Source organism: Gigantopelta aegis, chromosome 2 (genome assembly GCF_016097555.1).
Source record: "Gigantopelta aegis isolate Gae_Host chromosome 2, Gae_host_genome, whole genome shotgun sequence".
In the NCBI taxonomy this organism is placed as follows: domain Eukaryota; kingdom Metazoa; phylum Mollusca; class Gastropoda; order Neomphalida; family Peltospiridae; genus Gigantopelta; species Gigantopelta aegis.
In genome coordinates this window covers 19,231,754-19,303,842 of record NC_054700.1, presented here as the reverse complement: position 1 = coordinate 19,303,842, position 72,089 = coordinate 19,231,754, and the positions used below count along the sequence as shown (strand labels likewise).

At 36.5% G+C, this 72,089-nt stretch overlaps 2 protein-coding genes across 3 annotated transcripts; one reads left to right on the top strand and one right to left on the bottom strand.

The window, feature by feature from the left end:
• Positions 1-12,125: 12,125 nt before the first annotated feature.
• On the bottom strand, positions 12,126-22,691 carry LOC121377323. Its single transcript, XM_041505267.1, has 4 exons — positions 22,526-22,691; positions 19,497-19,555; positions 13,644-13,745; positions 12,126-12,305 (listed from the first exon to the last, which is right to left on the bottom strand). The coding sequence occupies exons 1-4, from the start codon at positions 22,645-22,647 to the stop codon at positions 12,181-12,183; spliced, it is 408 nt and encodes a 135-aa protein (XP_041361201.1). The 5' UTR covers positions 22,648-22,691; the 3' UTR covers positions 12,126-12,180.
• An 8,720-nt stretch (positions 22,692-31,411) lies between these two features.
• On the top strand, positions 31,412-70,133 carry LOC121382406 (ubiquilin-1-like). Of its 2 annotated transcripts, XR_005959170.1 has the most exons (16): positions 31,412-31,531; positions 41,393-41,545; positions 43,072-43,122; positions 45,760-45,903; positions 46,712-46,837; positions 48,478-48,528; positions 49,289-49,366; positions 50,969-51,086; positions 51,912-52,085; positions 53,088-53,227; positions 54,805-54,888; positions 56,424-56,539; positions 59,181-59,418; positions 61,237-61,321; positions 66,159-66,263; positions 67,024-70,133. XR_005959170.1 is itself a non-coding variant. In XM_041511977.1 (15 exons), exons 1-15 carry the CDS (start codon positions 31,427-31,429, stop codon positions 67,083-67,085), a joined length of 1,725 nt encoding a protein of 574 aa, XP_041367911.1. In that variant the 5' UTR covers positions 31,412-31,426; the 3' UTR covers positions 67,086-70,133. The 2 variants fall into 2 exon arrangements, 1 of the variants encoding a protein (XP_041367911.1); XM_041511977.1 differs by lacking the exon at positions 66,159-66,263.
• Positions 70,134-72,089: the final 1,956 nt, after the last annotated feature.

The window sequence follows — 72,089 nt, the reverse complement described above, 5'->3', positions numbered from 1 at the left end:
TTCGGTGCTCCTCGGATATCCAGTGCACGAGTGGAAGGTGGACCATAGATCCGAATTACTCATGTTCAGTTCCAGGAGAGGTGTGCTGTAGGTCCTAGTGATTGGTCAAATCTAAACGTTCGACTTTCCTATCAAATTAAAGTCTTCTGCACTGATTATTTTGTGTTGTTATTTATCCTGATTCGGGGCGGGATTTAGCTCAGTCGATTGAGTGCTCGCTTGAGGTGTTTGCGTTGGTGGGTCAAATCACCATCACCTCGATGGATCCATTCAACAGATTGGTGGGTTTTTTTCTCGTTCCAACAAGTGCTCCACAACTGGTCAAAGGCCGTGGTGTGTGCTTTCCTGTCTGTGGGAAAGTGCATATAAAAGATCCCTTTCTGCATTAGGAAAAATGTGGCGGGTATCCTCTGAACACTACGTGTCAGAATTACCAAATGTTTGACATCCAATAGCCGACGATTAATTAATCAATGTGCTCCAGTGGTGTCGTTAAACAAAACAATTTTCTTATTCTGACTCCAACATTCAACATTCTCGCCTTGATAGTGGCGAATACAGCACATATTCCTCATCGTGGTGCAGGGCTGGTAACATTCTCATGGGTTACCTTGATAGTGGCGAATACAGCACATATTCCTCATCGTGGTGCAGAGCTGGTAAAATTTTCATGGGTTTCCTTGATAGTGGCGAATACAGCACATATTCCTCATCGTGGTGCAGGGCTGGTAACATTCTCGTGGGTTACCTTGATAGTGGCGAATGCAGCACATATTCCTCATCGTGGTGCAGGGCTGGTAACATTCTCGTGGGTTTCCTTGATAGTGGCGAATGCAGCACATATTCCTCATCGTGGTGCAGGGCTGGTAACATTCTCGTGGGTTACCTTGATAGTGGCGAATACAGCACATATTCCTCATCGTTGTGCAGGGCTGGTAACATTATCATGGGTTTCCTTGATAGTGGCGAATACAGCACATATTCCTCATCGTGGTGCAGGGCTGGTAACAATCTAATTAAAATTAGCTCCACAATTACATGTGGATCTAACACCAGCCAGTTGGAGCTCATGTCCACCAATCAAAACCTTACTTGCAGAATCCTGCCAGTGATTTAAAAATAATTTGAAAACATTCCGAATTATCCTGAGGGTATACGACATGTTTCGTGTGAATTACGAATGCCTTAAAACATGTTTTATTTTATAAAATAAATAATTTGTAATGTAAAACTGAAGAATGATTTAGTTGGGTTTTTTTATAAATAAATAAATAATTTTTAATGTAAAATTGAAGACTGATAACCCACCCCGTACGTATTGGTATGGTTCGCTGTACTGCGGCCACTAAAATAGACTCGTCGAATATTTTTAGAATTTGTATGCTCCCAAATAACGTTATAAAAGGCGAAATATGATTGGTCAATATTTAAATTATTATTTACAGACGAAATGTTACCTGGACATTGGGGACTACGCAGTGTTGTTAGTTTTAAATCACTGGCAGGATTCTGCAAGTAAGGTTTTGATTGGTGGACATGGGCTCCAACTGGCTGCTGTTAGATCCACATGTAATTGTGGAGCTAATTTTAATTAGATTGGGCTGGTAACATTCTCATGGGTTTCCTTGAGAGTGGCGAATGCAGCACATATTCCTCATCGTGGTGCAGGGCTGGCAACATTCTCATGGGTTTCCTTGATAGTGGCGAATGCAGCACATATTCCTCATCGTGGTGGAGGGCTGGCAACATTCTCATGGGTTTCCTTGATAGTGGCGAATGCAGCACATATTCCTCATCGTGGTGCAGGGCTGGCAACATTCTCATGGGTTTCCTTGATAGTGGCGAATGCAGCAAATATTCCTCATCGTGGTGCAGGGCTGGTAGCATCATCATGGGTTTCCTTGATAGTGGCGAATGCAGCACATATTCCTCATCGTGGTGCAGGGCTGGCAACATTCTCATGGGTTTCCTTGAGAGTGGCGAATGTAGCAAATATTCCTCATCGTGGTGCAGGGCTGGTAGCATCATCATGGGTTTCCTTGATAGTGGCGAATGCAGCACATATTCCTCATCGTGGTGCAGGGCTGATAACATTCTCATGGGTTTCCTTGATAATGGCGAATACAGCACATATTCCTCATCGTGGTGCAGGGGTGGATCTAGTGGGGGAAGGGGCCCGGCCCCCGTCTACACTTTGCGATAGTTATAATTTTATTATATATTAATTTTCATCTTTTTACGACCCCCCTCCAAACCTTCCCCAAAGTTCCCTTGGCATTCCGCCTCATGTCACTGCCCCCCCCCCCCCCCCCATGGATTTTCTGGATCCGCCACTGAATATACATCTTCGCGTTTTTTTATAAATGTGAGTCTTTCATGGCTGCCTACACTATTTGTATTAATTATTTTGGAATTTTCAAATTATGCTGATCGTCATGTACCTTTGTTTGACACCCAGTGGCCGATTGTCTTGTGTGTTGGCGTGTCTTTAAACATTCATTCGGGGCGGCACATAGCCTAGCGCTCGCTGGATGAGCGGTCGGTCTAGGATCGATCACCGTTGGTTGACCCAATGAGCTAATTCGCGTTCCAGCTAGTGCACCATGACTGGTATATTAAAGGCCATGGTATGTGCTGCCCTGTCTGTGTGATGGTGCATATAAAGGGTATCTTTGTACTATTGAACGAAAATGTAATGGGTTTCCTCTCTAAGACTATTAGTCAAAATTACCAAATGTTTGACGATGATAAATAAATCATTGTATAGTGGTGTCGTTAAACTAAACAAACTTTAACTTTAAACATTCGTTCATTGATTGATTTTTTTATTCATTTATCATTCATCACACAATTCATGTCTTGCTTAGTAGCTTTGCCGTTTAAGGGGAGCTAACTCTGGTGTCTCGTCACTACCCTGGGGCTAAGTCAAGGAGACGTCGTTTACCTCCATCAGCGTGTGTTTTAATAACGAAACAGAATCGTATAAAAACACAACAAATGCATTCAAAATCAATGCTCAATATGGGGGGGGGGGGGGGGGGGGGGAGAGAAGAGACTCGCTACATTTTTAAAGTTAGTAGCAAGGAGGGATCTTTTATATGCATCAGCCCACAGACATGATAGCAGATACCACGGCTTTTGATATACCAGTTGTGATACACTGGCGAGAACGAGAAATGGCCCACCAACGGGGGTTGATCGTAGACTGATCATTCATCAGGCGAGTGTTTTACCACTGCGCTATGTCTCGCCCGGTGTAAAATATATGTTAGGGGCCATCAATAGATCTGCACTATCGATCGACACATACACATTTTCAGTTCATAACTGTATTTAACATACTTTTCAGTATATATGATCGATGTAATCTCGTTCATGGCTGGTTCGAGAACAGTGGTAAAATGTTTAAAAAAATATAAGGCCAATAAACGTAAATTTTCTTATTTGTTGTATGTCTTAAATTCCATTATGTAAAATATAAAAGTAGTTTGTTTTGCTTAACGACACCACTTGAGTACATTGATTAATTAATCAATCATCGGCTATTGGATGTCAAATATATAGTTGGTAATTCTGACACGTAGTCATCAGAGGAAACCCGCTACATCTTTCTTAATGCAGCAAGGGGTCTTTTGTATGCACTTTCCCCGCAGACAGGGAAGCACATACCACGTCATTTTACCGACTCAACCGACTGAGCTAAATCCCTCCCCTAAAACGTATAAAATGCGTACATGAGGACAAGGTTAAACATCAGAGATTACCTGAGTACAGTCTTCATGGATGACCGCATGTTCAGTGGAGGTATCCATTACCAGTACCAATATTTATTTACATGCTCCTATACCACTAGAGTTTCGAGCATGTCTGTCCCGGGTCCGATCTCTGGATAGCCAGTGATCTGGCCCGGGACAGAAATATAGCACAATTTTGAATTTTAAATGCCAAAATAAAACAAGGGAATTTTAATAATTTGTTTGCGCAATCCAAATAGTTAGAACTCTGCCTACTTCTATTAGAAAAAATTATAAATTTAGGCGCTTTTTGATTGGGCAGTCTAAATGAAACCAATATAATTATTTAACCTTATGCCCTTTAATGGTTTGGGAGAAGGTGGTTGGTAGGAAAGGTTGGGGTTCCAGTCACAGGAATTACTTAGTAGTAATTGATAGGAGGGGCAGCACTCATATTGGTAACCTTGGTGTGGCCAGCCGGGGGAGGAAGGGGGGGGGGGGGGGACGGCAGTCCCAGTGGAGGGATCCAGTCAGGTAATTCAATGACTCAATCAAATAAGCTCAGTCGGTTCAGTGCTCGCTTGGGGTGCTTGTGTCGCAGGATCGAACCTCGTTGTCACGGGGATTCTATAATACCCGTAACTGAATGAAACACGATTTTCCAAATATCTCTCCTAACTGTATATCTATTAGATCTCTCTGTAACAGGCAGTTATACCCGCTGTGGCTCGTCTAGGTATGATCAGAGATACGATCTTATTTAAAGTATATGTAATATAGCACGTTTAGTTCACTAGAAAACACAACAAAAACACAATACACTTTGGAATCTGTATTAATCTACGCTGACAAATGTACTGCCGCAGTAGTTAATTAACAACAACAAATAATAACAACCCAGAACTGATCACTTAATTAGTTAATCTCTAGGTGTCTAGTTTACACAATATGCTAATCACTTCACCGTGACACAACACCCACACGTGTGATAATTGAGAAACGCTAACACACACACACGTGTGATAATGGAGAAACGCTTCCAGGGGAACTTAATTAATAAAGGAATTACCACTCTATTCCTAACTGGTTAATTTTTAATTAACCCTTAACTACTCATTCAGTAACCCTGTAACACATAATTAATACTGGTACCTATCACAATAAAGACAATAACCTACAGTTTACCTAGGTCCTCTAGGATGACTGGTTAAGCTTTTTATAATTATTTAGGACAGTGAGCCTACAGATTACTGCGTCAGATGACCGGCAGCACCGTCTAAATAATATTGGTATAATACAGTATTAAAATATTTAAAGTCACATCAAGGTTATACACAGAGCAGAAAATATATATTTACCAAATCCCGTCTGAACTAGCATAGATCGTTCAGTGGACGGACAGCGATCCCCTGGAGCCTTCCTATCTTTCTCCTCGATATATCTAAAATCCTAGCTATTTACTCAAAACTCTCAGAGACAGCGAATATCGCCTGGGGGTACAAGGCGGTACCTCACGTATCATGTGGATTTTCCACAACCACCACGCCGGCATATTTTTCTCTGATCGTCAGACTGGCTGTCGCCATACCGCGAGCAATCCCCTGGCCATAAACAGCACTACCGAAGATATTACGTAACTACTAGCCACATGGCCTCCACACCTGCGCTGGGTGTGTATTAGACGACCGTCGCGCAAAGGTATCACGTAACAAGTTGCCCATCTGGGCTAAGTGCATTTGGAACTGCACACGGCCTTCTAAAACAATTAATATCGCCACAGGCGAAAAGAAATTAAGAGCATGTACCGTCACACACGTCGTTGGATCCATGGGCGTCATTTGGTGGGGGACAGGGGGGGACATGTCTCCCCCCCCCCCACTTTTAGCAGTGGGGGGGGACAGAATATCTGATGTTCCCCCCCCCCCCCACTTTACTCTAAATAATGTTCTCAGACAGCCACAATGACCTTCTAGGGCGCTCGCGATTAATCGCACGAAATATTGTTAGAACCCAATTGTCCCCCCCCCCCCCCCCCCCCACACCACACACACTTTTTCCTTGCAAATGACGCCCATGGTTGGATCCATTCAACTGATTGGGTTTTTCTTTCGTTCTAACCAGTGCACCACAACTGGTCAAAGGTCAATTCCATTCCGGTTTGATCCTTTTTTTTTTTTTTTGTGGGGTTTTTTGTGTTTTTTTTTACAGCACGCGCAGGGGCCGGCCTAACCTTGCCATGACTTTGGATAATGGTTGGTTTGGGCCGATCTCAACCCACCTTCCGACCGCTTGAGAAAAATCTGACCTTCACCTTCAGCTGCCAGCCATTTTTGTTTGAACAGAAAATATTTCCAGCATTAAGTTCAGGAATTTAACCAATCATGTAAGTATTTGGAACACGATATAAAATTCTAATGAATATGAATAGTTTCTGCTTTTGAAAATGTATGACTTTATATGTGAAATCACGAAGGTTTTGTGTAAATCCGGGAAAACATAAATTACTGCATTGAAACATTTGCGCAAAATTCATTCTGCTTAAAGGGATCGGCTCGAAGTTAGCAAAAGACTCAAGTTAGAAAAACAAATAATTATAGTTGGTATGATAAATAGAGAAAATAGAAAACTTGTAAACTGGCTAACGATTATCAACATTAAATATTTATAGCATGGGAAATCAAAACTAAAGATTAGGCCATTACAACTATTTTAGAAAGGAAATTTGAAATAATATTTTTTTATATTAAACAAAAATTGTAATTATAATGTAATGAATAAACATCTCGTTATGAATGTTATGATTGTGGTATATATTTGTTTAATTTAATGTAATTGTTGTAATTAAAAGCATATTGTAAGACAGTGATTCAGGGATTCCCAAGCCTGACATTGTCATTGCTCTTGGGATTATAACATTTATAATTAAAAAATATGTGTTATTCATATTAACACTATAGGCTATTGGCATCTATAAAGTGATATTAAAATTGTTAGTCAGTCCGCTTGAAATAGTATTAGTAAGGTGTGTGCACATAATGTAATATATTATCTCAGATTTTTGCCAGTTTTTGTTTATATTCTGGAAAGGTGTTTTTGTATTAAGATAATAAGACTGGTAGGCTGAGGGTGATAGATGAGAAAGATGACTACAACTAGACCGGTAATTATGAGCGTGCACGGTACATGACCTGAAACAAAAATAAAATAATTAGTTCGCAAAAAATAATCTTTCATATAAAGTTATTTTAAATTCTGTGACATTTTCGAAAACATCTGTATAAATCTATAATGTGTGATTTTAATATGTATGAACTAGTGATTGGTTAAGAACTGAACATTTTATATAACATCCACTTGCAACATATATTTATAATATTTAATGCTGCTGTATTTATGTAGTACATATATGTTGCCTATTTGAATTCTTTGGACGCATAAAAGCAAGAGATGTAATTGAGAGAATAAAAAAGGAAGAAAGGAAACGTTTTATTTAACGACGCACTCAACACATTTTATTTACGGTCCTATGACGTCAGGCATATAGTTAAGGACCACACAGATATTGAGAGAGGAAACCCGCTGTCGCCACTTCATGGGCTACTCTTTTCGATTAGCAGCAAGGGGTGTTTTATATGCATCATCCCACAGACAGGATAGTACATACCACGACCTTTGTTACACCAGTTGTGGAGCACTGGCTGGAACGTTCAGAGAATAATGTAATACATATTCACCCAGCTCTTTGCCTGTCAGTACAACTGCCAGTCTGGGTTGGCAGGAGGAAAAAAACACGGCATCAGGAAATTAATTCTCAGAAAGGTGGTAAAAGGTATTTATCTTTAATATTATGGTTCAAAATATTTTGGTACGTTTCTAAGTGTTACGTCCCACTAGGAGTGTTACGTCCCACTTGACGTCACAAATGATCACCGTCTACATTCGTATACAATGATTTCTCAATTTTAACCATAATTATTTAGGTAGTAAATAGGTTCTAGTATTTAGACTTGTTACCATTTCGAATCAAGTTTATGTCACTCTTGATATAATTTGTATTTGTCACTCGCCAAAGCAAATAAAAATCATTTGACTCGTGACATAAACCTGATAAAAATGGAATTTGTTTAATATATTATAATAAACTGTATACAGACATGAAATATCTATTGTTTATTACAAATTTGATAGTATATATTAAGTTTACAATGATTACTTTTGCTAATAATTTAAGTTAAAAACCGTTAATTCAATAATGTTCAACTTTTAATTTCTTCAAGCTATAATTAGGTTAACTTGTGACATAATTCTAAATCTAAAAAGATGAAAATATGTATTTAATATTTGCAATGATTTCTTATTTTCTGAAGATGCTGCCAAAAACAGCAGCATAAAAGAGGCAGAAGCGGAACTGCATCTTAGGAAATAGTTAAGATATACATCGGACCTGGACCTGTTGAAGCCCAAAAATTTAATGTCCCAATTGCCCAAGATGTCTCAATTGCCAGCACCGGCCCAAGATGTCCCAATTCTAAAAATTATGTACCAAAGCGACCCAAAATGTCCAAATTAAACTAGTATGTTGAAGTTTGTTTTCTTTAACGACCTCACTAGAACACATTGATGTATTAACGGCTATTGGATGTCAAACATTTCGTAATTTTAACATTAATAGAAAGGGATCTTTTATATGCACCATCCCACAGACAAGATATCAAATACGGCATTTAATATACCATTTGCGATGTGTGTGTGTGTGTGTGTGTGTGTGTGTGTGTGTGTGTGTGTGTGTGTGTGTGTGTGTGTGTGTGTGTGTGTGTAGCCTACTGAATTTGTTAACCTGCATTCAGAAGTTAGAGGGGCCCTCCCTATAAATAAAACGTAAATGCAGTTTGTTCTGTCTGATCCCATCCCCTTTTAAAAGCAGAATCCGCATGATGGTTTTTAAATCTGTATTGCTTGTTCTTTTTTTCTAATTTGTTATGGTTTGCTTTTTGGTTTTATTATTGGAGGGTTAGAGGGTTGGAAGGGTAATCCGTTGGTTTTCAAGTCATTTGTTTTCTTTGCAAAACTAACTTAAGACATTAGAAACAGTGTTTCTAGAAATACACATTTTATTTCGACCGAAATCTCAGTATCTCTGTTACATCTAACGCACACACAACCACCACACCACGCAATACAACACACAATACAACACCCCACACAATACAATTCAATACAATAAAAAGAAATACTATGTTTATTGTTTAAATGTTGCCAGGAAAAGCAAAAACATACAAAAACTAGTTACACCTACAACAGAGATGAAACGTCGGCAGTCTACGTTGGGCCAACGGTACTGTTTATGTTGGGCCAACGGTACGGTTTATGCTGGGTCAACGGTACGGTTTACGTTGGGCCAACGGTACGGTTTATGCTGGGTCAACGGTATGGTTTACGTTGGGCCAACGGTACGGTTTATGTTGGACCAACGGTACGGTTTATGTTGGGCCAACGTTGGGCCGACCATGGTGTGCTATCTGGGCGACTACATGCATCAAATCCCACCTGTTGATATTTATGTTTATCCAGTAATCGGCATGTATACAGTATACATTGGCAATATATCACTATTACGATGATGAGATAAATCTCTTTATTATATACATAGCAATGAAATATATAGATCTACGGAAACCATAAAAGTCATATCCTGTGAAAAGTCATATTTTCACTGTATTTTAGCTACAGTGAAAATATAGAAGTCGTCTTTACTTTTTTGTAAAAGTGCATGATTAAATTATCTCCCTTTGTCTCTGGTCTTCGTATTTAAATTTGATGATTACCGGTGCATCTGATTGTATTTGAAAAATAAAAAATGTAATTTAAACAACTGTACCTATAAAAACGGGATACGAAGTGCAATTACGATAAAATATATAAAACAAATTGAATACGAAACTAAATAATGATGACACAATGTAGTGTCATCGAGTGTAAGTGTAAGATTCTTACACTTACACTCGATGACACTACATTGTGTCACGCCGTTAAATTCTTACTAAGAATTTTAACAGCGTTCGACTCGTTTTGTTTTTGTGGGAGTTTTTAGAGGATCGCTTTTCAGGTATGTTTGCACCGCAGTATTGTTAAATAAATGTTAATAAAGATAAATTTTAATCAAATTTCTTTTTTAAAATCTATGATAAAGTAAATTTTCTGGCAAAGTGCCATAGGAAGAAATATATCATGACGTTACGTGTTTTCGATAGGATAAGTGAAAGATATTACCAAAGAGCGAAAGATATTGTCAAAAATTTGGAAATATGTATATAATAAATAGACCATTTCATGGTGTTTTTCCGAATACGATTTTTATATCACTCGTTGACATAAAAATCGTATTCGAAAAAACCCATGAAATAGCCTCTATATATTTTCGGTCACCGACCAAAAATATAGGTCACGTGACATAAGCCCGACTCGACTCCAGTATTTCAGAGTAGATGTTCAATAAACATACTCTTTAAATCATTTGTTGAAGTACAGTAAATACAAATAACTTTTAGTTTTGCGATAACAATACAAAATTTGTATATTTATTTATGAATTAGAGTTAAGAAACGCTTTTTTATGTGACAGAATAGCTAGCTTCTTACAAATAATGACGTCATTTATCTTGTATAACGTCATACGGCAAAAGCCTTGCTAGGTTGACAATACTCGATTTGCGTACACAAAACTGGAATAAATAATGATTTTCCGAATATTCCTGTAGGATTGCAGGATAAAAGAAATAACTGGTTACCGTCTTAAAATATCGGTTTTATACTGCTCAGGTCGAATGGCAAATGCAGCGAGGCTCTGCCACCCTCCGCTTGTTATCGGCTACGGTCGGACTGCTGGTGCTCCCTTGCATTGATTTATTAATCGTCGGCTATTGGATGTCAAACGTTTGGTAATTTTGACAGTCTTAGCGAGGTAGGAAGTAAAGAAATGTTTTATTTAATGATGCACTCAACATATTTTATTGTCGGAAATATGGTTAAGGACCACACATATACTGAGAGAGGAAACCCGCTGTCGCCACGTCATGGGCTACTCTTTTCGATTAACAGCAAAGGATCTTTTATATGCACCATCCCATAGACAGGATAATACATACCACGGCCTTTGATATACCAGTCGTGGTGCACTGCCTGGAATGAGAAATAGTCCAATAGGCCCACCGACGGGGATAAATCTCAGACCGACCGCGCATCAAGCGAACGCTTTACCTCTGGGCTATAATGTCATTGACGGTGACTGGTTGCGGTCGGTAACTGGTTATCCGCACTAACATATTCAATTAATTACTTCGTCATAATGCAACCATGGATGTTGTTTAAGCCACTGCGCATTGAAGGAAAGCTTCTCGGGATTTTTCTCACCGAATGATCTCTAAGGAAAATTAAAGTCTTATTTTACGGCGCACCAAATGTCGGACCAGGCCGGGTAAAGTCAATATTTTCATCTGAAATTACTTACATCATTGAATTAAAGTTTTATTACCACGAGATTCACTGCATTGCACAGGGTGCTTGTTTACCCAAATCACGTCCCGATCCCGAACTCACACCAAAACAAATTATACAAGTTTTTTGGGTTTTTTTTTTGGATGGGGGGGAGGGTCCAAATATTGGAACGGCGGTCGCCGCCCCTGCCGCCCCAGTTCTGACGCCTCTGATTATTCGCCACTATCAAGGCGAGAATGATGAATGTCGTAAGTCAGAATAAGAAGTTTGTTCCTTTAACGACACCACTAGAACACATTGATTAATTAATCATTAATCGGCTATTGGAGGTCAAACATTTGGTCAGTCTGACACGCAGTCATCAGAGGAAACCCGCTATATTTTTCCTAATGAAGCAAGGGATTATTTATATGCACTTTCCCAGACAGGAAAGCACACACCACGGCCTTTGACCAGTTGTGGTGCACGTGTTGGAACGAGAACAAAAACCAATCTGCTGAATGGATCCACCAAGGTGCCCCTGCGCGTGCTATAACCTCACCGTGGTGCAGGTGTGTAACATTCTCTTTGCGAATGGCCAATACAGCACAATTGAAATTTTGAGTAAAAGTCAACTTATCTATCTGTGATATTTGTATGTTTTCACAGTTCTTTACATTATTTTTAGTTAAATCTTGAATTTTTCTATTGATATTGATCATCACTTTATTTGTTTGCATTACCATAGTTTGACACCCAATAGCCGATGTATTTTTCGTGCTTGGGTGTCGTTAAACAGTCTTTCATTCATTCCATCGAGGTGATGGTGATTTAACCTGCGACGGAAACACCCAAAGCGAGCACTCAGTCGACTGAGCTAAATTCCGCCCCGGATCAGGATAAATAACAACACAAAATAATCAGTGCAGAAGACTTTAATTCGATAGGAAACTCGAACGTTTAGGTTTGACCAATCACTTGCGCAGCACACAGCACACCTCTCCTCGAACTGGACATGAGTAATTCGTATCTACTCTCCCCTTCATCCCGATACATGATCTACCCGTGTAGCACTGTAAGGGAAACTGGTCTGGGCAAGCTGAATAATAATAATAATAATAATAATAATAGTAATAACAACAATAATAATATAATAACAATAGTAATAATAATAATAATAATAATAATAATAATATAATAACAATAGTAATAATAATAATAATAATAACAATAGCAACAATAACTATACTAATACTACTACTACTGCTACGACTACTACTACTACTAATAATAATAATAATAACAACAATAGTAATATACTACTTCTGTTAAACATATATATTACTAGTATTGCTTACAAAACACAGAGAGAGAAGTGCACTGGACATAGTCGATCCTACAACCCATCGCTCCCTAGAGAAGCTCTCTATCACTGAGCTACATCAACCCATACCCTCTCAAAAACTAAACAACAACAACAACAACAACAGAATAAACATTAAAATATATAAAATAAACAACTCCATAAGAAGCCAACAAAATATCTTCCCTATCCATTCATTCATTCGTTGACTCGTTCAGTTTAATGTGATTTTCGTATTCACGGTTCAAGCACGCCTTTCTAAGCAAACATGTGAGCTATCTTTGTTATCTGTCCACTAGTAACAGAGGTTAATATTTAGCCGTTGACGTTTAATTAGGCACAAATCGGTGTAGTGGCTTCCCAACTTCTCAATGAACAGTTAAAACTCGCTCTTGCCGGAATGCGAGATGCGAATCCAGTACCTTTCAGCCTTTGGTCCTTTTTTTATATCACACTATCACTAAGCACATAGTTCATGGCACAGTGTAATGACCGTAGGATTTTCAAAACAGATTTGTACCCCACCACCCGACGCCATATAACCGTAAATAAAATGTGTTGAGTGCGTCGTTAAATAAAACATTTCCTTCCTGTACCCCACCATTAAGTTCAATACTTTGACATCCAATAGCCGATGATTAATAAATTAATGTGCTCTAGTGGTGTCGTTACCCAAAACAAACTACATTTCAATACAATTTCTATACATGTAGCAGAATATTTTCTCGGAACAATATGACAATATCAAGATGGTTACATGACTGCTATTTTTAGGAAACGATTAAAGTTTATTTTGTTTAACGACATCACTAGAATACACTGATTTATTAATCATCAGATATTGTATGTTAAACATTGGGTAATTTTGACATAGTCTTAAGAGAGGAAACCCGCTACATTTTTTAAATTAGTAGCAAGGCATCTTTTATTTGCACCATCCCATAGACAGGATAATACATACAAGGGCATTTGATATACCATATGCGGTACACTGGCTGGAACGATAAATAGCCCAATAGGCCCACCGACGGGGATCGATCCCAGACCGTTGAAAAAGCCAAATTGTTGCATTACCCGCTAATGTTGTTATCACTGCAGCCTCGGTGGTTGGTGCCTCGGTGATTGGTTCTTCAGTGACTGGTGCATCCGTAGCTGACCCTGATCCCTCTTCGATACCTTAAATACAAATATAAAAATAACGTGAATTTTTTTTTTAAATTCATATATTACTGATGTCTTGAAATGCGATTTCCTGCATTATACAAGTAAAAATCATCTCTTCCTTTAGATTTACTACCATCCCCCCAAACCCACCCCACACTCTGCTCCGCAGTCCCTATAACATATGGTTAAAGGGACACACCCTAGTTACGGCTAGTTGTTAACCATTACGGCGTTGTTTTTCGCTATTAAACCCATTACTTACCGTTTATTATTTAGAATATACATTTCCATTCACCTGAAGTGTTTTTTGGTAATCCTGGTAATCCTGGTTTTTGTAATACCACAAAATGCATTTTTCTTATTTCTTAAAAACGAACGCATGTTTGAGAAAAAGCCGTTCAACAGACAAGGTCTAATCTATTTTTAGACGGGATATTTCCATTTCAATGTCACAGACGTTGGTATACCACGTGACCGTTATCATTTTGGTTCGGTTTGTTTTCTCGTGCACGGTTCGCGCAATCAACATCCGATTTGTTGTTGTTCATTTGTGAGATTTTTCTTCACAGTTCGTGAACATTTTTCAGTAACAATAAAGTTCAGACAAGTAAGTGTCTCAATACAAAACGTTACAAACCCTTAAAACCAATAATTTTGCTAAGTCTTACGATATCTGGAGAGGGGATACAACCAGGACAGAACAGTTGGAACATGTCCAGGAAAGGTGAAAAGAACGCACCCCAAGTCTGTGCGCACTCTGTGAAATTTGTCGTGACGTAGGCATTGTTGTGCTTCGAGCGACATCTACCGGTGACATCAGAATACTAACTTTCAAAATTATTTCAAGCAATTGGGACATGGGGATTCCCATGGTATTTATCGATATAAAACCTGCTTTTTCACTCCATTTGATAAAAACGTGATCTAAGTGTGTTACAGGTTGGTAGATTAACCAAATTATAATTTATTTTCGCTGGATGGAACTAGGGTGTGCGGCTTTAATGTCCGCCAACACGCAGGGGATTTAGAAACAAAATGTGTTATTTTGAGTCTTGCAGTAAATTATCGTTGATATTATATTCTGCTAATTAAACATATATGTGACGGAACACGCTCTTATTTGTTTTCGCCTGTGGCGATGTTAATTGTTTCAGAGGGCCGTGTGCGGCGTGGTTACGTAATACCCCTGCGCGATGGTGGTCGAGCTGTTCCCAATATGCACTTAAGACCAGGTGGGCACCTTGTTACGTAATACCTCCGCGCGACCGTACCCCCCTATAACACACCCAGACCAGATGTGGAGGCCATGCGGCCAGTAGTTACGTAATACCTCCGCGAGTTCTGTTTTACGACTTTGTTTCCTAGCGGTTTGGCGACAGCTAGTCTGACCATCTAAGAAAAAATGTCGTCTTGGTCCCTGTGGAAAATTCACTTGATAGCGGGAGTACCGCGATGTGCCCCCAGGCGATATTCGGCTTTTGTAATAAATAGATAGGATTTTAGAGATATCGGGGAGAAACATATTGGAAGGCTTCCGGGGAACGCGTCCGTTTGGACTTGGTAAATATATATTTCTGCTCTGTTGTATAACCTTGATGTGACTGATGTGACTTTAAATATTTTAATACTGTATTATACCAATATTATTTAGACAGTGTTTCCGGTAACTGACGAAGTAAATTGTAGGCTTCACTGTTCTAAAATTATTAAAGCTTAACCAGTCATCCTAGAAGACCTAGGTAAATTGTAGGTTATTGTCTTTATGGTGATATGTACCAGTATTATTTCTGTATTACAAGGTTACTGAATGAGTAGTTAAGGGTTAATTAAAAATTAACCAGTTAGGAATAGAGTTGTAATTCCTTTATTAATTAAGTTCCCCTGGAATAGTTTCTCAATTATCACACGTGTGTGTGTTGTATCACGGTGAAGTGATTAGAATATTGTGTAAACTAGACACCTAGTGATTAACTAACAAATGATTAGTTCCGGGTTGTTATTATTATTGTTGTTGTTAATTAATTAACTGCGGCAAATATATTTCTCAGCTTAAGGTTAATACAGATTCCAAAGTGTATTGTGTTTTGTTGTGTTTTCTAGTGAACTAAACGTGTTATATTCCATATATTTATATAAGATCGTATCTCTGATTATACCTAGAGACGACCCACTCGGGTATCGAACTGCCCGATACAGAGAGATCTAATAGATATTGTTGTGGCCGCGTCCCAAGGATATTAACAAAGTCCAGAGAATACAAATAACATCCACAGATGACAAAGACGAAGTGTTCCAGTTTTCAGAATTATAAATTTATTTAAAGGTGATGAGTAAATGGAAATAAAGTTAATGTTCACAGGTAAGTTTCCAACATATAGATAGATAGATCTCTTCCTTTCAGCTCTAGTTATATTAAACCAGTGAGGACTGCATCTCCAATAAATGTAAACAGCTTGCAGTTGCTTATAAATATTGTTTCCATAAAACAAGTTAATTAAATAAAGATGGTAAAGTTAATAAAATTTGACTTTAAAAATATAAGTAAAAGTTATTCAATTTAAATGTATGCAATGTAATAAAGTTGGAAAGTTGGACAAGGGGACATGTCTTTAATGTGTGTTTGTCAGACCGCGAACAAGTGAGAGAACAACCGTTGACGTCCATTGACGTCAGTCTTTTATACTTTTTTTTAAGTACCACGTGACGTCATAACAGCCAATCAGAAATTACGTCACGCTAGGAAGAGATCAACCTTTACAAAATAAATATCATTTCATTTAATAATTACGTTATGTACACAATTGCTCAATAAATAAAGTAATTGCTTTTTGGTCCAGCTTCCGTTTGCAGTTTACAGTTTGTAAATGCACACTCTAAATCCTAAGAAACTTCAACTTTTGTAAATACGTCAGTTTAGCCCATAGCAAAAGCATTACCAACTTGAAATGATTAATTCTGCGAATTTCTAAAGTGCATAAAGATAAAACTAACATTTCTTAATTGCTTTTTTAGTCTAAAATTTACGTAAAACAATTTTACAGAAAAAGCCTTTAGAATATTTATAAAAACGACATTATTAACCAGGCACAAAACACGCTCATTTTGCATAGCAAATACATTGGGAATTCAAGCTAATAATATAAACAAATTCTAATGTGCATAAATATGAGACTATTATTACACAATTGCTTTTTTGGTTTAATTTCAATATAAAATAGTTTTAATGAAAAAGTCTTTGGGATTATTGTGAAAACGACATTATTCACTAGGCACAAAGACACGCTAAAGTGCATTGCAAATACATTGGGAATTCGGGTTAATAATACAAACAAATTCTAATGTGCATAAAAACGTGACTATCACTACACAATTGCTTTTTTGGGTCTAATTTCAATATAAAATAGTTTTAATGAAAAAGCCTTTTGGAATATTATAAAAACAGCGTTTTTATACTGTTGTTTACAAACATTGTGTACCGATATATCAGACCTTAGCAACCAGTATGTGTAAACAGGTTCTCAGCGTACAAGGATATAGTTCATAAAAGCACTAATATTACAGTAATCAGTTTTACAGCCATTACTTCACTTAATTAATAAAATGATTTGCCATAATGTACAAACAATATTAGGATACGTTTAACTAAGTAAATAGCTAATCGATCGTACAAGTTTTGGAGGAAAATAAACTTGACTGAAGGGCAAGGTCAATCCCGGCAGCCATGTCAAAACAGTCGATCAAACAGAAATTTATCCCAGGTTTATTTATGAGCCCATGGAATGTTTTCAGTGTGTAAGTACACACACTTTGCAGTTATGGAAATATTTACATCAATAATATTAATGTCAACGTTGTGTCATAGTTTTTATATGCACAGGAATTTGGGAATTAAATAAAGTCGAAGATCGCAAGACCAAAACACGGACGTCAAACAATTGAAACATTAAATCAATACATTTAGCGATCGTAATATACTAATATCCCATAAATAAATTACGGCAACTATTTACAAACATAATTCCTTACACTATAAACAAATTATTATGAAATACAACTAAATGTAGCTCGCGTTGTGCATCCAAACGATCACTAATAACAATAGTTACACAATTTCGGTTTTGCCTATAGTGCGCGACACGACAAACGGCACTACTAAGAATTTCATTAAACAATAACTATAATAAATAGCATAGTTCCAGACATTACAGAATACAAGCAAATATGCAAATAATTACTACTAAATGTAAAAATAAATATTGTGTTTTGTCCAATATTAAAATTACTTGAGAAAGGTCCACGTCACAGCAGTTCCGAAAATTGTTGGGACAGCCATGACAATATACAGTTAGGAGAGATATTTGGATAATCGTGTTTTATTCAGTTACGGGTATTATAGGATCCCCGTGACAATATAATTATCGATCCGTTAAAGGCGCAGACTCTAGTTTCAGCCCGTGAAAATTAACTCTTAAGTTTAGTTAATATACAAACCTGCAACGCATATCGATAAGGTTCAACAGAGAGACGCTAAAGTCAATCTAATTAAAATTAGCTCCACTATTACACGTGGATCTAACAGCAGCTCGTTGGAGTTTATGTCCAGTTGACCTTTCATTCGACCAATCAAAACCTTACTTGCAAAATCATGCCAGTAATTTGAAAAGAATTTGAAAACATTCGGGATTATGCCGAGGGGTATACGAAATAATTCGGATGAATTATGAAGTATGCCGGAAACTAATTGCAATATAAAATGTTATATAAAATTCGTTTCAAGACGAAAAAGTAAACCGTGATGGTATAGCCATAAAATCTGTTTATACTAGTATACAATCCAAAGTTTATTACTGCACTTTTCGCCCTGGTTTTTTCAATGTTGAAATAGACCCAACAAGTTCGCCTATTGCATAAATAGTCTAGCCCGATATTTTTAGAATTTGTATGCTCCCGAATAACGCTATAAAAGGCGACGTGTAATAATTGGTCGATATTTAAATTGTTAATTATAGATGAAATATCACCTGGACATGGGAGTCCACGCAATGCTGTTAGATCTACAGGCTACACCCAGTAGAGCTAATTTTAATCAGATTAAAGCTAACGTCTGTGGTATTTAAACAGGGAAATACTGTCTAAAAATAACTAGAGCTGGTCTCATTAAAGATTACTTCTTAGACGAACGTGCGTTTTTGAGAAACTAGGGTTTGTCACTTTAAAACATATTGTTTTAAAACCCTTGTCATAAGGGATTAGTTTTGAATATAGCAATAAGCTATAATTGGTATTATATTCTACAGAATACTGACATCGTCAAAGCACATTTATGTACAATTCTTGTCCCGTTTTGCATGGATTTCATCCTTTATTTTCCTTTTAATTGGTTTATTTTTCTCATAGATGTATACGTTCTATACTATTCACATATTTTACACACAAATATCGAAGTTTAAGGTGTCGTTCTCCAAATAACTAAATGCGAATTAAAGTGGAATTTAGCGAATTACTGTGGACTATAAATGATTATGATTTGAACACTACATTTCATGCAAATTGACAAAAATGTAATTGTGAACACCATTTCCTTTATTATATTCTGTCTAAATACTACAAAATATATTTAGTAATTTCCCAAATTTTAGGGTATATAATTTCACCCTCCATACCCTCTGGCAGAAACCCTGAGATATAATATACATAACGTGCGCGAAAACAGCTGCGCATGCTGTGTAAATTATGGTGCTAAGATGGCGCGCCACGCTGTACCTTGGCACTTAGCCAACTGCCTCTTCAGATGTTCAATTTCGTCCAGTAGACGGCAAATTCTAAAAGAAGAAAGAGACAAATGTTTTATTTAATGACGCACTCAACACATTTTATTTACGGTTATATGGCGTCAGACATATGGCTAAGGACCACACATATATTGAGAGAGGAAACCCGCTGTCGCCACTTCATAGGCTACTCTTTTCGATTATCAGCAAGGGATCTTTTATATGCACCAGACAGGATAGTACATACCACGGCCTTTGATATACCACTCGTGGTCCATTGGATGGAACAAGAAATAGCCCAATGGGCCCACCGACGGGGATCGATCCCATACCAACCGCGCATCGAGCGAGCGCTGTACCACTGGGCTACGTCCCACCCCTCTAGAAGAAGTGAAAAACACTTGTAGTCGCGTAGACAAAATATCAAACTGCACACACGCACATGCACACGCACACAGACACAGGCACATGCGCATGCACACGCGCACACACACGCACACAGACACATACATATACACATGCACACACGCACACAGACACATACATATGCACACACGCACACGCACATGCACACAGACATACATATACACATGCGCATGCACATGCACATACACATACACACATGAACTCACACGATTATTAAGAATTGGGGAAATCCGCGAGACTTGCTGTGCGGAATTCCCCATTCGTCCTACGACATTAACATGTTATTTTTTATCCTGCAATCACGGTATATACATATAGCTCATGTCCAATAAAAGTTCAATCACGCTATCCAGGGCCCCGTTCCACGAAGCGATCTTAGCATTACTATCGTCGGAAGTACCTACCATCGCTACCTTAATTTGTTTTCTACGATCGCCAGCCCCACGACGCGGCGTAGCTTACTATTACTGTGGACATGGCAGTTGTAAGCCACTAACGTAGATGTCAAATGGCAGTTAGATGATGATTTGATCATTTTCTAAGAACGCGAGGAACATTTTGTGTAAAAATGGATCTTATATATACCATATACCCTTTAAGAAATGCGTCGTTCAATGAAAAACATACGACCTTCACACGAAAATACGGGAGATAACTCTCATGCCTTATATCGCTTAGCAAATAAACTGACAAAGTTACTTCATGGATGTCCGAGATCAATGAATAAGATGTTCCGAAAAGTCGATTACTAATTTATTATTTAAGTAATTTGCACTTCTTCGCAAAGAAGATTTTAATAATTAAAGGGGCACTTAAGACTATCGTACGGTTGCTTCGTGGAACAGCTGTAAAGGTTACAGTGCCAACTATAAAACCCATCCTTAAGTCACTACAATTAACCTTAGCTACAATTACTTCGTGGAACGGGGCCCTGAGCAATACATATGTAGTGATTGCAGGATAAACAATAACATGTTAATGACGTAGGACGAATGTGCTCTAGTGTCGTTAAAAAAAAACCCGAGTGGAGTTAGACAGATCACATGACGCTTTTACCTGCCATCATAATCTGACAATACAAACAGAAGAAGTTTATTTGTTTTGTTTAACGACACCACTAGAACACATTGATTCATTAATCATCGGCTATTGGATGTCAGATATTGATTTTGACAGGTAGTCATCAGAGGAGATCCGTTATATTTTTTCCTAATGCAGCAAGGGATCTTTTATATACACTTTCTCTCAAACAGTAAAGCACATACCAAGGCCTTTGACCAGTTGTGGTGCACTGGTTGGAAGGAGAAAAACCCAATCAGTATAATGGATCTCTCTTCTTTCTCTTATTTAATTTTGGACTGTCCTTCTAAAATGCTCCAAATTATATAAATATTCGGTCGAGCAGTCAATTGTTTTTTATTTTTGGCTTGTAACCTTTTTATTTTTTTTATTTAATCTATTAACTTCTTTACTAATTACTATTTTCAAAATTCTGCCCATTTTCACCTTATCTTATCTTATCGGAGGTCGGACTCGGGATGGGCGTGTTCGAAACCCTAGTGGTATATGGGCACGTTAAACTAGTTATCATCAGCATCATCTACCGAGGTGGTTCGATCCTGCGACGCAATCACCTCAAGCGAGCACTCAACCGACTGAGCTACCCCCGCCCCCTCCGACAATAGAAACAGCTGCTGCAGGGTAATATATTTAAAAATATTCTGGTTTGTTTTAAGAGCCAACGAAATAAAAGTTTAAAGTTTGTTTTGTTTAACGACAGCACTAGAGCACAGCCAACGAAATAAAACCAAATCAAAAGGAAACACACACGGGTTAATAAAACACTACAATCGTGTAAAGAAATTCCAAATCTAAATAAGAAACATTTTTCATGTCATTTCAACTTATTTCCATGCTTATATCCAACTAAGGTTCAAGCACGCTGTTCTGGGCACACACCTCAGCTATCTGGGCTGTCTGTCCAGGACAGTGGGTTAGTTGTTAGTTGGTTAGTGAAAGAGAAGAGGGTGTAGTCCGATGGCTTAACCACTGCACCACTGAAGCCGGTAATAAGAAGTAACAAACACAAATTAAAATTAAAAATTCAATTAAAAGTTTGTTTTGTTTAAGGACACCACTAGAGCACATGGATTTATTTATCATCGGCTATTGGATGTCAAAGAGTTGGTAATTTTGGCATATAGTCTTGGAAAAACATGCTATACATTTTTCCATTAGTAGCAATAGATCTTTTATATACACCATCTCACGGCCTTTGATATACCAGTCGTGGTGCACTTGTTAGAACGACAAATAGCCCATTGGGCACACAGACGGGGATCAGTCCCACACCGACCACGCATCAATTATGTATATGGTGATATTTTTCAAAAAGTTGTATAATAAATGTATTGAAATCATTTCTTTTCAAAAACTTGCTCTGGATAAGCCGAAACGTCTGGGGCGGAAATGTCTTGGTCCGAATCGGTTTGGGGCCGAAACGTCTAGCACCGAACAAGCATCGGGACCGAAACGACCTGATACCGATCGGTTTATCATTGGGAAAAACAATACAATTAAGAAATATATACTTACAGTTTCCTGCCCCTGTGCTTGAAATGTCGATGCTTTCCAGAATTGTTTCTGGAACGCTCATGTTTTGCGGAACACAGGAGTAAAACTCCGAGCAACACGACGCAAATCACCAAACACTTCATGTTCAAAGGCAACTACAGTTTACTGGCATAGAATGGCAAAATATATTTATATACATACCTACTACACGCCCAAAAAGGGCGCACCTGTTACTTGTTTTTCGATTTGATCATGAGAGTGGAGCTTTCAATGAATAATCTGGTGGATATCTACAGGAGGTACTACTATATCTGTTCATACAGCACCGGCCAAAGGCTGCACCTGGTATCACCTTTTTAAATCGATCATGCGAGTGGAACATTTTAATAAATAATATTTAAATTATCTGATACATATCTGCAGGAGGTATATACTCGTCCCTTAAACGTGTTAATTGGATTAATTAAAACTTAGTAGGACCTTAATTTATATTCCATCACCGGCTTGCACTGAGAGAGAGAGAGAGAGAGAGAGAGAGAGAGAGAGAGAGGGAGGAATATATGTCTTTAGACCATTTTAAACTGCAGTACGACTGTTTAGTGGTTTAGAATGAGAGGAAACTCATAGCCGCGATATAGACTATTCTTAGAAGAAAAACCCAAAATTTTAAACACAGTTCTTGACAGCTTTTAAACGTCGAAAATACACAAACTATTCTACAAACAATGGGAAAGGTGAGAGCGTTACTAGTTAGTACGACAGGTCTGGGTGGTGTCGTGGTTAAGCTATCGGACTGGTTCGTAACCCGGTAATGGCTCCCACCCAGAGCGAGTTTTAACGACTCAGTGGGAAGGTCTAAGACCACTACTCCCTCTTCTCTCTCAATAATCATTAACAACTAGCAATTAACCCATTGTCTTGGACAGACAGCCAAGATAGCTGGGATGTGTGCCCAAGAGAGCGTGCTTGAACTTTAATTAGATATAAGTTACTACGGCTAAGTCCAAAAACGTCACGGACGCGCCTATCGGTGCACTATTTTAACCTCTGAACGGAAATACTTCCACGTTCACGAATATAAAACTGTATGCAAATTAATATTGTACTTAATAATGTAATTAACTTAATTTATTAATCGATACGCTATGTACGTTTATAGTACTCACCTGTGTAAATAAAGTAATGTTTCTCAAATTTATACCTTGCACTCGTCGACAACGTTCTAATATCTCACCTAGCCCTAAATAAACTGGGGGCATGGGGTTAGGGATGGGGATGAGGGCGAGGGTGGGGTGGTGGACAGAAACACAAAGGTAGGGAGAGAGCAATACATACTATTTAAACTACAAAAAAAGCACTTGTAAACTAAAAGGACACTTTTCCCTACTTAACTGAAGGAAGATGTGTGCGTGTGTGTGCGAACATGTTTCTCTGCGTGTGTTTGTGCGCGCGCGTTTGTATGTGTGTGTGTTTTGTGTACGTGTGTGTATACATGTATGTCTGTGTGTGTTGTTGTTGTTGTTGTTGTTTGTGTGTGTGTGTGTGTGTGTGTGCGTGCGTGTGTGTGTGTGTCTGTGTGTGTGCCTGGGATGTTATATCTTGTATCGTACTGGATTCACTCGGGTTATACTCCATTCCCAGCTAGTGTCCCACGACTGGTATACCACAGACTGTAGTGTTTGTAGTCTCCTGTCTCTATTAAAGTGTGTATAAAAAGAGTCTTGGCTTAAGAGCGAATCCAAAGGATGGGGGTGGGAGAGGGCGCTTGGGACATTCAAGTGTCTTTAAAAAATTGCTTACAATCTTCATTTCACGAATGTCAAACTGTTATTGAGGTGCTCTTTTCAGAAAAAGACAATTGTTCCCTTGATTCCCTTCTTAAACTATTGTTTGATTCGCCTTTGTGGGTTTTGGGTTTTTCTTTTAAGAATAGTCTATATCGCGGCTATGAGTTTCCTCTCATTCTAAACCACTAAACAGCCGTACTGCAGTTTAAAATGGTCTAAAGATTCATTAAACAAATATTCCTTTCATTCTCTCTCTCTCTCTCTCTCTCTCTCTCTCTCTCTCTCTCTCTCTCTCTCTCTCTCTCTCTCTCTCTCTCTCTCTCTCTCTCTTCTCTCTCTCTCTCTCTCTCTCTCTCTCTCTCTCTCTCTCTCTCTCTCTCTCTCTCTCTCTCTCTCTCTCTCTCTCTCTCTCTCTCTCTTTCTCAGTGCAAGCCGGTGATGGAATATAAATTAAGGTCCTACTAAGTTTTAATTAAGTTTTTTTTTAAATTACATTATATGTATACTGGTCTGACAAGGAAACAGAATTTTTTTTTAATGGGCCAATTACAAATTTTCAATGGATAATAACATTAAAATAATTTCTATGAATTGTACAGGCTTACATGACACTTTTAAAAGGAAACAAGTATTTCAGTTCTTAAAGAATAAGAAAGCTTCAATTTATTGCCTTCAAGACGTACATTTTTGTAGAGAACTAGAAGAAATTGTTAAACAACAGTGGGGTTACTCAGAATGTTATTTTAGCTCTTTGAAAACAAATGCACGAGGAACAGCAATACTGTTTAACAATAATTTTTAATTTAAAATTAAAAAAAGTGTTAGAAGATAGAAATGGAAATTATTTAGCATTAAGTTTGGAAATGATCATGAATCATACACATTAATTAGTGTGTATGATCCAAATTTAGATGCCTCAGAATTTTATGAAAATTTAATTAATATAATTGAAAGTCTAGACAGTAAATATGATATTATATGTGGAGATTGGAACCTGGTTCAGGACCCAATTCTGGATTTGTTTAATTATAAAACGGTTAGTAATCCTAAGGCTCGTGAAAAAGTTTGGAAATGAAAGAAAATTTAGATCTTAAAGACCCATGGAGAGAAGAGAATCCAGACTTAAAGCGGTTTTCTTGGAGACAGTCCACACCATTAAAACAATCGTGCTTAGATTTCTTTTTAATATCACACAACCTATTGTCTTCACTCATTGGTACTGATATACATCCTAGTTTTATATCAGATCACTTCCCTATTGAATTAACTATAAAAATTAATGAACTTGAAAGGGGAAAAGGGTTTTGGAAGTTTAATAATTTATTACTTGAATATAAAGAATATGTAAAATTAATTAAAGAAACTATAATGGAAACTATCGATCAATATAAAAATATGAATGATGAGCAAAATGTAAATCCATATATAATAAATGACCAGTTATTATGGGAAACGTTACTACTTATGATTCGTGGTAAAACAATAGTTATTTATCCAAAAAAAGATAAACATTTACAGGACAAACAGAAGGAATTGGATATTGAATTGATTCAATTAACAAAACAATTAGACGATACTGATGACGTTAGTGTTAAACAACCTATAATAGATCATATTAAAATTTTAAATATTGAATTAGAAAATATTAGTAGTATTAAAGCCGCACACCCTAGTTCCATCCAGCGAACATAAATTATAATTTGGTTAATCTACAAACCTGTAACACACTTAGATCACGTTTTTATCAAATGGAGTGAAAAAGCAGGTTTTATATCGATAAATACCATGGGAATCCCCATGTCCCAATTGCTTGAAATAATTTTGAAAGTTAGTATTCTGATGTCACCGGTAGATGTCGCTCGAAGCACAACAATGCCTACGTCACGACAAATTTCACAGACTTGGGGTGCGTTCCTTTCACCTCTCCTGGACATGTTCCAACTGTTCTGTCCTGGTTGTATCCCCTCTCCAGATATCGTAAGACTTGGCAAAATTATTGGTTTTAAAGGGACACACCCTAGTTACGGCTAGTTGTTAACCATTACGGCGTTGTTTTTCGCTATTAAACCCATTTTTTCACAAATAAAATTGCACTTTACGTACCGTTTATTATTTAGAATATACATTTCCATTCACCTGAAGTATTTTTTGGTAATCCTGGTAATTCTGGTGTTTGTAATGCCACAAAATGCATTTTTCCTATTTCTGAAAAACCGACGCACGTTTGAGAAAAAAACGTTGAGCAGACAAGGTCTAATCTATTTTTAGACGGGATATTTCCATTTCAATGTCACAGACGTTGGTATACCACGTGACCGTTATCATTTTGGTTCGGTTTGTTTTCTCGTGCACGGTTCGCGCAATCAACATCCGATTTGTTATTGTTCATTTGTGAGATTTTTCTTCACAGTTCGTGAACATTTTCAGTAACAATAAAGTTCAGACAAATAAGTATCTTAATACAAAACGTTACAAACCCATAAAACCAATAATTTTGCTAAGTCCTACGATATCTGGAGAGGGGATACAACCAGGACAGAACAGTTGGAACACGTCCAGGAGAGGTGAAAAGAACGCACCCCAAGTCTGTGAAATTTGTCGTGACGTAGGCAGTGTTGTGCTTCGAGCGACATCTACCGGTGACATCAGAATACAAACTTTCAAAATTATTTCAAGCAATTGGGACATGGGGATTCCCATGGTATTTATCGATATAAAACCTGCTTTTTCACTCCATTTGATAAAAACGTGATCTAAGTGTGTTAAAGGTTTGTAGATTAACCAAATTATAATTTATTTTCGCTGGATGGAACTAGGGTGTGCGGCTTTAACGTGACGTTATTCTAATGTTCGGATCCCAGTCGCGGCATGCGATTTTTAATCCAGATACCGACTCCAAACCCTGAGTGAGTGTTCCGCAAGGCTCAATGGGTAGGTGTAAACGCCTTGCACTGACCAGTGATCCATAACTGGTTCAACAAAGTCCATGGTTTGTGCTATCCTGCCTGTAGGAAGCGTAAATAAAAGATCCCTTGCTGCTAATCGGAAAGAGTAGCATATGTAGTGGCGACAGCGGGTTTCCTCTCAAAATTGGTGTGGTCCTTAACCATATGTCTAACGACATATAACCGTAAATAAAATGTGTTGAGTGCGTCGTTAAATAAAAATTTCTTACTTTATTTATTGTAATGTTTGCAGTACATACACTATACAGCAAATCAAACAAATGATGCACCATTCACTTTGTTTAATAATTTTTTTAAAGAAAAATTCAGTTTGTCCAGCGTTCCGGTCCGGTCCGCATTTTATCAACACCCAAGGCATTATAGATTATAAAATATCAGTTCTCTAATGAATTGATTCTTAATTAGCACAATTTATACACTGAAAATTATTTATAATTGTTACAAATGGATTATATGTTTACTATTCACTACAGTCGAGACACAAAAATGCATTTAGCAAATCGAATATAATAATTGAAAACAAATAATAATAAAATGATTTGTCCTTGTTGATTTAGCACGTGTACGGTCATATGACATGCACCGAATGTTAATTCATCTTCCTCCATTCGAAGTCGACTTTTACAGGTCAAGTGGACCCGATATCGGTAATTTTAAGGAATAAACAAAACTTTAATAGTAAAATTAATAGTTTTAGGAGTTTGTACAATTTTGTATTTAGATAACTATCTGAACTTTATTGTTTATGAAAATGTTCACTACCTGTGAAGAAAGACCTCACAAATAAATGACAAGCAGACGACAACAAATTGGATGTTAATAGCGCGAACCCTATCTGATTAAAATGATCTCTATTGGGTCTACCAGTAGAACCAACAGCATTGCGTAGACTCCCATGTCCAGGTGACATTTCATCTATAAATAACAATTTAAATATCGACCATTACATTGCGCCTTTTATAGCGTTATTCTGGAGCATACAAATTCTAAAAATATCGAGCGAGACTATTTATGCAATAGGCGAACTTGTTGGTCAATTTTAACATTGAAAAAACAGGGGTAAAAGTGCAGTAATAAACTCTGGATTGTATACTAGTATAAACAGATTTTATGACTTACCAATCACGGGGGGGGGGGGGGGGGGGGGGTTCGTCGTCTTCCGTTTTGAAACTAAATTTTTTTTTAAAATTTTATATCAAATTTTATATTGCAATTAGTTTCCGGCATACTTCGTAATTCACACGAATCATTTCGTATACCCTTGGCATAATCCCGAATGTTTTCAAATTCTTTTCAAATCACTGGCATGGTTTTGCAAGTAAGGTTTTGATTGGTCGAATGAAAGGTCAACTGGACATGAGCTCCAACGGGCTTCTGTTGAAATCCACATGTAATAGTGGAGATAATTTTAATTAGATTGGCGCGAACCGTGCATGAGAAAAATCGTCAGGAGCTGGAAGCATAACGCTGTTAGGGACGTTGACGATATACTCTTTACATTCCAGCAACACATTTATTTTACCCAAAGTGCCATTATGCATCTATGATGCTGCACATGCTCCTTTAAGTTTCAAATTATCCTAGAAAAGATGCTAAGCGAGGGAAAGGGCATCTTATTAGAACGCATTGCCATTGGTGCTACTATTATATATTGAATATTATTAGACACTAATATTCCAAACAAGAAATTATATTCAGCGAGTAGTTTTGGTCGGAATCATCCTACAATGGCAAGAAAGGCTCTTAATGATGTCTATACAACTTAGTTGAACCCCATTCTAATTTCCATCTAGTATGATAATATATCTATTCCGACCATTTTGCACCAGCGAGCAGTTCTAACCAAACGTTAATGTAAGTACAATCTGAACTAAAATCCAATTAGTTGATGGACAGGTACCTCCTGCAGATACCTAGCAGATAATTTAAAGATTATTTATTAAAAAGTTCCACTCGCATGATCAATTTGAAAAGATGAGAACACATGACATCTTTGGCCGGTTTGTGATGAACAGGCATAGGTACCTCCTGTAGATATCTAGCAGATATAGATTAAATTGTTTATTAGAAGTCCCACTTGATTTTTGCAGCGCTTGTACGTGAAAGCAAAAGTAGGATTAACACTTTTTACTCGTTATGGGAAATACAAAATATACCGTACAATAGATTTATACCATACAGCTCATACTTCATAATTGTATTATAAAGTTAATCTTTAAAGGAAAGATATAGAGGTCTGAGACTGACAGTCCTTTGTTGTATGATTTACTGCTGGTGCATATTTGAACGTAGACCTGAACTAAGTTATGTTTCTGGATACCTGATTCAGACAGCTTATATGTGTGTCCAGGATAGCATGCTTGGGTCTTAATATAAGCACGAAAATAATTATATATATGAATGAATTAATAACATTTTACTTAATATTTAAGCAAAAATTAACATTCAATATCTGAATTTAGTTAATTTTTTAAACTGTCTGACCGGCCGTATCTAACTTTTATCAATGTTCACAGGACACAATTATTCTAATAGGCCTTTAATAGTTGTAGGTTGAAATGTTTTGGGGGTTTTTAAATTAAGGAAATATTAATTACATACGTTTGCTAACAAGTAGTGGTAGTCTCAAGAATAATAGTGTTTCAAGGATCCAGTCTTGAATGTCATTAGTGTTACACATTGTCATTGGTGTTGCTTTTTTGTCATGGTTGTTACTCAAGAATATATTAACTGTCATTTCTCTAGAAACTTTATTTTTGAATTTTAAATTATTTATTAAGAAAATAATTGCTTCCACCTTTGTGACTTTTGTTTTGTTATTTCTTCTTTTTCTCATGAGTTTTGTTTTACTTTGCTCTTATTGGTCTCTAGCCTACTGGTTTAAAGGATTAATAGTCTCAATAGTCTAATATCATCTTGCCTAATCAGCACCATGCTGCCTTGAGATTAAAGAAGCCTTTAATTAATTCTAAAATTGCCTCTATAAAACACCCAAAAAGGTATTATTAATTAATAAAATATGCCTTTTACATCTTTTGCCATTCATTTATTAAAGCAAACACATAAATTACATTAATGTTTATTTCAATTATTTTTTTTATTAATTTTTAATGAAATACAAGTGCTCCGAAAATGGTGAAAATGCCCCAAAAGTGTTTGTCTACCATGCCTTGCCAAATTTCTAGGGAAATCACTAGAGTTTGCTCATGGAGTACGACGTGTCCGCACGTGCAGGCCGATTACAGAACTGTGTAGTCAGATATGATTTTATGTTTCTTTGTTCATCTAGTTTCCAAACGTTAAGAATAAAACCTTATATAGTTTAATTGTTTTATGTTGAATTTATATTTTGAAGAGTGATGATTTTTGTAGAGTGACCCAGCTGCGGCTCTGATTGGTAGTAATTTGTGATATTGATTATTTGTGCAAATACTATTATCCATTGGCAATAAATAAATACACCTTTATTTGTTATACATTTGTTATGCAATATACACCAGAGACTGAAACCAGTGCACGGTACTCCCAAAATTGGAAGTGTGATTTTCAGCCAAAATGAGGGTTGCTAATTTTAAAAAAAAACCTATAAATTAAAGATACATACCCTAGTTTTTAAACACTAAGGCATATTTTTTACTATTAGAACCGTTTTTACTTTACTTAGATTTTATTGTTTAGATTATGAATTTCCGTACATTCGAAGTGTTTTTGGTCATCTTAGTGTCTTTAATATCACAAATGCATTTCTCATATTTTTAAAAACGCACGTGCGTCTGAGAAGTAACAGCTATGGAATCCAATTTTAGTATATTTTTAGAGAGTATTTTACCATTTCAAAGTCACAGACTCATGTTTCACTCAATTGTCATTTTATCCAAATGTGTTTCAGGTTTGTAGATTAACTGAACTTAGTGTTAATTTTCACTGGTTGAAACTAGGGTATGTCCCTTTAAATCTTTTTCATTTTCGGGCAGCTAGATTATTGGTGTACAGCCTGGGTGTGTTGATACGCTGCTTTATCAGTTTTATTTTTTTAAAGGTTAACTTTATCGGCAGTAGGAATTGATTTAGTCCATTGGAACCTCGACTACTGAACCTCGTTTTGAAAATGGTCACGATAGAGGAAGCGGAAATATCACAAACCATTGCGCAGACACAAATCGATAACAATGGCGGAAAGCACAGAAAATTCTGGATCATGTATGAAAATTACAGTAAAAACACCAAAGGTTAAGCACGATGTAGAAATATCTACAGATGGATCGGTTAAGGAGGTAATACTAATGTTACAGTAACCGTAAATATTAGATTGGTTATTATCTAATATTGACCGACGGTGTTAAATGTTTCCAGATTTTAACAGGTGCGTGACAGTGACACGACATAATTTGTATACTCATCCAATCGAAAGTCGTACCATCAACGTGACGAATTTTCGGAACCAGCGTGACGTCACACGGCCTACTTACCGATCATCCGGGTCTTTGTGGGTTAAGCAAAGCCTTCGTGATTACTGTTTTAAATAGAATAAAGTTATGTTATCCTATTAACTTTTTGCATGCCTTTAGCATAGAGCAAGCATTTTTTTAAATACTTTTTTAAAAACTTTTTTTTATGTAAACTGAAGCAAATGCACCTAATTAGAAGGAAAATAAACAAAAAGTTTTAATTTTTCATAGAAAAACCTCTTTTTTATAGTCGGAAAAATGACGATTTCACAGGTATTGCATAGGCTAATTTCGAGGTTTTGGCAAAAACATGTCTTCACCTTATCACACTAAAACGAAGCAGTAAAACAAAAAATATGACAATTTTACTTGTTATCTCATCAAACTATCCTCACAATTTCAATATGTTTAGTCACTCCCTGTATTTTTAGCTCCCTGTCAAACATGTGACCCGTCACCCAAAATTGTGTATGTGAAATGTCTAAAAGTGAAAACTTCTTATAGTGTTGCTACATATTAATAATCAAATTATATATATTATTTCTACTAAGGATATATAAATAATTGGTGATAAAATTTACTAATACTCATACAAATTTACTAAACTGTTTTATTTATTGGTATATATGTCTACGTAATGTGAAACCATACTATGGGACAAATCAAACGTTTATGTATGTATTTATTGAGCTGAAAGACTTTCGCATCACCAACAGTACATGTATTTGCAATTCGGTTGCACACACTAATTTATATATAGCTATTCACACACACACACACATAAAAGATGCATTAAACAAGACCAAATATGACAAATGTTTTGAAAGGTCACTAGCCACAGGGCTAGTGGGTTTGCAAAAACCACTAGCCCACCAGGAGAAAGCATTAGCCCAAATTCCTGATCAATTATAACTGGAATTTTTATATAATTTGTAACATTACAAATTTACAAATATAACAGTAAAATGAAACAAACAATTAAATCATGTCGTAACTTTCATTTTAGGCCAGACAAGCAAGAGCATACAGTAAAACACACAAGAATATAAACCATGTCATTAAATTTGTCCAAAGGTCAAGAATTATTAATCAAGTTCCAACAACTCTTCCACATGGCAACCACAGGAATTCACAGTAGGAGGACTGTGTCCATTTACATGGTGTATACATTTTGCACACTCAATCTAGTGTTGAATACTTTCTTCTGGATCAAAACTTTCTATTTCAGGGCCAAGAAGCATAATGCACAGCAGAGACTGAAGAGTTTTCTGAGACATTCTATTTCTTTGCTTTGTTTTTAGCTGGTTCAGTTTGCTGATGAAAGACCGTTTTACAAGCAGCAGTTGATTGTGAAAGCATCATGTTACAAGATTATGAATCGAGTTTTGGATATCAGAATTATTTTAAAGTCCTAGTTATTATGACTTAAGACAACATTACAGGATGAACAAATAAAAAAATGGTTTCAAAGTTTAAAGTTTGTTTTTGGTTAACGACACCACAAGAGCACACTGATTTATTAATCATCGGCTATGAGATTTCAGACGTGGTAAATTTTGACATATAGTCTTAGGGAGGAAACCTGCTACATGTTTCCATTAGCAACAAGGGATCTTTATATGCACTTTCCAACAGACAGGATAGCACATACACAGCCTTTAATATACCAGTCGTGGTGCACTGGCTGGAACGAGGAAATAGTTTCAATACCTAAATAAAACAAGTATGTTTTTAGTAGTAAACAGAAATGAAACAAGTATCACAGTTTTGCTAGTTGTATGTTATGAACAATTGTTTTTGTCATTTTAAATAATATGTTAACTTTTTGTCTTGAACATTAAATATGATGATTATATTCCTGATGTTCGTATCTTAAATAGTTTGTTTGAAAAGCACCAATTTGTATTTTGCAAAATACATACAAGTGCAGGTACAACAATGACAAACAAAATAATACAAGCTAATCATGAATATAGAAGTATTTTGTTTAATTATTAGTTGCTTGAGAAATTTGCAGTGAATCCCTCATGATCAATATCAAAATGTTCATATCAGTCTGTTACCAAAAACCATACGAGTATCTCACGATCAAGGAGTACGGTATGATAAAAGACATACATTTGGCCATGTTGGTGTATTGCATATCAATTTCTGAAACACTATGCAACATGTTTTTGCCACACAGTGACTGTCACTCAATAATTTGTTGGTGTATACAAATGCAACAAAAATGACTAATATTGAAATTTTTTGCCAATTACTATATTGGATTTTAATTTATGTAAAAAAAATCTACAATTTCTTTTGTTCACACTCAGTGTTCCAAAGACCCCCCTCCCCCCCCCCACTCAAAAAAAAGAACGAAAGAGAGAGAGAGAGAGAAAAAAAGGAGTACATTTTGAACCAAAGTGTGCAATTGTGTTCTACAACTGTATCACTGAAAACGTTTGGCTAATGGCTGTATATTATATTATTTTTATTTCTGTTGAACATTATACAAAAACGTTTTGGTCCTCATTTGCTCAATATTTTTTCAATGTGATTTATTCTTCAAAAACAAACTAATTTGGTATTAATTAAACTTATAAAAGCTTTATTGAACGTCTACCACGTTATTTATATATCATTTACGGAAGTATACAGCTATTATCAAGAAACACAACTACCATTAGTGGCGTGTACGTCCAAATAAGTTATGTCCCTTGCAAGGTATTCCAGAGAAGTTATGTCCCTTGCAAGGTATTTTTCCGGTCACCATAACTACTCGGTACCAACGTTTTATAAATAAACAAACTATGAATACGGTTGTTTTAAAATATGTCACTGGTGAATATCATTTGTTAAAAGTATTTCCCATCATATTATAAACATATGAAATTGCGTCTGGAAGTTTAAATGCCTTTAAAGTGTTTATCAATGTTTGTAAAAAAAATTTCGTCAATATCTACTTCACACTAAAATGGCAGAGTCACGTGATTTAATGCATTCATCACCCTAGTTTACATATTCGGCACAATTCCCATGATTACCCCAGTCGTTAATGTACGTAAGGCTGGAGAAAAATGCATGTAATCTGAGACGCGATTTTGTCAAAACGGAAAAATCGTTTAGAGTAGCGGCCCTTTGCTTGCTCGTCGCTAATGCCTTGCATATTCAATGATATTGTCATTTAAAATTTGTATGCATGATTCAAGATAATTATTTTTATGATTTAACAAATTATTTTATTTCCAAATTGAATGTAATAATTAAACAATTGCAAAGTTGTTACTTTACACCTTTAAATTACAGTATTATTATTGATGTAATGGCAACAGTGAAAATGTTCCACTGAATTATGTGAATACATTCCAGGGTTTCTACCAGAAAACAAATGATGGGGGGGGGGGGGGGGGGGGGATCGGAGGTGGCGAATACCCCGACCGCGTGCCATAGGCGCATCATCGCCAGTGGGGTGTTTGGGGGCCCTCCCCCATATAAATTTGGATTTTAGATTCCCGGAGATGTGATTTCCTGTCATCTCGGAACACAATCCGGCAGCCAAAACAGTTGATCTATTCTGATGCACTAACCGTGAAAATCATCACAAATTTGGACAAAATAAATGATGTATTCCATCTTATAACTTTTGTTCTGATAATTTATACATTTAAAAATTTCCTGTGTGTGTAAATTTGGATATTTAAATGCTACAGTAGTAGGCTACTAATAAAATAAATGTCGAAAGCAAAATAAATCTCTGAAAAAACAACATTTTACCAAAATATACGATGTACTTTTTTATTATATTACAAAGCATAAAAGCGTACTTATGTTTCATTGTTCTTGCTGGGTAAAAATTAAAGGAGGGCAGCTGCACGGCACCTCACCTTTCAAAAAAACAAACACCCAATAAACGAAAAGCAAAAAAAATAGAAAAGAAGCTTGAAAGACATGCGCCTTATTTTTCCTACAAAAAAGTTTATACGAAATACAAGCAGACTGGTCTTTTAATTGAACCGAAGATGTTATCGGTCTAACATCTGACATTCACTGGCAGTTCCGGTTTTGCTGAAGGGTCATTCCGTGTCAAATCACCCCAAAAAATTTAAACCCTACCCTCTCCAATTTCAATGAAATTTGGTATATAGAGTTATTGTGGCCAAAAAACCTGAAATTCCAAGTTTCAGCTCAATTGGACCTACAGTTTCCGTGTTATGGCCTTTTCTTTTTCTTAAATTTTGTCAAAAAAGGGCGTGGCCGCCCTTTTTTAAATTGCCATAACTCAGCAACCAATGGTCCAATTTTGACAAATGAGGTATAATTGGAAAGGGGGAATTACAAGGAATCCAAATCTGGCATTATTCCTGATATTTGGGTTACTTTTGGGCTGATGACCGTTTAACCTATATTTTGACCTTGAAATTGACCTTGTGGGACACGTAACCTTGAGATGACCTTTGATTAAAATTATAGCCCAACATGTTATCTACAACATGTAAAAAAATTGGAGGTGAAAAATGTTTCATTAGTCAGCAATTTCAAATTGAAATATGTTTATCTGTTGTTCTATGCTCTCTGTGTATAGACTGCACATGTATTTAAGCACTATTAAATGTACATGCATCAACACTGTAAATGTCATGAATGTTCTAACAATATTGTCCAGCATCCAACAGATTTAAGATTAATTTTTTGAAATACATGTATTGCCTAATTATCAAAAACATCTTGTGACAACATCTCATTGTTTAGAACAGGCTAAACTATATTACCATGGTGACTACACTGAAAGGATGTTATGGCCCCTTGAATGGACTTTGGACCCCATGTGGAGGAAACTGCAGCCCCCTAACCCCAATTCAGAGCATGCTGCATGAATATCTAAAATCGAAGAAATTTTAAGTTTATCCATTAGATCTCAGATTTCCCTCCATTTCCAAGATCCATTAAGATGTAAGTATCAGAAAATCTCCAGTAGGTAACTGACAAACAAAAGAACTAATTGATCCTTATTACTTATATATGTAATTAGTATTGATAATTATTTTTAAGATTAATTACTATCTGTGGTCATTTACATCCTTATTGATGAAGTGAAGAATGTTCGTACTTTAAAATTTTGAGTCTACATCATGTCATTGAGCAAGTCATTATGGTAAGATTGCTAAATAATAATTTGTTTATTCACCATAGGTACTGCATCACAATTTGACACTTATTTTCTAAGGTTTCAAGCATAGGCCTGTACCGTAAGCAGCAGAGAATCCAACTGAAAAAAGTTACTTATAGCACTTAGTGATAGGTCTACATTGTAGTACATGTATAAATAATGAAGGGTAAAACTAAATTTTTTAATGGATAAAGAATTTAAAAAAATGGAATTGTCACAATTCAGCAATAAATGGCAGAAAAATAGTCATATATATGGAACTTTTTTAAAATGCCAAACAAATGCTATTTCATTGTACATAGTTAAATAGAGGGCAGGGGCGGTACGTAGCCCTGTGGTAAAGCACTCGCTTGGTGCGCTGACAAGTCTGGGAATGAGCCCGGTCAGTGGGCTATTTTTTGCTCCATCCAGTTCACTACAACTGGTATATCAAAGGCCATGGTATGTGCTATTCTGTCTCTGGGATGGTGCATATAAAAGATCAATTGCTACTAATTGAAAAACATAATGGGTTTCCTCTCTAAGACTATTATGTCAGAATTACAAAATGTTTGACGTCCAATAGCCAATGATTAATAAATCAATGAGCTCTAGTTAAACAAAACCCTGCAGTACCATCGTTTTGTCCCATTATCAGTCTACAATGCAGGTTTTCAAACTGAGTTTACAATCCAATCCATCCGAATTGGTACAAATTCAAGATATTAGCAATTTCGATGATAGTACAATGTAATGACGATTCACAAATTCCACTAGAAATAAAGGCACAAAACTTTTTCTGCAGCCTCTATGATGGTATTCCTTGGATTGGTTTGGTGGATGAAGTTTCAGAGGAATTTGGAGACTATAACGTCAAGTTATGCACCCTCATGGACCTTCAAGGCAGTTCCACTGGCTGTCAAAAGCAGACAAGTTTGGGTTCCAGAAAGGGATATACTTTGTGTTATAAACACCCCATCCTTGACATCATCTTCATCCAGGAATTACAGTATCTGCCAAAATTATCTCGTCAGAATTTCCAAAGTCTGTTCAACATGGATAGTTAAAGACTAGAAAGCTTGTGACTTCAATCAAGTAGTCAGACTCCTCAAATAAACAGAAATACAATAATATATAAAATTAACAAAAGATGAAGAAAACTACCAGTAGTGATTTATAGATTCTATTTTCCTTAATCAATTGGTTGCCTGGTTGCCACACTATATTGTATCATTAACATTCATGACATTTACAGTGTTGACGCATATACATTTAATAGTGAAATGCATGCAGTCTATACAGAGAGCATAGAACAACAGCAGGTAAACATATTTCAATCTGAAATTGCTGACTAATGAAACATTTTCCACCTCCAATTTTTTTATATGTTGTAGATAACATGTTGGGCTGTAATTTTAATCAAAGGTCATCTCAAAGTCACATGTCCCACAAGGTCAAAATATAGGTCAAAAGGTCGTCAGCCCAAAAGTAACCCAAATATCAGGAATAATGCCAGATTTGGATTCCTTGTAATCTCCCCCCCCCCCCCCCCCCCCCCCCCCCCCCTTTCCAATGATACCTCATTTGTCACAATTGGACCATTGGTTGCTGAGTTATGGCAATTTAAAAAAGGGCGGCCATGCCTTTTTTTGACAAAATTTAAAAAAAAGAAAAGGCCATAACTTGGAAACTGTTGGTCCGATTAAGCTGAAACTTGGAATTTCAGGTTTTTTGACCAAAATAACCTTATATACCAAATTTCATTGAAATTGGAGGGCTTAGGGTTTAACCCATTGGGTGATCTGACATGGAATGACCCTGAACCGATCAAAGTTTTAATATTATTTTTAATAAACATTTCAAGATCTACGAAAAACAATAAAGGTTTTTATAAAGTGATCCCCTAATGTCGGATACATTTTTTGTTATTTCCATCTTCATCGGTCGCTGTGATAAAATATCACCAGCTGATAAAAAGTAGTTTTGTTTTTTGTAAAGGGTTGTATATATTATTTGGCACCCAAGATAAATGATTTTAATGATAAACACTACCACTTCTGTTGTTTTTATAAGCGGTGATATCCCCCCAAAATGAAAAGTTTACAATATTTTATAAAGAACTGCTGAATAAACAGAATGATAGAAAGTAAAAATCATCAGTTACAACCAATTATATCAGCAATTGAGGACAAAATATTAGACGATAGTTTGTGGAAACAAAAGACAGAATGACCATTTTCTGATCACGTGACAAATTTGGTGCCAAATAAGTGAGGTTTTTTCAATCGGAGATTGCCGAATTCATTGCTCAGATAAAATAAAACTTTTATGGTGTGTATTAAACATACAAATGGATACATGTATGGGACAAAATAGAGGCTGTTAAAAATACTTTCAAATTACGTTACGATAACTGTCGTAAATGTTTTATCGGTTGCTTTTTCGTACACAACGCGGCTTGCTTTCCTTAGATGTCCAGTGTGCAGACTGATTGTTGTTTTTTATGTGTGGGAAAAAGTGTTCATTTGGAAATAGCGGAGATAAGTGCTGGAAAATAAAGAGGGGCGCAGAAAAATAAAGAGGGGCAGAGAATGTGAAAGTAGGGCGGCAAAATGCAATAGCGGGTCGGACCCGCCCCCCCCCCCCCCCCCCCCCCCCCCCCCCCGCTAAAATGGAGCAGTGAGAACACTGTTTATTATAGTAATCCTTGGCCGGATATTGCATCATGTAAGTCTTGGTGTCAAGACATTACATCTGATCTAGTTGGGGCGTAGTTGTGCGATAGATCTAGGATCTGTTCCCGTCGGTGAGCCCATTGCAGTAGTAGAAATTAGAAAATCTATTCACTGGCCCGGGGGACTAGTAGCTGAGGTAAGTTACTAGTCCCCAGGAAAAATCACTAACCCCCCCCCCCCCCCCCCACCCCCCTCCCAACCCCACTTCATTATTGAAGCAGTTTGAGAAGACGAAACCTATATGGGATCTAGCAAGTAGTTCAAGGATTGAACACACATTACTCTGTTGCTTGTACTTTATCTTTAATGGTGCAAATATAAAGGACGTCCATAATAAAATGACTAAAAGCGAAGTTTCAAATGTGTTGTCATTTGTGGTTAGTTTTCGTATTTGTTTAATGAAGATTCCTTATTTAGAAGTCATTGTCACAAGTTTCTGGCTAACAATACTTTTTAAAAGATCATAATTACGTATGATAAACATTACAGTAAAGTACACCAATTTAGTCGTCATTCAGTAAATGGTTTTTTTGGGGTTTTTTAAAATTACAGCAAATGGTGGAGTATTTACAAAAAATAATAGCAATTATAATATTCAATTCATTTAAGTCATACAACTCAGGAATTATCTTTACTGTTACTGAATTATTTCCTAATACACTCGGATGTCCACTGGTAAAATTGTTTGGAATCAGCTAGTTAAAATCGATCGATGCCAACATGAACTATTACAATGCGTTTATTTATTACCAACGAAACAAAAACAAAGCACTAACATACACACACACAAAACAACAAAAAACTAAAACATTTTCCCTTCCGAACATGCTTCATCTATAATCGGAATATTACTACAATTTTTGGAAGTTCCGATTGTGTTTGCAGTAAATATCCAGATTTATCGAGACCAAACAAAACTGCAATACTTTTTGACTTTGTCAATCTGTCATGGCAATTATATTGGTGAAATTTAATAAATCTACAGTTTGTATGTTTAACAGGTTTCATTGGCAAAATAGTTTAACTGTCCGCATCATGAATCTGGGTCACAACTGCCCAGTATTACTTGCCAGGGGGACTAGCACCATTTAAATTGTACTCACCTCCAGGGATTTATACTTGCCTGGAGCGAGGGGGCAAGCTTTAACTTCTATCCCTACATTGGGCTATTTCTCATTCCACCCAGTGCTCCACAACTGGTGTAACAAAGACCATGGTATGTGGGATGGTGCATATAAAAGATCCCTCGCTGCTAATAAAAAAGAGTAGCCCATGAATTGGCAACAGTGGGTTTCCTCTCTCAATATCTATGTGGTCCTTAACCATATGTCCGATGACATATAACCGTAAATAAAATGTGTTGAGTGCATTGTTAAATAAAACATTTCCTTCCTTCCTTACATCTGATCTGTTCTTATTTCATGTGCTATGTCTTCAGCTGCCAGATCTGTAGTTCACGCCAGCACAGACGCAGTGTGTTTTGTCACATTCAATTCAGTTTCAGTTCATTTCTGTTTTTTAACTGGCACCATAGTCTCCAGACCCTAAAATCGATGGTCGCCCAACAGACTATCTTTGTAAAATTCTTAGTCGCCCTTAGCCAATAAGGGTCGCCACGACTGCTAATTTTCAACCCTGCTATTCAACAGAAATAATATATACAGTAGAATCTTGTTGGGTCGAATACACCGCAATGCTCGACCAAAATAACCATATAATATAATTGCATAAAAATTATCAATTGGCTAATTTGGCAATGGACAGGGTGAGCCTTGTTTAGGGTGGATTAGATCATCCTAATTTGTCTGGTTTCTGTTTCAGCTGAAGGCCAAAGTTGCTGAATTGTTTGGTGCCCAGTTGGAACAGCTCTGTCTCATCTTTGCCGGCAAGATTCTGAAGGACCCCGATACACTAGCACAGCACGGAATCAAGGATGGGCTCACAGTTCACTTGGTTATTAAGTCAACAAACAAGGTACGCCTTATAGCATAACAATATGTATGAAGTAAAATATCAGTTGATTAAATTAAAAAACTACACCAGAAGTTGCAGCTACACAGACTGCACAAAACAACTGATTTGTTCACATGCAGATCAATTGAAACTGCTTACGTAACTTATTTATGGTTTGCAAAAAATTTTTGCAGTGCTGAACATGAATATTTTACTCATCTTTTCATTCATTCCAGTAAAAATTCAGTCATCAATCAGTCATTTTGTTTTGAGTAGTAATTTATATTAAATTCTACATTAATAATTTATGTTGTGTATTGGATTTTAATATAGGTTAAGCAAAGAAAAAGGATATGGAAAAATCATGTCCCAATTTTTTTTTTAAATGTCAATGACCAGATAAACTACTTGTACCCTGTATGAAATACTATGCAAGGTTACACACACATTGTTTATTCAAAAATGGATTAAATCTCAGTGTTGACCAGGACAGGCAAGTGATCAATTCCGCTTCACTCCACAGTCGGCTGGAAAGTTTTGCAGCCCTGGTTAGCTCTGTGTGAGCGGAACATTTTGCCATATCATCAATTCAAACTTCACAAATTACAAACACCCAGAGATTTTCGAATACAATTACATTTATATTACATGAAATTTATTGGTCAAATTTAAATAAAATTCACCATTTGTTTTTAAAATTTGCAGTTTGAAAAGTTGGCGAGTACCAGAGTTGGTCCTGTTTTTGGGCTAGTGGCAAATTGATAATCTTAAACTGCTACAGTTAAAATGCTCATACATTTATTTGACACTATATACCTTGTGTACATGTGATTGCTGTACAGTTTGCCTTGGTGTTGCTTATGGCAAAGACTGACATTGACAAACCCTTGTATGGTTGACATTTATTAAAAGTGTCATGGGGAGCAAGATTCATTATTCCCCTTAAACTGAGGTCTGGGTTGTGGTATGCACTGTCCTGTTTGAAAAAGTGAATATACTTGTAATAATTAAACAACATATATACCATTGCAAATTTGCTGAAATGAAGCCAGATTTTGATGAAGTTGTAACTAGAATAAAATTTTACAAAGATATCGAAAAATATATTTTCTCCGTAAATGAAGACCACTTCACGGATCAGTGGAGGTATTTTACAGTTATAATACCGAGCATTATATTAAATTAATTTTGCAGGTGATGGGTTTTTTCATTTTGCTATTACAAAACTAGAACACAAATACAGACCGTTCCTGTTTTTTTGTTATAACTATATGTATTTACTTCTGACTTACTTCTGAAAGTGGATGGTCTATCCTCCATCAATTTTTGTCTTATCGGACTCAGGATGGGCGTGTTCGAAACCCTAGTGGTATATGGGCACGTTAAACAAGTTATTCTCATCATCTCTATTGACCAAACCTCAAAATAACCAAATTTTGAATGTTCACCAAAGATTCATACATCGTTACATGTAGTTTAAAATGTGCTGAAGTATAGTTAAGCAAACTTTCCTTTCCTTTATTTCATGTTGTTGTTGTCTGCTATAGGGACATGAATCGGCAGCTGGGACACCATCGTCTGATACATCTTCATCTCGGGTGAGTACCAAGATTCAGGGGTTCAAACATTTACATCTCAGCTAAAATATCTTACAACTTTTATAAGAATACAGTTCATATTATTCATGCTTTGTTCGAGGAAACTCAGAAATTATAAACTCGTTAGTAGCACTTGCTTTACATCCCCGTTCATTTTACACAAACATTGATTTATATTTACAAAGTACTGAAAAAAATTCAGTATGTTCTGCTACACGGTTTATTACATCTCAACTAAAATATCTTTCAACTTTTATAAGAGCAGGGTTTCTGCCAGAGGGTAAAACGGGTATGGCACCATACCTAAATTAATATTTTTTTTAAGTTAAAGGAAACATGTCACGAGACCATATTATAGCTCATTTTAAAAGCAAAATGATATAAAAATAATATACAAATAAGTTTATAACAATAAAATATGCGTAGTTAACTTAAAATGACGAAATTACGCCAATCAATATCAAAGTACGATTTATGCATATTTATTTGTGAGCATTCGAGAAAAAAAAAAGGGAAGTGACGTCAGAGCCGCTGTACTCTTCCATTGTTGTTAACTGTTTATATATGGAGTAAGGGCCTTACGATCTTTTCAATCCAAGCAGTGCCGTACTGCGCAGCCTTTGGGTGTAAAAATAAACAGTTTAAACGATCGGGATTGTCTTTTTACGGTTTTCCAAAGGATTCTATCCGAAGAAAGACGCATGTATTTTATCGCATAGTACTTTGGTGTCAGCCTAGTTTAGTATTTACAGCCCGGAGCCCGAACGTTACCCAGAGACAAAAACAGTACTCGGTTGCGAATGCCGAGGTTTACATTGTACATATTTGGCACAAAGATGCACCTCAGCATGATGTATTTAGATATGTTTTTTTTTTTTTTTTTTTAAAAGAAGAGATTTTTCATGTTAGGGCTGTAGGCCTACATAACAAAATCTGTATTCACCGTCCGAAGAAGGAAACGTCAATAATTAGTTAAATATGGCATATACAAACATAGGATTTGGCATGAAGATACATCTCAGTACGATGTATTTAAATATGTTTAAAAAAAAATAAAAAATAATGATTTTAATCTTCGGGCGGAGTACGTCACAAAAACGTTCCTCATCGCCCGAAGCCCCAAAGTAACACGAAGTTCAATACAAAATAAACCACTACTGTCGGTGTTGAAATAACTATTATGTTTCATCCACGGGCTGACTTGAGAATCGGAGTGTTGTTTTAGTTAATTGGTCCTTTCTTTCCGTGGCCTGCACATGTGATTCCTGATTGGCAGGTGTATATTGCAGGGTATCGACCAGGCAAGTGATTACCACTGTCTAGACATACGTACAAAATACTTGCCAGTTTTTTAAGATCTCAGGGTATTGTGGCGTAACCTGTCGCGACTATAGTACAATGTTAATGGACATTATCAGCCACCCTGCTTCATTACTGTAAATAATGCTGTAAAACACTTGATTAAGTAGACTTTCCCATCTAAAATTACAAAACTGGTGGTGTGTGGTTATGTGCTTGACGGTGTGAGGATTACTTCGCATTCAAGCTTTGTAAGACTGCCTGTCTGCAGTCATATCGACTAACAATAGAAGAAGAAAAAAACATAACACGTTAGTGCTGTCAGTTTTCACAACTGTGGCTAAATAATGTATTGTCAAACGTTTTTTAGTTGAGAATTCAGACTTGTAACAACACTGTACATGCTTTGAGAGGAAAGCAAGATTTTGTATTTTTGTTTGACAATGAATTAGGGCAGGGTGGTGCGGCAACAAACACGGCAGGGCGGCACAAAACGGGGGAAGGGCACAGCACCCCTCTATTTATTGCTAGCTAGAACACTGCTTGGTGAACCAGTTGGGTTTATTCTTGTCCAAACCAGTGCCCCACAACTGGTATCAAACATCATGGTATATATATCTATGGGAAAGTGGATATAAACACTGCTTCTAGATTATGGTAGCCCCACTCCCATGGCTAGTGATATGTTGGGCTAGTAAATAACTACTATTGCCATTCCCGACGGCTAGTGAATATTTTTGGGTCAAATGTTACAGTTAAGTCTATTTTGTAAATATGAATATTTTGCCTCCACCCCAAACCCCCAGTGTGTGTGTTTTTGAACTCTATCTCCGTCTTTAGGTGACATATCTGATTATTACTATTATTTAGTAAAATTGTATTAACTTAAAAGTAAAGTAGGGCTAGTGAATTTTTTATCATGGCTAGTAAAAAAATTTAAATCACCGACCCCATGGCTAGTGGATTTTATAAAAATTCTTGAAGCCCTGATATAAAAGATCTCTTGCTTCCAAATTTAAACATTTATCGAGATTCCTTGGAAGACTACATGTATATATATCACACATTACCAAATGTATAACATTCAATAGTCAGTGATTAATAAATCAATGTGTTTAGTGATTTAGTTAAAGGAACTTTTAACTTTTGTTTCCATTTTGACTCTAGATCAAGAATTGCTGTAACACATTTGTTTTGTTAAAAAGACACCAAATGCCCAGTAAATCTCTATGCATAGTATGTATAGTATAGTAACAGTATAGTTTAAAATGTGCTACGGTGTTATGAACTATTCTGTTCCTGTCGTGTTACATTAATTTGTGTATTATTTCAATTTAGCCTGCCACAGAGCCAGGTGCAGGACAGGCAAACATTGGGGCCACACCCTTTGGTCTGGGTGCTCTAGGAGGACTGGCTGGAATGGGAAATCTGGGAATGGGGTCTGCCAACTTCATGGAGATGCAGCAACGAATGCAGCAAGAGGTATTTACTTTTATTTATATATATAAATATATATGTATATGACACATGTATATGGTGTCTTTTTAACAAAACAAATGGGATCCATGGCTTCTACAGGTAGTTTTAATTTTGACAAAATTAATTTATAAAATCCTGAGTCTCCATGTACATTGTAAGACATCAGCAAAGCCATTTGGTAAGCAACTCAATTTAGGTCTATGAATTTCCATGTCTCATTTAGTATATGTAGGAAGTGATTCTGTTTTGATTCCAAGTTTTGTTTATTGATGTGTGGTATCATAAATAGAGTACGGTTACTCGTTCTTGAAAGAGGCCATTTATATTACAACTGAAGTGTTTTCATCCTTGCATCACTCAGTTTTGTTTGTGGTGTTCAGTTAAAAAAAAGCTTCTTGTAACAGGGTTTGTAGCAGTCTTTAAATTCATTGAAAGTCTTTGAATTGGAAAACATTATTTTTAGGTCTTTGAAAGTCTTTGAATTGTAATAGAAGTCGTTAAAAGTCTTTAAATTCTCACAAATCATAGCCAGAGCAATGATGATTGATATCTTTTACAGCTTCATGCATTTGATATTTTCCAGTTACAAGGTTTACTCTGTCATGATACATGTAAAAAAGCTCATTTTTTTGCCATGGATAGCAACGTAAACGGACTGATTTGGTATTTTTATTGCTTTCTATTGTCTTTGACCGCTGTGTAAAAGTCTTTGAATTAGTTTGGTCTTTAAGGCAATGAACTCTGTGTAATTCAAATGGTCTTTCACAGGAACATATAATTTAGTATTTTCTGCGTGTGTTCGCCGTTTCAGATGCTGAACAACCCCGACATGCTGCGACAGATGATGGACAACCCGTTTGTCCAGCAGTTGATGTCGAACCCTGACGTCATGAGACAGCTCATCACTAACAACCCACAGATGAGGGAGCTCATGGAGGTAACAAGATAAAACAGTCAAACACTTAACCAGGAGTCTTTATAAGTCGAATTACCGTGCATTACATTGCAGTTTTCTCAATAATTTATTAAGTTTTCATTTAATAGGGTCTACTTTCTGATATTTATCTTCATGCACATGGATTTTGGGAAACGTAGTGTCATTTAATACAGAATTTGTATTTTGTTCTATTTAGGAAGTTTGTTTTGTTTAACGACACCACTAGAGCACATGGATTAATTAATCATCGGCTATTGGATGTTAAACATTTGGTTTCTGTTTAGGCAATATGTTATTAAATGATGTTATGATAATATTAATAAATATTAAAATATATACATGTATAATAAAATATGAAAAGTTCAGAATTTTTACCTTTATGGTTGGGAATATTTTCTTCAGAATTTGTAATAATATTGTCGAATATCGAGTCTTGCAACATAAGTGATAAAACTGAATTATTTACCTTGGTTCTCAGACAAATATAAAATTCATTTAAACATGTAAAAAGTTTTTTTTTTAATTCTGCTTTGCAAATCGTAGTGTCAGCTATGTTCTAAAACATAGTTTGACAATATGTGACTGCATTTGTGTAAAAGGGTAGAGATGATGTTAAATAGAAAACTTGATTTTGGCATTTTTAAATAACCTATTGTAAAAAGAATGCATTTTCCAAAGATTGCAGCTCAGAGATTTGTGTAATGACTGGGGGTCTCAAACATGAAATATCAATGGGTGTTTGTCCCGTTTTTTAGCGTCGGAATGTAAATAGGTTTATGATAGTATTTTAGACAATTCAAATATTGTCATACTGTCAGTTCATCACTGAAATTAGATAACCAGACAGTATATAACAGAAGCATGCTTTGCGTGTGATATAATATAAATCAAATTTTTTCGTGTTAATGACATTTCCAGCAAACAGGTATCCAAGCTTGTACATGTATTATAAGCCTCCCAGACCTATATTTTTTATAGGATCCTATAAAACTCCTATATTGAGATTTATTTCCTATATTTGACTCAATTGCTTTGCCAAAATGCCGATGAATAAAATATGTTACTGAGTTATATGTCAGAAATTCAGAAGATGCTTTGAATGTGGGAGATCTGTATCAAGTTCCAATCAAGATCCTGCTCACCTGATGAGGTGAGGAGGATGTATTACTGATACAAGATGCACCAACTTTCAATGTATCCTGGATATTGGCATGGACTGCTGGCAAGCCTTGGTATATATTTGTTGAGGTAGTAGATGGTATCTTATCTACATACGCAAGGTAAGAACATGTAAAATGCCTATAATCATGATAATCGATCCAGATGTTCCTATAAAACTCCTATATTTGACCTCAAAATTCCTATAAAACTCCCTATATTTTGGTATGCAAATTCCTATATTTCCTATATTTTAATAAGTACAAGTGGCTGGGAGGCCTGGTATTACATTTACATTCTACATGACGTCATATTAATCAGTGTTTTCTGTGAATCATATTCTATATGTGTACTCTTTATTTTGTTTACTCACACTCGGTCAGATACAAATAACTTAATTAAAACACATTCTAGTTGTTTAACTTGTGTTTTGTTATGCATATTTTGTTGCCTAATGCATGTATAATTGTTTTCTGATGTAGCGGAATCCTGAAATAACGCACATGTTGAACAACCCTGAGTTGATGAGACAGGTAAACCTTTAAAATATTTTGTAATTAGCCAAAATAGAGACGGGGTGAGATAGAGAAAGAGTGACAGATGGACAGAGATACAGATGCAGTGTGTGTGTCCGTGCGTGCGTGCGTGTGAGTATGGTAGTAGTACCATGTATTTTGGGCAGATCTCTGAACAAGTGACAATACATGGCACAGTCTAGTGTTTTTCCTAGTCGTGGCACAGTAGACAATGTTTTTGGTAATTGTTATCATTTTCAGGCACTTTGTTTTCATTATTTTTTCTTTATTTATAAAAATAAATGTAATTAATGTGCTTGCTTTGGTATATGAATGGCAAAATATATAAAAGGCCTATTTTATGAAGGCAATTTTAGAAAAAGTCTTGTTTAATCTCAGGGCAGAATGGTGCTGATTAAGGCAATGATGGCTCTAGACAATTGAGGCATGGTGCTGCCCCATGCTAAAATACGTGTAAGCTAGGGAAAACACTGCAGTCATGCATTTAATGTATATGTTAAAGTCTAATATCATTAAAATTTCTTTGATATGTCATAGCCAATCAAACTTAGCTATAACAAAAGAAAGATTCAATCTCCATTCTAATTCTGGAATTATGTTTGAGCAAAATTAGTATCGAATAAATTTGTCAAATTGTAATTGAGTTTGTACTCGGTTTTGTGAATTTTAGTTAAGGACAGCTTATGTTCTACCACCAAGCTACATCATGGCCCTGAGTTATTTTTAATACTGGTGCTATCATTTGGTTTTTTCACAGACTATGGAGTTGGCTCGTAACCCTTCTATGTTGCAAGAATTGATGAGGACACAGGACCGAGCAATGAGCAACCTGGAGGTATTATTTTTGTCGTGTTCATCTGCTAAAATACCCCGGAGTGTTCATTATGTATCAAAGCAGGAGGTGTCTTGTTTAAAATAAGCATGTATTAACCGAGTAGAGAGGTCAGTAATAAGCAGTGTAATTACATGTAACAGGGCTCGGACATAAGAATATGTTTACCACCCACGGCAATTTTTTAAAATGACATTTGCAGCAAGTAAACGTGACTGAAAAGGTTATTTTTCTGTATGTAGACATATTTCATATGTATAAATGTTAAATACTGACAAATAATGTACACCAGGTGTATACATTTGACCATTGTTGAGGAGCTTTACCGACGGTACAAAAGTGCCATCGGTAATGCTCTCTACCTACGACAATTAATATCTCAACGATGGCAATTGATTGTCGGTGCCGTCGTTAAGTTCGAGCCCTGACGTAATATGTAATGAATTCCAAACATTTTTAAAATTAAAAGGAGATTAGATAACACAATAGGTTATGATATTTTTTTTTCGCACTGTTATCAAAGTGTGCTATATATTTAAGTAAATTAATCCATATTTTTTTCACAATAAAAAACATTTTGAAATGTCAGTTCGTACCTTACAGTTTATCAAAGATGTCTTATGTTGTAGATAAATCTTTTTTATCACATGTTATTTTGAGATGTAGATGTCGGTTATTTTCACAGAAAAAAACTTTAACACATGTTTTACCAAATAAATTTGTGTGAGTTGTTTTGACTTTGAAGACATTTTGCCTTTAAGAGATATATTTTTATTGTACAAGTTATTTTGGGTTGTTGGTATAAGTTATCTACACAAAAGTGATTGTTTCTTTAGTGCATTTCATAGCAAATGAATCTGTATTTTGAAAACACATGTTATGTTGAGTTGTCAGTATATATTAACCACTCGGACAAACTTTTAACGCTTTCTCAGTTGTAGTTGAGGTGTTACTGGTCTTTCTAAACACAGCTGTTAACATTTGCAGGAGTTATCTGTCTTGTTCTGTGAACATAGAACATTGTAGAATAACAATTGACCCCATTTTTCAAACTGATGTTTGTCTTAGTTGTTATCCCAATATCGAAAAAACCCCAAAAAACACCGGTCTAAATTTGTGTAAAACCTATTGGTGATGCAACGTGCACATGGGTTTCGGTTTTCTTCATCTATGTAAAATATTTCTTTTAAAACAAGTTGCACATTATTTTTTAATAACAGCTGAAGGTTTTTAAAGGATATATTCCATTAAAATATTACACATATTTAAAATAGTGTTACGTTAGCCGACATTAAAAATTGTAGGTTCAAAATGACAAATTTCACGTTGGAAACTCGGTTTAGTGATAATGTTTTTTGATTGTAAAGCTGGTTCTATATTAGTTAAATGTGGTTTTTATAGTTGATAAATTTATATTTTCATTCTAAGATTTTGATTTTGAAAGGTTAATGAAATTTCTGAATGTGGGGTGGCACTAATGAAATGTTTTAATGTGGTGTGACACATAAATGTTTTGTAGTCGATAAATCTGTATTTTTAACATACTGTTAGGATGATTTGAGAGATTAATTTAATTTCTGCACACAAGTGTTTTGTTTTGTACAGAGTATACCTGGAGGTTTCAATGCTCTCCAGCGGATGTACCGAGATATTCAGGAGCCCATGATGAGTGCAGCACAGGAGGGATTTGGAAACAACCCATTCTCCGGGCTCGTCAATAACGGTATTTATCAATACATGTGTCGTATTAGTTTTCTTTGATATGGTGGTCTTGGAATTATTTACTGTTCTGTTGGTACATAATGGTGAATCCATGATAAATTATGAATAAATAAACAATAAGTACTTTGGAATACATTGTCATCAAGTATATACGGCTTAGTGTTAGTTTGTTTTATTTGCACGATACCAATAGGGCACATTGATTGATTAATCACTGGATGTCAAACATTTTATAGTCTTCAAAGAAAAGTTTGCAACATTTTTCCACTAACAGCATCTTTTATATGCAGTTTTCCCACAGACAGGTTGTCATGCTTAAATTCATGTTAGTTCAATATTGTGAAAATGTTGGTACAAAGCCATATCATTTTAAGGTTGGAAAATGCAAGTTCAGATGGTTTTAAATCTGAGCCAAGAAAAATTACAAGTTCAATTCTTCACAGATGCAAAATCTTGATTTATATCTTTGATTCTTGAGAAAATTTAAGTTGTGTTCTTCACAACAGTGAATTTCTTCTTTTTAACTATAATCCTTAAAAAATAAAAAAATAATGCACACTTTGCACTGAAAACAAGAAAATTACAAGTTCTGTTCTTCACAACTGAATTCTTGATTTATAACTATGATTCTTGATAAGTAATTCACAATTAACGTTGAAAAAAACATGTTCTGTTCTTTGAAACTGTAAATTCTTGATCTATAACAGCTGAGCTATTATGATTTTATAAAAAAATAATTCACAATTATTACCAGTATAACAGTGAATAAATGAAAAGAATTGACGAAACAATATGTACGTTTAATGCTGTATTGTTTTATGTTCAGGTAATGCTGAAGCCCAACAGGGTCGCGAGAACACCGACCCCCTCCCCAACCCATGGGTGCCATCGTCGACGGGGGGAACAACAACCAGCGGCACCACCCCTTCGACGGGGTCATCAGCTGCAGGCAGCACAATACCAGATGCAAGCCAGTTTAACTCAGCCAGTGGGCCATTTGGTAACTTGATATATGACATTATTTTATTGCTTTTCAACTTGGCCTATACTCACACATGGCATATTCCCCCTATGTTAGTAGACTGGACCGAACATAGTGGTATGACTTGAAATTTTTCAATGAGTCATCTGCTTCCTATTCTGGTCACATTACTGTAGCTTCCTTCTTCCTCCTTCACTGTTACAGTCCTGGAGTCTTTTTTTTTCTGTTTTTTTATTCCTGGTAAATCTAAATCTAAATAATTTAAATATTTTTGTTCATTTGAGAATTGGAAGATTATAATATTTTACTTTTTACCTTTATGGAAGTATGAACCTATAACTGTTTTACACATTGTATGAATGGTGTAACATGAATGAATTAATTTTTGAACGACACCCCAGCACAAAAATATATCGGCTATTGAGTGACACTGCAGGACTTCTAGATTGTGGTAGCCCCACTCCCATGGCTAGTGATATTCAATGTTGGGCTAGTAAATAACTAATATTACATTGCCCAACAGCTAGTGCAAACAAAACTTGTCAAATGCTGCATTTTAGTCATATTTTTAAAATATAAATATTCTGTAACACACTCCCACCCAATCCCCCCAATCTTAGTGTTTTTAAGCTCAATCTCCCTCTTTAGGTGACATATCCGATTATTACTATTAATTAGTAAAATATATTTGCTTAAAGTAAAGTAGGGCTAGTGGAATTTTAATCATGGCTAGTAAATTTCTTAAATTACTGATTCCATGGCTAGTGAATTTTATAAAAATTCTAGCCTTGGTGACACACAATTGTAAACAATGAATGAATGAATGAATGAATGAATGAATGAATGAATGAATGAATGAATGAATGAAGAATGGGGTAGCATGCTAGAACCTTAATTGAATGTTGTCATTGAAATCAAGCTGAACTAAAATAAATAATTATAACAGTCAAGTCCGACATGCAGGTAGAGGTGGAATATTTTATTAAATCTTATTTTTTTCTATTTTAAATAACCTTTCAGGTATGTTCAACAGCCCGGGCATGCAGAGTTTGATGACGCAGATGATGAACAACCCACAGTTGATGAGTAACATGCTACAGGCGCCGTACATGCAGTCGATGCTGCAGTCGTTCAGCGCAAACCCAGAGCTCGCTCAGCAGGTCAGTTATTGTAGGAATGGGGAAAAAATCCCAACAAAGATTTACCAAGAATTGATACCTGAAATGTACTGACAACATTATCTACTACTACTAGTCAGGCAGTTCATTATTATCAACATTTTAACGAGTATACAAACAATACTGGGTTTTTTGAGGGGAGGTGGGGTGGGGGGAATATTGCTATCTCCCTATTAATGAATTTTATGTTGATTTTTGATGTGGGATGAATTTACAAAGCCTGTTTTTCTTAAAGGGACATACCCTAGTTTTTAAACACTAACAAATATTGTTTTACTGTTACAACCGTTTTTGATAACTGAAATCATACTTTACTTAGATTTTATTGTTTAGATTATCAATTTCCGAACATTAGAAGTGTTTTTAGTCATCCTCATGTTTTTAATACCACAAAATGCATTTCTCATATGTTTTAAAAAGCATGTGCGTCTGAGAAGTAACGATTATGGAGTCGAGATTAAGTCTATTTTTAGAGGGTATTTCACCATTTCAGAGTCACAGACTCATGTTTCACTCAATTGTAACTTTATCCAAATGTATTACAGGTTTGTAGATTAACTAAACTTAGTGTTAATTTACACGGGTTGAAACTAGGGTCTGTCCCTTTAATTAAACTTAGTGTTAATTTTCACGGGTTGAAACTAGGGTCTGTCCCTTTAACTAAACTTAGTGTTAATTTTCACGGGTTGAAACTAGGGTCTGTCCCTTTAACTAAACTTAGTGTTAATTTTTACTGGTTGAAACTAGGGTATGTCCCTTTAACTAAACTTAGTGTTAATTTTTACTGGTTGAAACTAGGGTCTGTCCCTTTAACTAAACTTAGTGTTAATTTTCACGGGTTGAAACTAGGGTATGTCCCTTTAAATATAGGTTAGGGAACATTTTGTTTTCATTGTCAAAATTTTGATTGGTGATATTTCTAGTCAGTTGAAAATTGATTAGCAACTACTGTTTACTGTTGTAAAATTGTGTAGCAAATCGCAACGTGATACTGAACAAAATGTTCCCTTCAGTGTTTAAGCATTGTAAATGTATGTAGTACGCTTGTTGGACATTAACAGGCTTTGTAAATTTGACTTTGTAAGTATGTGTCACATTTCACTACCGTGGGGCGGGATGTAGTCAAGTGGTAAAGCATTTGCTTGATGCGTGGTTGGTCTAGGATCAATTCCGTCGGTGGACCCATTGGGCTATTTCTCGTTCCAGCCAGTGCTCCACGTCTGGTGTAACAAAGGCCGTGGTATGTACTAACTTATCTGTGGGATGGTGAATATAAAAAATCCCTTGCTGCTAATCGAAAAGAGTAGCCATGAAGTGACGACAGCGGGTTTCCTCTCTCAATATCTGTGTAGTCCTTAACCATATGTCTGACACTATATAACCGTAAATAAAATGTGTTGAGTGCATTGTTAAACAAAACATTTCCATTCCACTACCTTGTTCTTCAAGCAGGTGAGACAAAAACTGCTATTTATGGAATTATGTACTAGATCAATGCAGATGCAGTATAATCACAGCCTAATGGAAGTGTTAATATATTGTGTATTTATACATTACAGGCTATGGGAAGTAACCCAATATTTCAAGGCAACCCACAGTTACAAGAACATTTCAGACAGTACCTACCACAAATGATGGCACAGGTAAATTTCTTACAAGCTTAGGTGGTGGTGTCTATTATTGAAAGTATGACATTCAATAACCAGTCATTAATTAATGTGCTCTAGTGCTGTAGTTAAACAAAACAAACTTGTTTTGTTTAGATGCAGGACCCGTGAATGCAGTCTATGATGACAAACCCCCACACACTGCACAACTGAAGACTATAATAATAATTATTGTGCTCTCGTCTTGTTTAGATGCAGGACCCGCGAATGCAGTCGATGATGACGAACCCCCACACACTGCACAACTGAAGACTATAATAATAATTATTGTGCTCTCGTCTTGTTTAGATGCAGGACCTGCGAATGCAGTCGATGATGACGAACCCCCACACACTGCACAACTGAAGACTATAATAATAATTATTGTGCTCTCGTCTTGTTTAGATGCAGGACCCGCGAATGCAGTCGATGATGACGAACCCCCACACTCTGCACAACTGAAGACTATAATAATAATTATTGTGCTCTCGTCTTGTTTAGATGCAGGACCCGCGAATGCAGTCGATGATGACAAACCCCCACACTCTGCACAACTGAAGACTATAATAATAATTATTGTGCTCTCGTCTTGTTTAGATGCAGGACCCGTGAATGCAGTCTATGATGACAAACCCCCACACTGCACAACTGAAGACTATAATAATTAATGTGCTCTCGTCTTGTTTAGATGCAGGACCCGCGAATGCAGTCTATGATGACAAACCCCCACACTCTGCACAACTGAAGACTATAATAATTAATGTGCTCTCTTGTTTAGATGCAGGACCCGCGAATGCAGTCGATGATGACAAACCCCCACACACTGCACAACTGAAGACTATAATAATAATTATTGTGCTCTTGTCTTGTTTAGATGCAGGACCCGTGAATGCAGTCTATGATGACAAACCCCCACACTGCACAACTGAAGACTATAATAATTAATGTGCTCTCGTCTTGTTTAGATGCAGGACCCGTGAATGCAGTCTATGATGACAAACCCCCACACTCTGCACAACTGAAGACTATAATAATTATTGTGCTCTCGTCTTGTTTAGATGCAAGACCCGCGAATGCAGTCGATGATGACAAACCCCCACACTCTGCACAACTGAAGACTATAATAATTATTGTGCTCTCGTCTTGTTTAGATGCAGGACCCGCGAATGCAGTCGATGATGACAAACCCCCACACTCTGCACAACTGAAGACTATAATAATTATTGTGCTCTCGTCTTGTTTAGATGCAGGACCCGCGAATGCAGTCGATGATGACAAACCCCCACACTCTGCACAACTGAAGACTATAATAATAATTATTGTGCTCTCGTCTTGTTTAGATGCAAGACCCGCGAATGCAGTCGATGATGACAAACCCCCACACACTGCACAACTGAAGACTATAATAATAATTATTGTGCCCTCATCTTGTTTAGATGCAGGACCCGCGAATGCAGTCGATGATGACAAACCCCCACACACTGCACAACTGAAGACTATAATAATAATTATTGTGCCCTCATCTTGTTTAGATGCAGGACCCGCGAATGCAGTCAATGATGACGAACCCCCGTGCCCTGCAGGCTGTGATGCAGATTCAGCAGGGACTACAGCAGCTGCAAACCGAGGCACCCGAAGCATTTCCAGGGTTCGTAGTGTTAACACAATATAGGAATTACAACATCACCGCTCTGTTGACTTCATTTTTCATCCACGTCTCATGATACTTCACATATAGGACTAGGATCATGACATCAGTTTAAAAAAGGATTGTGAAATAATTAATACAGAATGTTAAATGTTTGTACAGAATACCAAAGTTTTTAATGAAACTTTGCAGTCAAAGAGTGAGGTACATGTACCCATTCAATAGATTGTCTATACGGGACAGTTTGTATTAGATTTTTTTGCAGAATGATAAAATATCTTAAAGCTGTATTCACATTTTTTATGGAGAGGATTCATCAGGAATGTTTTTTAGTAAAGAAAATATCAACGGAGTCTATGTTAATCGATATTTGTCGAGTCATTGCTGAGACAAATACCTATTAACTAAATGAGATTGATAGTTTACATATTAAACAACGTTAGTAGCGAATTCTATTTATCCTATAACATTTCTAAAATAACATTTTAATTTGAAATTCAGTAAATCAAATTTCTGAAGTCTCCTCACTGCAATTAGCACAAATGTAGTTTGACATCACACACTTCAACTGAATCTCATCAAAATATTACGCTCATGTATACAAGTCCATTGGTAAAGCACTCGTTTGATGCACGGTCGATTTGGTATCAATCCCCTGTCGGTGTGCCCATTGGGATAGTTTTCGTTCCAGCTAGTGCATTACAATTGGTATATCAAAGGCCATGTTATATGTTATTCTGTGTGTGGAATGGTGCATATAAAAGATATCTTGCTACAAATGGGATAATGTAGCAGGTTTCCTCTCTGAGACTATATGTCGCCATTACCAAATGTTTGACATTCAATAGCCGATGATTAATAAATTAATGAACTCTAGTGGTGTTGTTAAACAAAACAAACTATGATGGGTTGTATTATGGTATGGCATTGTCCGTCCGTTCGTTTACATTTTTTTGTTCGGACCATATCTTGCATACATATAGATGCATACAGCACCATCAAACCTCACATGTAGGAACAACGGGATGGTGGTGTGTCATGTACTAGTACTAAATCACTGTGACCTACTTTTCACAGTCTACTGCATATAACAGTAAATCCTTGTCCGGACCATGGCCCATGCTTATAAAACTTAAAGTCTAGACTTTAATAAAGTCCAGACTTTAGCGTAATGCTATTTGAAAGGCATTGCCATGACGTTAAAGTCTGGACTTTATTAAAGTCTACCCATGCTAAATAAAATTGCCCTTTCTAATGAAGAACAGTAACTTCATTAATCAGACAGCACCTTCTCCAAGGGATACAGTATCATCAGTAGTTTGTCCAAAACAAAATGTTCATCCATCCCATTGCAAAACTTTCACATAATTAGAATTTAATCATACCCGTAACATATCCATTAATATCTATGCAGGGCTTCTAGATTTATGGTTGCCCCACTCCCATGGCTAGTGATATTCAATTTAGGCTAGTAAATAGCTACTATTGCTATGCCCGACGGCTAGTGAAATATTTTTGGTCAAATGTTGCAGTTTAGTCTATTTTGTAAATCTGAATATTCTGCCCCTACCACACACCCCAATTTTAGTGTTTTTAACCTCTATCTCCCTCTTTATATGACACATCTGATTATTAATATTATTTAGTAAAATTGTATTAACTTAAAGAAGGGCTAGTGAATTTCTAATCGTGGCTAGTACATTTTTTAAATCACTGATCATATGGCTAGTGGATTTCATAAAAATTCTAGAAACCCTGCTTTGGATTTTCATCAAACTCCTGACGGGCGTATCATGTACCTCACCGGTACTCTTGTTAATATCTATTTTATTTGGATTTTTTTCTTTATATAGACATGAAAATTAATACCAACCCCAACACATTTAAATCAACTGGAAGAACAATTTCAGAAATTATAATTGAGGCTTGGAACATCACTAGGGCTCTCAATGGAAAGACCTTTGTTTTAGCCAATTTTCACATGTGTAGAGTAGTTCCTTGAACATTATATACAAAAGTGACTAATTAGTCCCGTATCTCATTGCAAAATCAGTTTGTTTAACAAATTAGAAAAAGAAGAAAAGAACATTTAGAACGTTAGTGTAATGAAGAAGAACTGAACAGGAAAGTGCATAATAATTATATAAAAGATTGTTTGATTATTCTTGTTTTTTTGGTAGCAGGTTCTCCCCCTTTCTCTATGGACTAAATGTCAAAAGGACCATATTATGTGCGATTTTGACGAGAGTCTTGGAGCCCGAGACTCGCAAAAATCATATAGGACTCTATAGCTTGGCTAGCATATGAGCCTGCACTGCTTGTAAAAATTATTTGTACAAATTATATTGATTCTTCGAAATAACACGGTCAACATGTATCTCAAAACTGCTGGGGAACCTTGAATAGCGACCTTTTCCATGGTTTCATGCAAAACATTTAGTGTATCTTCTGTTCTACTGTAGACGCACGACAGGGCTCACTGGGTTGATGGCAAGCTCTAAAGATTTGCAAACATACAGTCGTTATAACACTTAAATTTGTTTAACTAAAATCGCACACTGTTAGATACCAAATGGCCATAGTTAAAAATGTGCTGAGATGTTGTTAATCACACAACTATTCTTTTCCTTTTTTCTCACAGACTCGCCACTCCAGGAACAGCAGCCACTGCTGCAACGACTTCGACTACTACTACAACTACTTCATCCAGCTCAGCAGCATCTCCGACGGCGGCTACAGACACTACCTCGAACAACACCAACCCGACTACTACAACACCCTCCACAGGCACGACTGACACCGCGGTGAACGCCGGCAACCCTGAACAGTTCAGCAATCTTATGTCGCAGATGGTGCAAATGATGGTGGGCGGAACAATAGTAAGAAGCATAGTTTTTTTTTTAACTTCAATTTTCCTTTCCTTTGAAGGGACGTAAGCCAGTGGTAAAGATCTCATCTGTTGTGCAGTCGATCTAGGATCGATCCCTGTTGGTTGACCCATTGGTCTATTTCTTGTTCCAGCCAGTGCACCATGACTGGCATATCCAAATGCCATGGTATGTGCTATCCTGTGTGTGGGATGGTGCATATAAAAGATCCTAGTGGAAAAGTTTCGTGGCTTTCGTGGAGGCGAGACGTAGCTCAGTGGTAATGTGCTCGCTTGTTGTGTGGTCAGTTTAGGATCGTTCTAGCCAGTGCTTCATAACTGGTGTTACAAAGGCAATGGTATGTACTATCCTGTCAGGGATGGTGCATATAACAGATCCCTTGCTGCTAATTGAAAAGAGTAGGCCATGAAGTGGCGACAGCGTGTTTCCTCTGTCTATATCTGTGTGGTCCGTAACCATATATCTGACGCCATATAACCATAAAAATTAAATGTGTTGAGTAAGTCGTTAAATAAAATGTTTCCTTCCGTCGGTAGACCCATTGGTCTGTTTCTCGTTCCAGCCAGTGCACCATGACTGGCATTTCCAAAGACCATGGTATGTGTTATCCTGTGTGTGGGATGGTGCATATAAAAGATCCCTAGCTACTAATGACAAAAATGTAGCGGATTTCCTCTCTTAAGACATCATTTGAAAATTACCAAATGTTTGACATCCAATAGCCAATTATTAATAAATCAGTGTGCTCTTTTTTCCTGTCGGGGAAGGGATGTAGCCTACTTGTAATGTGCCTACCTGTTGCACAGTCGATCTAGGATCAATCCCTGTTGATGGGCCCATTGGGCTATTTCTTGTTGCATCCAGTGGTCTGCAACTAGTATAACAAATTTAACAAGTATGTCAGGGTTTTATTTCTAAAATTTGACTTGACACCCATGGCTTTGATTTTGGGAATTTTAGCATTTAAAAAAAAAAAAAAAACATCTTTGTAAGCTTTGTTAGACTCGAAAAGACTAATACTATACATATACTTGTCTTATTTCAAATTAATATCTAGTATTGTTTTCAAAAATAGGCTTTTTATATAATAATACAAAATGAGAATTATTTACATTGATTGGGAATTTCATACTCCATAATTGAGAATAAAAAACCACATAGCTTTTGAGGAATGGTAGAGAATGCTGCCGATTATCGGAGTCTAGAAACTTAGGTGATAAAACCATGTATCTATTGTCTTCTCTGTGGGATGGTGTATGTAAAAGATCCCTTGCCATGTAGTCCTTAACTACTAGTATATGTGTTGAATGCTCTAGATGTGTTAGACACCGACTAGTGGCTAGTTTAAAATGGGCTGAGTTATATTAAATAAAACATTACTTTTCTTCACTGTAAGTAAACAGAGGTGGGACGTAGGCCAGTGATAAAGCACCCGCTCGATGCATGGTCGGTCTGGGATGGATCCCCGTCGGTGGACCCATTAGGCTATTTTTCACTCCAGTCAGTGCACCACGACTGGTATATCAAAGGCCTTGGTATGTGTTATTCTGTCTATGGGATGGTGCATATAAAAGATCCCTTGCTGCTAATCGAAAAGAGTAGCCCATGGAGTGGTGACAGCGTGTTTCCTCTCTCAATATCTGTGTGGTCCTTAACCATATGTCTGATGCCATATAACCGTAAATAAATTGTGTTGAGTGCATCGTTAAATAAAATATTTCCTTCCTATTCCGTATAACTAGCGTCAGTGGCTTTGAAGATTTGTGTTTGATGTGATATTTTACTAATTCCTGTGTCTGTTTTATATAGAATCAAGCTCCAGAGCAGAGATTTGCCTCACAACTAGAACAGTTAGCATCAATGGGTTTTATCGACAGAGAAGCAAATATTACAGGTGAGTCAACTTAAATCTCTTCTTTTTATGTTGGTTTTTTTTTATATAGAAAAATTCATACTATGGGAGTCATTAGCTAGGGATGTTAAGGTTTTTAAAAGAGTATGCTAAAATAATAATATAAGTATATTTAGCCAACTTTTTAAAAAAAGGTGTTTTTCCATTACTCAATAACTTAACATTTTAGTCATATGTCATTCTTTCAGTGTTTTGGATACCGTATTTTCCCATGTATTATGCGCACCGGTGTATAATACGCACCCCCCACTTTGAACGTTTATTCCAAGAAAAAAAACATGAACCACAATATAATGCGCACCATTTTTTTAAACCACAAAATCGACAGTAAATGCAAGATGTACCGCTTCCCCCCCCCCCACCGTCACCAAAATTAACGAAAAGCGAAAGAAGAGGTATATTCAAGAAACTAAGAAACAAAACTTAAGTTAGGTATTTGAGTACATAGACCTACATGTCACATTAAACAAAGGCTAGTACTTGCGTACTTACATGTCACAGACTCACACGTGCATAAATCAAAACAAAGTTATATACCCCATACACTGTAAATGACTAATAAATATATAAAAACTAAAATATAGCATATTACATTTCGTTCTCGAGGCTAACGTGAATGCGCGAGATTTCTAAATTTATAATAGTGTGGTATATTTCCGGTTTGCCGGAAATGGCCGAATTAAATCTCATGGAAATTAAAAATATTTACGGTCCAGTTTTGTCATTTTTGTGCACTTTTTGGTGAGGTATGGATACTTTTGTAGATTTATTTAGCATTTATTACAACCATCACAAGTGAAAAGCGATTTTTAAGAGGGTTTTGGCGTTTCGTTGTAATGAACACTGTCAATAACCTGTAAAGTACCGTAAACTACCGATCGGCGATTTTTCATGGGTGATCGCTGGACATTTTAAAAAAATATTTTTTCTATTGCTATGTATAGTGCGCACCCCCATTTTTAACCTGTATTTTCTGGAATGGTGAATGTGCTGTTGTAGTATCGTTAAACAAAACAGATGTTAAACTTTGGTTGTGATACAGAAACAGTAAACTGATGTTTTCTAGTATATTTTAGTGGAGTAATGCAGATGTAAATATACTGATGGAAAGAAATAAAGGATCACACAGATAGCAACAAGAAATATATTGTCAGAAATTGACTGGGAACATATTCAATCCCAAATTACAACTTGGTATGAAATACAGACATTACTACGCTAGTTGTGAATTACATTTGGTCTACAATTCCATGTTGCCTTATTTCTTTCCATCAGTATATATAGGTTTTGTCAAAAACCTTTTACACAATAACTAATATCTACAATCTAATTAAAATTAGATCTAACAGCAGCCAGTTGGAGCTCATGTCCACCAATCAAAACCTTACTTGCAGAATCATGCCAGTGATTTAAAAATAATTTGAAAACATTCTGAATTATCCTGAGGGTATACGACATGTTTTGTGTGAATTACAAATGCCTTATTTAGACCAGTAGAACTAATTTTAATCAGATTGCTAACAACACTGCGTAGTCTCCAATGTCCAAGTAACATTTCGTCTGTAAATAATAATTTAAATATTGACCAGTCGCATTTCGCCTTTTATAACATTATTTGGGAGCATACAAATTCAAAAAATATCGGGCGAGTCTATTTTAGTGGCTGCAGTACAGCAAACCATACCAATACATACGGGATGGGTTATCAGTCTTCAGTTTTACATTACAAATTATTTATTTATTAAAAAAACTAAAAACTAAATCAGTCTTCAGTTTTACATTACAAATTATTTATTTTATAAAATAAAACATATTTTAAGGCATTCGTAATTCACACGAAACATGTCGTATACCCTCAGGATAATTCGGGATGTTTACAAATTATTTTTAAATCACTGGCATGATTCTGCAAGTAAGGTTTTGATTGGTGGACATGAGCTCCAACTGGCTGCTGTTAGATCCACATGTAATAGTGGAGCTAATTTTAATTGGATTATAATATCTACACCTGACAGTTTGTTTCCAAGCAGTAATTGTGTGTAAAATTACTCTGCTAACAGTTCCAATATTTGCAGCACTTGTTATTTTCTGCTACATTTTACAATCAAGACAATTTATTCCATATAACATTGTGATATTTTATGTTTTATTAATCCAGTATTGTAACCTACACAAAAATATACGACGTATAACAATTTAAGGTTCAAACAGTATTAGAATGACCATGACTGGTATATCAAAGGCTGTGGTATGTGCTGTCCTATATGTGGGAAAGTGCATATAAAAGATCCCTTGCTGCATTAGGAAAAATATAGTGGGTTTTGTCTGATGACTACGTGTTAGAATTACCAAATGGTTGACATCCAACAGCCGATGATTAATTAATCAATGTGCTCCAGTGGTGTTGTTAAACAAAACAAACTTTAACTTTTAACTTTTATTACACAATGGAACGGGACGTAACTGAATGTTACAGCGCTTGCCTGATGCCCTATATATCCAGGATCGATCCCCATCGGTGGGCCCATTGGGCTATTTCAGTCCGGCCAGTGCTCCACAACTGGTGTAATAAACACTGTGGTATGTACTATCCTGTCTGTGGGATGGTGCATATAAAAGACTCGTTGCTGCTAATCAGAAAGAGCAGCCTATAAAGTGATGACAGCGGGTTTCCTATCTCAGTATCTGTGTGGTTCTTAACCATATGTCCGATGCTATATTACCAAAAATCATATTATGTGTTGAGTGTGTCGTTAAATAAAACATTTCCTGCCTTTTATTACACAAATGTACTAATTAGAAAATACCACTTTTGATCCCAACCAGTGTTTAATCTTTTGCATGGCTAACCACCGAGCAAACTGATGGTGGGTATAATTTGATGAACATAAGAAATAAAATTTTACACTGGGGATGTAGTATACATCATCCAATCCTAATTCATCCTGAAATGGATTTGGTGGTGGTGGGTTTTTTACCCTTAAATTATTTTAACTAGTATAAAAGCACAGTGCAAATGTTCATTCGTTGTACATGTTCATTACTAATGTTATACAGAACATTTTATGCTATGTTTTTTTATCATGTGGTATTCAGATAGCAATCGGGTATTACTCAGGGTTAATAGGATTTTGAAAGACTGTACCGGAATTGTCATTAGTACAGTGGAACAGCTGTTACCAATTATAGCACAGATGGTCTGATCACAATACTGATGACACATCATCACCAGACTGGATGATTCATGCCCGTGATGATTGTTAATTAATAAGTTTGACGGGCATTGCTCAGTTTGAGCGTGTGATCCATTCTTAATTGAATACTGTTGTCCCAAACTAAATACATTGTCTTTGTGCTGTTTTGCACCTGATACATGGTGTACATTTTTAATGGGTATATTTTTTATTGGTCACGATTATCTTTATGTACATGTATCGTATGTTAATAAGTATTTCATACCGATAAGCTGTAAAGCGTATTATAATACAGAATTGAATATACACTTAGCGAAAAAAGTTTAGCAATTTGGTAAATGTGCTTAAATAAAAGAAATCTTGTGACTTACAAAATAAAATCAGACGTTGGATTCAATTGAGGCATCATTTATCAGTATAATTAACAGGAGATTTTCAATACAAAATGAAATGTGTGAATGTCATGTCATTAAATGGTGCATGGGGGTCCATACTTGAAAATCAGAAAATTGTCAGTAACGTGTCTGCACACATTGGGCATTGCCAGTGATACTGCGTCCCTCATGCACTGAACGTGACGGATGTGGTGGTAGTGGCATCCTGGTACAGGCAGGAATTCATGACATGAGACAAAACAACCTCATTTTCATCATGCATGGGAATCTGAATGCTCAGCATTACAGAGACGAAATCATGACACGTTGTCATTCCGTTCATGCAGCACCTTCCAGGCATTTTGTTTCTTAAGGACGGTGCACACTAGCATTAAGCGAGACTAAGGACCAGATTTCTTCAGAGAAACAATACTGATGCAGTGTCTGATTTTATTTTGTAAGTTTCACATGTTGGCAGTCGATTATGTTTTTTTTATGTTATTTTTTGCGCACCTGAACTGCAATGGAGAAAGAGAGAAAATGGGAGTTAAACAAAACAAACTTTTAACTTTGTTTTATGTAAGAAGAGTGATAGAATCGATTCCCTTTGGTGATCAGTCAAACCAATATCCCACAACTGCTATATCAACGGCTGTGGTATATGTTGGGCCTCTTTGCATATAATATATCTCTTGCTGCTACTTGTATTTAACAGGAGTAGCTTGTATGCTTGCGCCAAACTTCCTTCATCAAAATTCACACTCATTTCCCTTTGGCTTAATCCTATGGGACATTCCAAATTACATAGCACCATACCACCCGCGCCTGTTACAAACTACGGTTGGACTGCTGGTGCTTCCTTGCACCTGCCAGTGCAGCCGATCCCTCCTTCAACCACCCCAACATTTCCTGTCCTGGCCCGAGGAACCGGCTGAGGCCGGTACTTGTGCCCAGGACAGGTGTGTGCTACAACAGCTTGCTCTGAATGTGCACATTAAACAATTTTCCATTCCATTCCATGCTAGAAGTGTATATGGCAGAAGCGGGTTTCCTCTCACTCTAGACCAAGTGTCGTAATAAATATAATAGACATGAAATAACTAGTTTAAAAATGTGCTGAGGTGTCATTAAACGAACATTCTCTGTTTTTCTTGCACACTAAATTAAGTGTTGCAGTCATCATCATGATGGCTTCTGATTAAATAAATATCAAATATTGTTAAAGAAATGACCCCTTCCCTTTAATTACAGGAATCTCGGTTTTGCCTGTTTCAGCTCTTGACTACAATGATTAGGTGTCATTAAACAAACACTGGCCTCGGTGGCGTCATGGTTAGGCCATCGGTCTACAGACTGGTAGGTACTGGGTTCGGATCCCAGCCGAGGCATGGGATTTTTAATCTAGATACCAACTCCAAACTCCGAGTGAGTGCTCCGCAAGGCTCAATGGGTAGGTGTAAACCACTTGCACCGACCAGTGATCCTTAACTGGTTCAACAAAGGCCATGGTTTGTGCTATCCTGCCTGTGGGAAGCGCAAATAAAAGATCCCTTGCTGCTAATCGGAAAGAGTATCCCATGTAGTGGCGACAGCAGGTTTCCTCTCAAAATCTGTGTGGTCCTTAACCATATGTCTGACGCCATATATAAATAAAATGTGTTGAGTGCATCGTTAAATAAAACATTTCTTTCTTTCATTAAACAAACATTCCTTTCCTTTCTCTAACACTAAATTGAGTATTGCAGTTATCATCATGGTGAACACACGATGGCATCTGATCAAACAAAACTAATATCAAATATTGTCAATGAAATACCACCATCTCTTTAATTATAAGTTCTCGCTTCAGACAGTGCACCACAACTGGCACATCAAATGCCGTGGTATGTGCTATCCTGACTACATGTATATGATGGTGCATATAAAAGATCCCTTGTTGCTAATCGAAAAGAGTAGCCCATGAAGTGGCAACAGCAGGGTTTCTTCTCTCAATATCTGTGTGGTCCTTAACCATATGTCTGATGCCATATTACCGTAAATAAAATGTGTTGAGTGCATTGTTAAATAAAATATTTCCTTCCTTTAATTATGTGAATCTCTGTTTCGTCTGTTTCAGCTCTGACTGCGACGATGGGAGACGTTAATGCGGCCATCGATAGGTTGTTACAGCAAAGATGATGTCCTTTTCAGAGACTGTTATTTACAGCGTCGGTGTTCATGAGGGAAAAAAACAACTGTTATTTGAAATCTGCTGGCTCGGCAGAAATCACTTTGTGGCTGTTACTTTGTTGTGCTTTGTGGTCATCATCAGCTTTTTCCTAAAGTATTTTGGACGAAAAATCCCAAATCATGGAAATCAGCTACAGAACGCCATCTATTATTTAATATTTGTGATTTTCTTGTGGAACAGGCCGATTCAGTTTCTTCAACTTCATCCGTGGATAGATATTAAGCAGAGTAAATTGAATTGAAATATACTAAATCATATTTAAAGAGCATGTTATGTACATGCATTGTGTAAGTTCATCATCCATATAAAATGTTTTGCATGCCAATTTTCATTGGATTGTCTACCCTTTTGCCTACTGTGCTTGACAGAAAAATTGTCCTTATTAAATGAACCGACTCTGTTAATTTAGTTGTTAATTTAGTTGATTGTTGTACTAACATTCACAGAACATCTTCGTCAGTATCGCATTGCGATTCGCTACACAGGTTTCAGAGATTGCTGCACAATTAAAAAAAAATTAACAGTAGTTGCTAATCATTACTAATTGACTATAAACATCGTTAATGATTTAATCAAAATAAAAAAAATAAAAGAAGTTCCGTGACATTTAGTTGGATATGAATTTGTGAAATTGGTTGTCGATACAATAGTACAAGACGTGATGCTGTTAAATAGTCTGCAGTGTGATATCAAAAGCTGTTTGATAGTCTACAGTGTGATGTATCAAAAGCTGTTTGATAGTCTACAGTGTGATATCCAAAGCTGTTTGATAGTCTACAGTGTGATGTAACAAAAGCTGTTTGATAGTCTGCAGTGTGATATCAAAAGCTGTTTGAGTCTACAGTGTGATGTATCAAAAGCTGTTTGATAGTCTACAGTGTGATGTATCAAAAGCTGTTGGATAGTCTACAGTGTGATGTATCAAAAGCTGTTGGATAGTCTACAATGTTATGTATCAAAAGCTGTTGGATAGTCTACAGTGTGATGTATCAAAAGATGATGTATATGCTGTCCAGCCTTGGGAAAACTCAGATCACTGCTGTTCTGTATGTGGTAGCAGTTGGTTTCGTCTTGTCGCAATAACCATAATATTATCCTGGATACTAAGTCACTGTCATCAAAAATGTGTGAACTGTGTCATTAGTTAAATATAATTTTCCTGTCATACCAATTTGTGCAGTGATCAAGCAGTGTTTGACATTAAAAAGCTGTTGTTTAAAATGTGCTGAGGTGTCATTAAACAAAATTTTCTTTCCTTTCTTTTATCCAAATTTTGTTAAACATGCATAATGATGTGCATATATTAAAATCATGTTCATTTTATATTGTCTTTATTTTCCAAGCGAGATTTAGTCTCATGACAGATTAAACTTATTTCAAGAATAAAATAGTCTTGATATGAAATATTAGCCAGGTTCAGTTTTTATTACAGTTATGGAGTTATGTATTATATATATATCTTCACCACAAGCAAAATGAACCTTTTTGTCTCACCTTCATGGAGTAAAAAGGCCAGATTTATAGATATTACGTTTTCAATGGTGGCGGAGGCATTGGCATTAACTTTTATTTTGAGAGTTTTAGCAATAAAGTTTCGCTTTTAGATCAGTTTCTCACAAATTACAAGTCCTAGCTTAGTCAAATTTGGTTTATAGTATCACCTATGAATCTTCATCACAGCAGGGCTCAAAACGGCATTTGTCAACCAATGTCCTGTTTGGGCGACTTAAATATTAAAAAATAATGGCGTTGGTTGCCCAATATTATTTGTGCGATCTTCTTTAGAGCTATAACACATGAGCCACTATTAATATTTGTATTGCATATATTTACTCCACATTAAAATCTTGCTCGTGGTTCATAGTTTGCTTACCTTAATTTGCCAACATCCATTATTATTTTGTGGGCCACCATATGTTTTGGCGAGTTTCGAGCCTGGCACAGTGTACCCAAAATTGTCATGGCAGGCAAGACATAATTTTAATTCTACAGAATGCTTGTCTAAGCCAAATATGCATTAAGTAAAATGTGGCAGACCCACCAGGTGTGAAATAATCATGATTATGGAGTCGTCACCCCCCCCCCCCCCCCCCCCCCCATGTGATCAATAATTCATGAACAGCTCATAATATTAGATATTATCTGTCATTGTCACTTGCAAGCTGTTGTTCAGGAATGTCTATATATATATATATATATATATATATATATATATATATGTACACGTATATGTATATCTATATGTATGCTGCAGGTTACAACAAAGGGGATGATATTCCAGAACTGTTCACGTGAATCATTTTCACCTAGCTAACCAATTGTCCGGTTACATGAATTACGTTTGCATAGTGAATAAAGTTCTGATGATCCCTGAATTTCATGACTTATATTTTTAGATTGGCTATTCGTGTTAATTTAAAGTTGTGTAACCAATACACACAAGAATGGTGCTTGGCTATTCATGTTAATTTAAAGTTGTGTAACCAATACAGACAAGAATGATGGTTGGCTATTCATGTTAATTTAATGTTGTGTAACCAATACAGACAAGAATGATGGTTGGCTATTCATGTATGTGTAACCAATAGTGGCAATACAGACAAGAATGATGGTTGGCTATTCATGTTAATTTAAAGTTGTGTAACCAATACAAACAAGAATGATTGTTGGCTATTCATGTTAATTTAAAGTTGTGTAACCAATACAAACAAGAATGATAGTTTGTGTGAATTATTGTTCCCTGCAGTATCACAAATGTTCTGGCCTGTACATACGTAATTTAAAATGTTATTCTAGCGGATCATGCATATATATAGTGAATCATTATTAAAGCATAGGGTAAGCAACAACAAAAAAAAACCCAGAAAAAAGAAAAGAAACAACAAGTCCAGTGTACAAATCATTAACTGAATGCTGCTTAAGATTTTGAAGTTGTATTTGTTTCATTATCTGATGTTTTCATGTTATTGGTAATAATTAAATGCAAATGAAATTTATTTAAAATTGTTAGTGTTTGTTGGTTCTTTTGAAATCCAAAGACAGATGATCAAGCGAGGTATAGGTATTACTTTTCTGTCGGTGACCAAAGCATTAACCTTTGCATTTATCTCCACGTTAAAGTTTTGCAGTTAGCTCCTTTTCTCACAAGCTACAAGTGCTACAAAGCTACATCAATAAAACTTGGTTTATAGTTACATCTATAAAAGTGCATCTTAATTCATGTTTTTAAAAAAATAATGCTATTCATTAAATTCATTACTTAAAAAAAAATTGAAATGCTTTTAGGTTGGTTGATTTTTTTTTTTTTATCTGATTTATTTAAAACATTTTATCTGATTTTTTTTTTTTTTTAAATTGTAATGGGATGAACATCTAAGGCTGCAACTGTCAGTGGCACCAAATAAGTTTGATGGCCAACACATTAATTTCACTGAACAAGTGTTTAGCGTTCTTGGTTGGTTTGTTGTATTATACTACTATAGTTCGTCCCACAGGAAACGCCTTTTTTCACACTATGCAATTTACTTCAAGTTATTTATTCTTAGCCGATTTGTTTTCTAAATTGGACAGACAAATAGTTTTTTTTTATAATTTATTTCCAAAACACTTAATTTTCTTCTTACATCAGACAAAACTGAAATTATTTTTATATATATATATATATATATATATATATATATATATATATATATATACTCTTCAAAAAAAAGAAATGCAAAAGGTTACAAATGTGTTATAACTCCGATTTTATGTTTCCTACCGGTTCATGCTTTGTGAATATAAGGTCATTGCATGTCCCAAACACATTCCCACGGTTACATTCGATAAAACGCAGCTACTGTACAATAAAGTTCCAAAATGTGAATATTCGCAAAAACGCAGCCACGTGCAAACCATGTCACCACTGCACGTGCGTTGTCTGCACGTGCAACATGAACACCGACTATAAAAGTGCAGGGTGTTCGCTTGCCTGGCCTCTGTATCTGGCCGACAGTTGACAATCCAGGACATGCCACTTCTCAGTGAACCGCAGAGAAACAATGCCATCGGCCGACTAGACGCAGGCGAATCCAGAACGGCCGTTGCCAGGGCATTCCATGTGTCCCCAAGCACCATCTCCAGACTGTGGGACCGTTACCAGCAACATGGATCAACACGTGACCTCCCTAGATCCGGTCGACCACGGGTCACTACCCCCGGGCAGGACCGCTACATCCGGGTACGCCACCTTCGGGAACGATTGACTACTGCCACCTCCACAGCCGCAGCAATACCAGGTTTGCGCAGGATATTCGACCAGACCGTACGGAACCGCCTACGTGAGGTAGGAATTCGTGCCAGACGTCCAGTTCGAGGTGTCATCTTAACACCACAACACCGTCGACTCCGACTGCAGTGGTGCCAGATTCATCGACAATGGCCTCAACTGCGATGGAGACAGGTGTGGTTCAGTGACGAGTCCCGATTTCTGCTCCGACGTCATGATGGAAGATGTCGCGTGTATAGGCGTCGTGGTGAACGTTATGCGGCAAACTGCGTGCAGGAAGTGGACAGATTCGGCGGGGGTAGTGTCATGGTGTGGGCAGCCATCTCACACACTGGCAGAACTGACCTGGTCCACGTGCAGGGCAACCTGAATGCACAGGGCTACATTGACCAGATCCTCCGGCCACACATCGTTCCAGTTATGGCCAACGCCAACGCAGTGTTCCAACATGACAACGCCAGCCTCACACAGCACGTCTCACAACGGCTTTCCTACAGAACAACAACATTAATGTCCTTCCTTGGCCATCGATATCACCGGATTTGAACCCAAATGAGCATCTATGGGACGAGTTGGACCAACGCCTCCGACAGCGACAACCACAGCCCCAGGCCCTGCCCGAGCTGGCAGCAGCCTTGCAGGCCGAGTGGGCCACCATCCCCCGGGACGTCATCCGTACTCTGGT

What these genes read in the sequence shown, in the direction of transcription:
- LOC121382406 (XM_041511977.1), top strand. Translation starts at nt 31,427, where the DNA reads ATGGCGGAAAGCACAGAAAATTCTGGATCATGTATGAAAATTACAGTA. An exon ending in TTATTAAGTCAACAAACAAG is followed by an intron (nt 41,546 to 43,071) that starts GTACGCCTTATA and finishes TGTCTGCTATAG; the next exon opens with GGACATGAATCGGCAGCTGG. An exon ending in CTCAGCCAGTGGGCCATTTG is followed by an intron (nt 52,086 to 53,087) that starts GTAACTTGATAT and finishes ATAACCTTTCAG; the next exon opens with GTATGTTCAACAGCCCGGGC.
- LOC121377323 (XM_041505267.1), bottom strand. Translation starts at nt 22,647, where the DNA reads ATGAAGTGTTTGGTGATTTGCGTCGTGTTGCTCGGAGTTTTACTCCTG. An exon ending in GCAGTTGGCTAAGTGCCAAG is followed by an intron (nt 13,746 to 19,496) that starts GTACAGCGTGGC and finishes TTTGTATTTAAG; the next exon opens with GTATCGAAGAGGGATCAGGG. An exon ending in AGTGATAACAACATTAGCGG is followed by an intron (nt 12,306 to 13,643) that starts GTAATGCAACAA and finishes ATTATTATTCAG; the next exon opens with CTTGCCCAGACCAGTTTCCC.